Source organism: Embiotoca jacksoni, unplaced genomic scaffold, assembly GCF_022577435.1.
Source record: "Embiotoca jacksoni isolate LCO1_2020_lvr unplaced genomic scaffold, fEmbJac1.0.p SCAF_10, whole genome shotgun sequence".
NCBI lineage: Eukaryota > Metazoa > Chordata > Actinopteri > Embiotocidae > Embiotoca > Embiotoca jacksoni.
The window spans coordinates 13,795,641-13,865,423 of NW_027185230.1; the positions used below are offsets into that span (position 1 = coordinate 13,795,641).

At 43.2% G+C, this 69,783-nt stretch overlaps 5 protein-coding genes and 1 long non-coding RNA gene across 8 annotated transcripts; 3 read left to right on the top strand and 3 right to left on the bottom strand.

Annotated features, from left to right (window-relative positions):
- Positions 1-9,835: 9,835 nt before the first annotated feature.
- enc1 (ectodermal-neural cortex 1) lies at positions 9,836-23,994 on the bottom strand. Its single transcript, XM_069168456.1, has 3 exons — positions 23,915-23,994; positions 16,789-18,604; positions 9,836-12,584 (listed from the first exon to the last, which is right to left on the bottom strand). The coding sequence occupies exon 2, from the start codon at positions 18,596-18,598 to the stop codon at positions 16,823-16,825; it is 1,776 nt and encodes a 591-aa protein (XP_069024557.1). The 5' UTR covers positions 18,599-18,604; positions 23,915-23,994; the 3' UTR covers positions 9,836-12,584; positions 16,789-16,822.
- Positions 23,995-27,573: 3,579 nt separating this feature from the next.
- hexb (hexosaminidase B (beta polypeptide)) lies at positions 27,574-34,428 on the top strand. 2 transcript variants are annotated; one of them, XM_069168479.1, is made up of 14 exons: positions 27,574-27,876; positions 28,041-28,186; positions 29,457-29,522; positions 30,148-30,194; positions 30,309-30,419; positions 30,509-30,610; positions 30,700-30,832; positions 30,943-31,123; positions 31,206-31,292; positions 31,392-31,464; positions 33,158-33,338; positions 33,680-33,770; positions 33,891-33,995; positions 34,094-34,428. In XM_069168479.1, the coding sequence occupies exons 1-14, from the start codon at positions 27,611-27,613 to the stop codon at positions 34,155-34,157; spliced, it is 1,653 nt and encodes a 550-aa protein (XP_069024580.1). In that variant the 5' UTR covers positions 27,574-27,610; the 3' UTR covers positions 34,158-34,428. The 2 variants fall into 2 exon arrangements, with proteins under 2 accessions (XP_069024580.1, XP_069024591.1); XM_069168490.1 differs by lacking the exon at positions 33,158-33,338 and adding an exon at positions 32,396-32,570 and having other exon boundaries at positions 27,578-27,876.
- On the bottom strand, positions 34,227-42,271 carry gfm2 (GTP dependent ribosome recycling factor mitochondrial 2). The gene is made up of 20 exons (XM_069168466.1): positions 42,008-42,271; positions 41,849-41,933; positions 41,319-41,364; positions 41,140-41,237; positions 40,896-41,021; positions 40,708-40,796; positions 40,528-40,616; positions 40,348-40,408; positions 39,209-39,394; positions 39,045-39,125; positions 38,813-38,961; positions 37,915-38,055; positions 37,730-37,829; positions 37,458-37,644; positions 37,288-37,364; positions 37,062-37,200; positions 35,828-36,013; positions 35,243-35,358; positions 34,968-35,150; positions 34,227-34,831 (listed from the first exon to the last, which is right to left on the bottom strand). The coding sequence occupies exons 1-20, from the start codon at positions 42,047-42,049 to the stop codon at positions 34,703-34,705; spliced, it is 2,310 nt and encodes a 769-aa protein (XP_069024567.1). The 5' UTR covers positions 42,050-42,271; the 3' UTR covers positions 34,227-34,702.
- A 215-nt stretch (positions 42,272-42,486) lies between these two features.
- Positions 42,487-44,920, top strand: nsa2 (NSA2 ribosome biogenesis homolog (S. cerevisiae)). The gene is made up of 6 exons (XM_069168505.1): positions 42,487-42,634; positions 43,325-43,512; positions 43,620-43,770; positions 43,881-44,060; positions 44,173-44,365; positions 44,653-44,920. The coding sequence occupies exons 1-6, from the start codon at positions 42,632-42,634 to the stop codon at positions 44,718-44,720; spliced, it is 783 nt and encodes a 260-aa protein (XP_069024606.1). The 5' UTR covers positions 42,487-42,631; the 3' UTR covers positions 44,721-44,920.
- Positions 44,921-46,048: 1,128 nt separating this feature from the next.
- Positions 46,049-50,123, bottom strand: tor1 (torsin family 1). Of its 2 annotated transcripts, none has more exons than XM_069168503.1 (5): positions 49,910-50,123; positions 47,977-48,242; positions 47,696-47,871; positions 47,240-47,367; positions 46,049-47,113 (listed from the first exon to the last, which is right to left on the bottom strand). In XM_069168503.1, the coding sequence occupies exons 1-5, from the start codon at positions 50,121-50,123 to the stop codon at positions 46,869-46,871; spliced, it is 1,029 nt and encodes a 342-aa protein (XP_069024604.1). In that variant the 3' UTR covers positions 46,049-46,868. The 2 variants fall into 2 exon arrangements, with proteins under 2 accessions (XP_069024604.1, XP_069024605.1); XM_069168504.1 differs by lacking the exon at positions 49,910-50,123 and adding an exon at positions 49,277-49,650.
- A 110-nt stretch (positions 50,124-50,233) lies between these two features.
- Positions 50,234-52,894, top strand: LOC138209745 (uncharacterized). The gene is made up of 3 exons (XR_011179195.1): positions 50,234-50,292; positions 51,157-51,300; positions 52,835-52,894. It is a non-coding gene; the product is annotated as an uncharacterized lncRNA (long non-coding RNA).
- The last annotated feature ends 16,889 nt before the right edge of the window (positions 52,895-69,783 follow it).

Consider the following 69,783-nt stretch of genomic DNA (forward strand, 5'->3'; position numbering starts at 1 on the left):
TTTTTTTTTTTTTGAGAGTCTACATTAAACATAAACAGATTTGCAGGCTTATGTGGCGTAAACAAAGTCATGCCCACAGAGAGGGCTGCCAGCGCCCGTCGCTGTCTGCCTCCCTGCAGACTCGGCAGCTAAATCCTCCCACTAATCTCCAATTAAAATGGCGATAATAGGTGTTTGCCCAACTCAGTGCCCACCACTGCGCCGTCCTCCCTTCGCCTTGCAACCTCCCCATCAAATCTGTCACAGGGGCACACACTCGCACACACATCCACAAGCCCCCCCCACCCCCACCCCACCCCAATCCCCCTCCTGTCAGACTCTTTCCAAAGTGCCCAAAGGATTGACCTAGATTGAGCCCACTTCACAAACTAATTTCTGCAAACACAAAGGAGGATTAGCAGAGATTAAGATGACAAGGTCTGAGGATTGAGAAGTAGCTGGCATAGGCCAATTATAATTACTGCTCTAACAAAAAGTGGACTGTGGTTAATCCTCAGGAGGGCTTGTGTTTGGATCTGCTCTGCCCTCGAACTGTTATTTAGCTAATACTTTTTGCCCACCGCCTGTACCTTCGAGGCTACACATGACACATGTCCCGGTGCATGCGAGCGCCGCCGCTGACCACCCAAAATCTTCCAATTTTTTTGGACTCAAACCAGACAGCAAAGGCGGCATTATTCACACAAGTAGCAGCAATTAAAATCCGGCGACACTCAAGGATCTTGAGTGGACTGAGATTTCACTTTGCTTCTCAGCTTTTTTTTTTTTTTTTGTTCACTGATGAAGCTCTACCTTTTCATCTCGCGGCTTCTGTCTGACGTCTTGTTGCGTTATTGTGGTCGTCCTTCGAGACAGTACACAGGTTGCCAGCGAGGAGAGGCTAAGCCGGTAATTTCTCCTAACGTATTCCATATGTGGGTCGACTTTGTTGAACTACACATCTGGTCTTCCAGAGAGGTTCATTTAAATCACTCGCAAATGTATTCCACTTTTAAAAGATGATGAAATACTAATGAAAACGTGAAATTTAGTGCTCTCATGATCACTTGCATGGTTTAAATTTCTGTCATAAATCACGGGAGGGACTCAGCAGCTTCACGTCTACTTTACTCTAAAAAGACGACGTTTCTCCTTTTTATTTTTGCTTCAAATGAAGCAAAAATGTTGGAGAGGCAGACATCTTTAAGGGAGCCCACCCGAAACCAAAGCTCGACGTGGCCACTAAATCCATCAGTAAATACCCCCCCCCCCTCCCCGCCCCCCTCCCCCGATAAAGCTCCTCTGAAATGCCAGCCACTTATCATCGTTTCTGACGCACGGCTTTTTGGGTGTTTTTGAAAAGTTTTCACAGCACATTGGGGGACTTCGAGTGTCTGAGTGACTGCGGCTAACTGAGCGTGTCTGTGGGTGTTTGGAAGTGTGCTCGGTGGTTTTGCAGTGTTTACGTTCATTGTGTGTGTGTGTGTGTGTGTGTGTGTGTGTGTGTGTGGTCCGACGTGGAACAAAAGCGCGGGCGCTCATCAGCAGAGCTGGCGTGTGCAAAGCGCATTCGGAACAGGAAAGGAGAGGCGGGCTTTTCATCTCCGCCCCATGCTCGCTTGCTGAGACCCCAATGGGGACCACATGCCCGAGTCAGGCGAGGAATCCTTTTGTGTGATTATAACTAAAAGTTTAGGGGAGCCCCCCCGCTGTCGGGCCCTGAGATAAAGCTTCAGAGGGCCCCATCGGTGAGGGATGAGGGGGCCGGGGGAGGGAAGGGGGGTCAGTGGAAGCCAATGAAATCTCTCCGAGGCACAGATAAACTACCTGCTACGGGGTTGTGTGTGTGTGTGTGTGTGTGGTGAGGAGGAAGGCAGGCAACGGATAAAACAGTCACAATCCTAACCAGCTGTCAGACGTCCTGCATTACTCTGCTAATTACAAACTCAGTGGGCTTCCAGATCCCCCCCCCACACCCTCCCTCCCACCCACCACCTCCCCACACACATTGCTGTCCCAGCCTCACCTCTGCTCCATCTGTACGCCTGCCGTTTTAATTAGGGAGACTCTCCTTAATTGATGAAAGAGAGTGACAAAAAATGCAAACTTCAAAACCGCAGTCTGACTTCAAGTGCTTATAAAAATGCCTGAGAAATTGGAGTTCTCGTACACCCGCGCTCATTCATTAGCTGTGGCTGGGCTACCTTACGTCAGCACACGTTGGTTCATCGGCCCCGTTGCGAGCGTGACTCAGTTTTATTGTTTTCTTGGATTTGTTTTCTTTTTTTCTTCTCTTAGTAAGGCTGTTTTTACTTTGCAGATAAAGGTCTTCGCCTGGAATTGTTTGTACAGACATGGCCGTCATCCTTGTGTGAGGCCTCGCCTCAGAGAGAAAAGTAGACACGTTGTGACATACGTCATGTGACTAACATCATGTGACAAAGGTCATTTGACAAAGCAGGTGGCAGGTTGGGGATTGCTTTTTGTAACCAGATCCAAATTCACTGCTTGAGTGTATAATTCCACCGCGACAAGTACATTTACAAAAAAGTGCTGGAAGTCGACGTCATCGCACTCATCCACCGTCACTGGTCTCTGATTGGTCCACGCTTCAGAGTGGCTGAGCGAACGATAATGCAAGCCCGATTTCTACACTGGAGTTATAATGTAATACTGAAGCTGTTAGTAATAGTGGACACAGCCAGGCTAGTTCAAAGACGACTGGGTATATAAAATATTGAGTCAACGAGAAAATAACATGGATTTGTTGAAAGAAATCTTTTCCTAACCCAAACCACATGGTTGTGTTTTCCAAACATAATCACATGTTTTTTTTTCCCCCCAAACCTAACCACGTGGTTTTTCACATTAAGGCGAGGCAAAACCGTGACAATGACACGTTTTCCCCTAGTGGGCTGGTGGGTGTATTACACACCGCACTGGGTTTAACGGAGTGTCATGAGATTGTTATATCTTGACTATTACATAAATAAATGTGTACTTTTTTTTTCTATATTTGTAACATATGTGCCCTTATTGATAGTAGAGATACAGACAGGAAATGTGGGGAGAGAAATGGAGGTATGACATGCAGCGAAGGGCCGCAGAGTCTAACCGCAGTTATGTTCCTTTACCATTCGGCCACCGAACGCCCCCACTGCTGATTATTTTTGAAGGATTTCTTAAAGTACACATCTTGTCAGAGTAATATAGGTCAACGCTGACGTACCATCAACTCGTTCCCTCCGTTGTCTGTTTGAAAAGGGCAGCTGACGCAGAATGGAAGAAGATCTCGGCGCGCACTCCTGCCCGCCACCTGTGAATTCCCCGCTCCTTAATTAGAAGGCAGAAGTTAATTGATTGTTTTGGCTTCTCCGTTCACGTCAAAGAGGGAATAATGTTTACAGACTTCACCCGAGCTACGCTACATTAAAGTCAAGCGGGTTTACCCCATCGACCCACCTAAACCGCCGAGCCCTCCTCCGTCTGCCCACCACCCTCCCACCTCCTTTAACCCCAACCTCAAACCACACCCGAGTGAAAATCCGTATAACAGCAGAAATTGCAGGGCAAATGCCTTTGAGCCACGCTGATTAAAAGACCCACCAACTCCGTTTGAAAGAAAACGTAAACAATGTTATGAGCACACCGCCTGCAGTGACTCACCCCCGAAAACTGTTATTACATCTCATAAAGCCGCGTAGCGTTTCATCTTCCTGTGGTTTTCAGCGGTGAGATAAGCCCCGAGATAGCTGAGGTAAGCTAAGTGGCCTTAAAAGCATCCCTAAGCGGTTAATAAGTATGTACTAATGACTCCCAGGCACGTCTTATCAACACGAAAAAAGCCTGATGAAGCTCTGGCGTATCCAAAGGGTGAAGTGGTGATTTTTTTTTTTTTTTTTTGATTCACAGACTTGTAAATCTGCAGTTGTCTCAAAAAACAAAACAAAAAAGAGTTTATGTTTTCAGGACAGATGTGACGTGCAGTTATCGAGACGTCCGTTTAATAAAACACGTCGGTCTTCTAATCTCGAGCACGACTTCATCTCTCGATCGCACCCATGAAACACTATTTTAAAGACGCCTCTGATTTCTCCGTCCAAGTCGTCTAAATTGGTTTTGTCTTCAGCTTTGAAGCAGCATGACGTGTCTCGGATCCTGCAAAAGGAGGATTAGGAAGGATCCCTGATGCTTCTGTCGAGAGATAATGTGTTTCAGCTCTGGCTCAGATAAGATTTAAAGGGATTGGTGGCACCAGCTCTGTCCTGTTTACTCCTTCCTGATGTACTCCAAGTCTGTTGAATGCTGTAGTGAGTTTGTGTGGCATTTCTGCAACTCACGCTCATCACGATGCTGTAAAGTGGGGAATAAATATTTCTAGGCATGACAAACCTTTAAAAGTGGTTATTTTTAGTATCAGATTTGAAACCACTTAGTTCAATTATGTTTGGAAATTATAGAAGAGTTATTTTTTGATATTATCCTGGGCTGCTTAAAAGATGCGGGATATATTTTTTTGCCAGTGAGTAATACTCACCTGCTCTTTGGTTTATGTCGCCTTTTTAGCTTTATCCTACTAACGGTACGACTCTACGGATGGAGACTGTTGGTCAGACAGTTGGTGTGTCCACCACTTTAGAAAAATCACAACAGCAGCTCAATACAATTTTGTACAAACATTTATGGTCCTGTTGGTGATGCCCTGACCTTTCGTTTAGCATCGAGGATGTCTCCTTCATGATGAACTATCATTAGTATCTGTCCAGTAGCTTGTGGCCAAATGCCGGCAAAACAAATGACATGCCCAGTAGCCTGAGCTGCACTTTGTGTTCAGTGCTAACTGACAGGCATACGTATTATAAGAACCTAAACTGTGGACATGGCAATTTTGGAGCCAATAGGTCCGAGCGCAGCAAATTTCTGGAGTGAAGTATCCTGGAGTTAAACAAAGAGTTTGATTTTCTGGAGTTTATTTTCTAAGTTAGACTACAGCTTGTGTTCAGGGATACTCTTTGGTAGGGGAATATTCTGGTGTTCATTCGCTGAGTGTTGAGGAGCATGATTCAACACTGCTCTCGGTTTCTGATTTCCCAGGATGCCTTAGTTATTTCTTTGTAACTTTTGACAATAAAGCAACCAAATTAAATCCGAGTGATGGGCAGAAATTATATTTTGTTATGTTAAAACATGCTGTTTATTAATATTTCAACGAAGACATAATGCTAAATAAAATGGGGCGATCATTCAAAACCTTAAGTTTATGTACCAATCGCAGTTGCATTATAACAGTGGTTAGTTTGCAACTTATTTTCAAAGTTTTCATGCAGCATTAATATTTTCACACTGCATATAATCACACTGTATATAATTGTTAAATTTAAATTTGTGACGAATATGTTATCTCGTTGTCAGTGTTACGTGAGACCTTTATAGTGTGATGCAATTTTAACCCCATGAATGTCAAATAATTCCCTCTTTTAAGTGTTGACTGTTAACACTGTGAAAGAGTTTCACATTCAAACAACTCAAGGTTAAAGTAAAATTTACTCTTCATGGGAGACGGGTTTTAACTCCCAAAGAGTTCAAGGTTCAACTCCTTAAAAGTGTTAAAAATCAACTCCAAGAGGAGAGTTACTTTCACTCTGCTTGAGAGTGAATTCGATAGTCTCACATGTACAAGCAAAAACAGTTGATTTGAACTCGGGAGAGAGTTTATTCCAGAGATGTGAATTTGCTGCGAGGACACTTTAGCCTGTGGGGGCAGCGGCCCCTATTTCTGTGGATCTGATATCAGGTTGATGTTGACAGTCCGATTGGACACTTGTTGATGTGAAAACAGAGTTCAGCGACAACATCCACGACCGGGTTATTATCATACGATGACCGATGGGTCCTGAGATTACGTTTCGGCCAACGGGCTCTGCCTCTTTTGCTCTCCGCATGGACTGTTTACCAGTATCACACAACCAAAGCCCACTGAAACCCGATTGGTCAAACGGAAACCAGAACGTTCCTGGTGCCAAAATCTCGTCCTGTTGCCTACTGATTCTGTATTTAAAAGCAGATATGTTAATAAAGATTATGAGTAAGTAAATATGACCTCAAACCTATTAAATAATGTGACACTAAATAAAAACAAAATTTGTCATCAGAAAACATACGTTAAGTTTCATCTTTATGTTTATAAGAAATACAAATTCTGAGTGGCAGCTGTATATAGATGTAATTTGTAGGAGACGGAGTTGATCTCACGTTTGTTTGGTAAATATGAAGCAGCAGCTGGCTTAGCTTGGCTTAGCACAAAGACTGGAAAAAGGAAGGAAACAGCTACCCTGTCTTTGTCCATTAAAAAATAAAAACCACCTAGAATCTCTCTGAAGATGATTAATGAACACGTATTTACCACAGACACGAGAGCAAATATCAGTCTTTTCATAAAATTCTCGGCAAGAAATCAAAATAAACATATTTTTCCCAGAGCATCAAACTATTCCCTTAAACGGAAGTTTGTTGCCGGTGAAAGTCTGTGCGAGTTCCTCTCGAAGCAGTCGAGAGGCAAACGCTCAAGGTCAGTCACGTATTTGTTGCTCCCCCCGCGCTCCATTAATTACAGCACTTTTCTAAATGTCCTCGTCTGATTGAAAAATCACTTCAGGTGATGTTCAAGCAGTAAAATAGCTCACGGCTGCGGAGAGCCACCCACAAATCAGCAGGGTATCTCTGGCGGGATAGACGCAGAGTTTAAGGAGCGGGGGTCAGCGTGATTAGGGAGAAGGCTACAGTGATGACGAAAAGGCATCGGGTGGGGGGGGGGGGGGGGGTTGAAAGAAGAGCGGGGCCATTGTGCTTCCGAGCAGGCCCTCCTCTGGCTTAATTACCTCTCATCCATTTTCATTCTCTGACGATAACGCAGCGGGAAGGCGCTGGGGAGGATCAACAGAAGACTTAACGAAGATGCGTTTGTCAAACGAAGAGAAAAACAGCTTCTTTAAAAACATTAGGAGATCCTACAGAAATCTGAGCTCAAATACGGCGTAAACCGGTCTGCAGTCATCTCGTCCTGCAGCTTGAAGGAAGCTCTGATTAACGATAAGGGAAGCTTTTTGAAAATCTTCGTGTGATCTGAGTTTTCCTTCCTTTAGCCCGTCCAGCAGATGCTTTTTTTTTTCTTACCTCAGTTTGTTATCTCCCGAGTCTGCCTTGTGGTCCAGATAAGCCGAGTCAGCTGAAGGGCTTTTGAAAGTACACAAAACTTCCTTTTAAGTGCGCACAACCACAACATAGTTTGTAATAAAGGTAGCGCACGCGCACATATCCCAGCTTTTCTGAGAAATTGCAATATAACATCTATAAAGAAAATCTGGTGTTCGGGTGCAATGAAATGTAATAATGGGAGGTATTTTGGAAACTTGGTAAACGGCTTTGAAGATTTTAAGTAAAAAAAAATTAACTTTGCCTTAAGGGAGTCTCTGCTGTTCCTTCCATTCGAGGATGTCTGACAGCAGCGCACTGGCCCCTGACAAGAGTCCCGCTGCCCCGAGGCGGATCGGTCTTCAGCTGCCTGCCTGCCTGCATGCTGATGTAACTCAGAGGTCAGTGTGAGCACAGCCCAGTGGATGGCTCTCTCTCATTTTGAAAACATCCCTGACATGATCACAGTGTCTGTCTATGTGTGTGTCTGGAATGGTTTAAAGCAGCCCCACCCTTCTCGGTATGAATTTTTTTTTTTCAGAGCTCGCCGGGCTTTGTGTCCAACCTACCTGCAGCTCCACTCAGCTGATGAAATGCTCAGAAATCTTCAGGGACATGGATCGGGTTTATGACCTGCGAGATATTTCGGACCCGAGCGCCGAGTGGCGCGAAGTTTTTATTTTTATTTTTTTTCGAAAAATGGTACTGGCAAATTAGTTGCCTTTTTGCCTTTGGCTTTAACAGACTCCAAAAAAAAAAAAAAAATCATAAAACTTGGCACACACAGTTGTGGTGAAAAATTAAGTATTCTATGGGTTTTGCGTGTGGGCGTGGCCAAATGGTTTGCTGGCACCCCTTAAACGGTCCCGATGCGGCTACTTTCACCTACATGCACCAAATTGGGTACACGTGTATCATACCTAGATCTACAAAAAAGGTCTCTCGGCACCATGACCTCAACTCAACTCAACGGCGAGTCGGCCATTTTGAATTTAGTCGCCATTTTTGGCAATTTGCACGTGTCGTACTTTAAACGAACTCCTCCTGCAGACTTCATCGAACCGACTTGCAGGTTTGGTCTGCGCAATCTCGAGACCTTCGCGATGAAAACGTATTCAAAATTTGTTTTTGTCGAATGGTGTGTCGGTGGTGGGGAAACCGTTTGGAGCGTTTTGTCATGAAACTAGTAGTTGCCGTAGTCAGGAAATGATGATGGATGAACTTCTGCGTTTTTGTGTGATTTTGACTTATATGCAGCTTTACATTTTATTGGAAAATGTCTGGAAAGCTGTCTCTATGTGTGTGTGTGTGTGTGTGTGTGTGTGTGTGTGTGTGTGTGCGCGCGTGCGCGCGCGTGTGTGTGTGTGTGCGCGCGCATGCATGCACGCATGCATGACTGAGTTGGAGCTTAATGCCTGCGTTGCCAGGCGACGGTGACATGTAGGTGCATTGTTTTTATCACACTCGGCCACACACACATGCACACACGGGCTGCCCACACAAAAACACTAGACTTTAGTCTGCTCGGCCAAGCTCTGCATAAGCTAACAGCACCCGAAGGATTCACAGTGTTGAAGGGTTGAGCCATCCGCGGCGTGGGGAGGAGGGGGTTGGAAAGGGGGGGGGGGGGGGTAAGACCTTCTTCCTGGCGGACAGGAAGTCCAACTTCCTGTCTTGATTAATGGGGGGTGGGGGGGGGTGGGACTGTTGGCTTGCACAGAGGAGCAGAGGGGCCTCCCACACACACAGAGCTCCCACATTTCACCTTGGATGTCAACTGTTTTTTTTTTCCATTCCTGGTTCTCAGGGTCGCATGAGAAAAAAAAAAAAAATAATAGTCCTGTGACTAAAATGATGCAGATATAAGAAATTTGAACCTCACATTTCAACATCTCGGCACTTATTGTGTGTGAAGAATGCTTGTTTATTTCTCAAGTCCCCCCCACCACCCCACCCCCTTTCCTCCTCCCCCCTCCTCCTCCTCCAGTGTATGGGTGTATTTTGAATGGTGTTTCTCAAACCGGCATGTCACCGGTCAGGAGTCGTGTCAGGGGCGAGGAATGTAAACAGAGAGCAGAGAGCTGGACTGCTCTCCCGGGTTGGAGGAATGCAGCGGAGCGGCGGCGGTGGCGCTCCCGCTGATGGGATGTCAAAACGCGGTGCAAACCGGGGGGTGTGGAGGCAGGGAGAGGGAGAGGAAGAGGAAGAGGGAGAGGGAGAGAGAGAGAGAGGTGCTTTTTAAGACTTCATGTCCTCCAGCCCCCACAGTTTGCAGATAAAGGTTGCCGTTGCCAAGGTGACTTGACAGAGAAAGGGAAAGTATCTGGCTGTGTTTTAGCCTGTGCAGGAAGCTTAGAAAAAAAAAAAAAAAAAAAAAAAAAAAGCCAGGGGCATAGATAAGATGATTTCAGTCCCTCCTCCACAGAACAAAAGCCGTACGCATGATATACTGCCTTTAAATACCTCGGGACACTTTTGGCTGCTGCGTTCGCTCCAAAGCTGCCTAAATATGCAAAACATGCAGTAATGAGAAAGCAACCGAGGCTGTGCTGAAGCCGCCTTTTTCCCCCCACTTCTTACCTTCTACATTAATACATGTAGACAGTCAAATCATCTCCACGCTGAAGAAGAAGAAGAAGAAGAAGAAAAAAAGAAGAGGCAATGCTTTACAGTCAAGAGGAAAAAACTCTTATGTTTATTAGCCATGAATTTCACATTGTGAAAAAAATCACATGTACAAAATAATGCCATAAAAATAGAAATTAAACTCTTACATGACGAGAAAAAACAAAACAAAACAAAACAAAAAAACTGATGCACGCCGACAGTGTTTTTCTGTCTTAATTTACATCATTGTGTGAAGCTGCGCTCGAATGTGAGCCAGCTGGATTTCCACATAAAACAGGAGAAGAGGAGGGCAAGAGTAGAAACGGGGAAATGCCACTCAGCAATTAGGTGCAAATTGAAGGGGGCATTCATTATTCGCTGTTGCCAGGGAAACTTGTGTTCTACGGGGGGGATCTGATTGGTTGGGGGCCAGAGGCTCTGTGCTCAGTGGTTGGATGAGGTCAACATAATGGTCTCTGTAGAAGTTAAAAAAAACAATAAAAGAAAAAGAGGGGGAAGTTTTAGGTGGCTTAAGGAGCTGAACTGGAATTTCAGGGGCCGTGTCCCATTTGATCCAGTTTGAAAAAAATATATACATATTCCACCAAAACATTAGCTTTTACTTTGAAATTCAACGAAGCCATTAATATTCAATCGTAAAATGTCAATGTTCGGGTCACCGAGACAGATACACAGACAAAGAAAACACTGATTTGAGTTACCAAGTATGACATATGCAAGTATTTTAAGACATTCACTGTTGTTGATTTTTTTTGGTCTTCAGGAACTCGCGATGTTTTTTTTTTTTTTAACTTTTATACTTATTGTGCATCAATGACACTATGGTGAAAAGCACTGCGGTGTCTGCCCTTAACAATGCACAGCTTGCTGGACTGAACTCTGTCTCAATATGTAATGATGAAGAAGACTGAGGGTTAAACACCCCCCCCCCCTCCCCCCCGAGGAGCCACGTTAGCACATGTGACAGTCCTCCAGCTGTCCTTGAGACAGCTGCAAAGACTGTCGCAATTCTTAACCATGTCAGGGTTGCTGTGTGACGTCGCCGGTGGTTTAGAGGGTCACACACACTGAGCCGTGTCTGTTTCGTGGTCGGTTTTCGTCTGGTTTTATTGGTGCAGTTTTGGGCGCCGATTTAAGGCAATTTTGGAGCTCAAATCTATCAGGAAGTAAAAGGGACATTTCTTTCATCGCCGTCCAAGTCTTCTTATTTGTCTTGACCTCACTAATGACTGCTCTTCAGTCCGTACTCTCAAATAACTGCGGAACCCTGCGAGGAGAGGATGCACCTCCGCGTCTTTTAAAAGAACAGAGTTCCTCTTGGGGGAGGCGGGGTGGGGGGGGGGGGGGGGGTAAAGACTAAACTGTGCAAAATGCAGCCCCACTGAGATCAAATAAAACACAACACCTGGCCATGCATGACACACCCCGAAAATTCATTCGCATATGAATGCAGGCAGAGAGGAAATAAATAGGATGAAACATATCAACAGAGTATTCATCGCCATATAAATTAAGACTACGTTGCAGCAAGTTTTAAGAAGGAACTGATGAAGTTCTCAAGTTTCTGTTAAGCTGACACGATTTCTGTGACCGCAGAGAAGAGTTCATGCCATTTTTACTGAATCACTATGAGTGGACATGCTCCGAAAAGGGTTCAGCTATGACTCAGCAAAGCGAGCCGACATATTTTTTTTTTTTTTTTTTTTTATTGGAATAACAGAAGCACAGCCGGTCTTTTACAGCATTAAGTGTACAGCTCGATGTGACCGTGTCCCATCTGAAGCGCCGAATCCGCTCGCCGCGCCCGCGTACAGCGGGTCGGACGACGGCGCTCGGCGGCCGTTAACGCGCAGCCGCGGAACAGCAAACTCGTAGGGTCGAGACCTCGAGGCACCTCGACCCACCCTCCACCGTCCTCCTCAGCATCAGCTGGCGTTGGTCTTCAACACCCCATGACTCGCAGTGACAGAAAAAAAAAAACTGCCACGGCCTTCATAAGAGGAACACTCTAAGGTCAGTTTTTTTTGTGTTTGATGTTCGCAAGAAGTAAAAGAAGACAGAAACAGAAAAGATTATTTGGAGGAGAAGAAGGGGGAGGTTTGCTCCTTCATTGTGTCTTTTTAAAAATCACCTATATTCAGTCAAACGCTTGTTCTTTTGCATTCCTCCTCCCTCGATCTAAACAGAACATCCATCATGCTATACAGTAATTTTTTTTTTTTTTTTTTTTTTTTTTTTAACATAGAGGAAAAACATCGATACAGATTCCTCACAAGCCTGTCGTGACTAAATTGGGAAAGATGCAGGTCGTGTGATATGTTCGCGGTACTCCTATGGTCGGCATGAAAGCACAAGTCTGGCACAACGTTTTTGCGCCTCGCGTCACAAGCAGCAGTTTTGTTTGGTTGTTTTTTTGTTGTTTTTTTGTTGTTTTTTTGTTGTTTTTTGCGTTAGCTGTTGAACCGCAGGTCTCAGAAAAACAAAGAGATGACATCATTCCAGTGAAGTGTCCGGCTGAACGCGTCTCCGGCTCCGCGTGCGGCTTTCTGCGACATCGAGATGAATGCGTGTGTCTGTACATCACTGATCAGTGTCTCTTTTGTGTGTGTGTGTGTGTGTGTGTGTGTGTGTGTGCGTGTGCGCGCGTGTGTGTGTGTGTGTGTGTGTGTGTGTGTGTGTGTGTGCGTGTGCGCGCGTGTGCGTGCGTGCGCGTGTGCGAGGAAGAGGAGGATGTGTGCTTCTTCACAGTCGGTAGACCAGCAGATGAGGCAAGAAGGGGGGGAAATCTGCGGAAGAGAAGAAGAACGAGTCGTTAAACGGGCTGATTAGATTTACGAGGAGGCCTGTGAGCAAACAAACAGTTTAGAAGGTGACGTTTTAATGATTTAAAAGAAGAAACAACAAAAGGAGCCTGAACGCAGAAAATAAAACGCGTAGAGGGAAACGAGGATCAGGCGTACAGCTCCCGCATCAAAACCTCAAAACCTGTAAACCAGTGCAACAGCACTACGAGGGTGGCACCGATCAGGGAGGAAGGTATAACCCTAATGAGTACGTGTTGAACACAATTTTGTGAATGCTGGTCTGTGGGGACGGAAATTCCCCCCCCCCGTGGACATGACCGGAGGGCGAAACTTAAATTTTGTGTCAAACTCTGGAAATTTGCAACGGAGGCCCTTAAAATGCTTAAAATGCAAAGAGCTCGGAAAGGTGTTACGAGTGACATTCGCGTTTCCATCACCATAGGTCGTGTTTTGTTGCAGAGGACTTCATATACATTTACACTGCTCAGGTCTTGCCACTGCGACCACCCGGTATCCTCCTGCTCGACGAATAGATTTGGTAAATCCGCCTACTCCGTTTCTTCAGTACAGTCTGGCCTTCATCCAGCTCCTTATCTCCCCCTCAGCCTATACTACATTTTTCACATCTGAGCGCTTTCTACTCTTTGCGGTTTCACTTTGACGTTTTTTTTCTTCTTTTTAAAGCTGTTGCTTAATATGCACCTATCTGTACAGCGCAGAGGCTCGAAGGCTTGGCAGCACTTCTGCGTGTCTAATGTGAGTGTAATACCGTCTCTGTTCTGAGGTGGGCCTCTCCCCTGGCTGAGTGAATAAATTAAACCTGAAGAGAACTTTCTAGCCCGAAGCCTCGATCCGCAAACTTTAGTCGATGATTGATTGTCGTACAAATGACTGCCGTTGACGCTGTAATTGTATTTCTTCCGTGCGTTTTGTGCCACTTTTGTAGTTGAAGCCTCATAGATTGAGAATTGGCGTCATTCCATCCAGTGTTGCAACTAATTCTATGATATTGATGTCAATAGATGTTAATTAAAATGTGTTTGGTTGAAAATGAGAAGCTAGGCGCCTCTGATTAAACAGTTTGTCGCGCTAATTCTCCACTTATGTGCTATTAAACATCACAGAAGGAGGTTTCTTAAAGAGATGAACATCATTAAAAGAGAGATGACGTAGAAATACTGATGGAAATGTGACATTTTGGAAATTTAATCCATCTGTTTTTTTTATACAGGTTAATAGAAATGATTAGAGCAAATTTTCTTCATATTCGCGGGAAATAAGTCAAATTTACTGCCACCTGCTGATTGAAGGAATTTGGACAATTGCCATTAAAACCAGCACTGTGCTGTGTAAAATTCAAAGGAGATTAGCTTAGTTTAGCATTTCTCACCAAAAAAAAAGGGGGGGGGGGGTAAAGGGCAGGTCTGGATTCATCAAATCCACCAACCAGCATCCCTAAACCTCACTAATTAACATGTTATATTATGTTTGTTTAACCCATTCAAAAACCAAGGTGTAAAAATGATCGGCGATACTAAACTTCCTGGAGTTGAAGCTGATTGGCCTCTGACAGCAGCTTTCATATTCATGCCAGTAGAATAGATCAAGAAGCAAATTTCCCTCAAACTATTCCCTCAACACAGTGAACACATGCCTGACATCATGGAAACCATCCAAACATCGTCATGGGAACTGGAAACCAAACGAAGACGATCAGGTTACTGCGGACCGAAAGTCTGTGTGTGGAGGCATTTATGCATAGTCATAGAAAGATATGGCAGTTTTAATGTTGTTGTTTTAGCTTCAGGTCACCTTTTCTTGGTCTGAAAGTTGCATTTCAGTCAAATTCATTTGTTTGTTTATGAAAAAAATCAGCAACACTCTGAAAATACGGCCGCATTATCAACATCAAGAAAGTCGATCCACTTTGTTAGTACTATGTTATTTGATTTTGAGAGTGCCATTTGCCCCGACTGAAAGCTTTCCCAGAAAAAAAGGAAGACTCTCAGACAAGTCAGAATTGTTCCCCTGGGAAAAAACTCAAGAGAGAACCTCTTTTTTTTTTTTTTCTCTCCCAGCTACAATCTCCTTCTGTGAGGTCTAACATACTTCCTTCCTCTTTCATTCCTGAACAGTCAGCCCTGTTTTCCATTCCTCCACATTTCGCCTTTTCACGGCGTTCAGCGAGGAGACTTGTCAGTTGCCATGACAGGCAGGCGCACAAAAAAACATTCTGTATTAAATTAGTGGCAGGATTATTCACTTCGCTGAGCGCTATGTGTTGAACTGGCTTTTCGAGATAGTTCGAACCTTGAGATGAGTCGCTGAAAAGAAAAAAGGGAATAATGAGTCTTTAAAAAAAATACTTTTTTTTTTTGAAAGAGGAACATCACAGTGATGTGGTGGCGAAGACGCTCCGAGCTGTTTTCCTGGCATTATCGAACGGGAGCCTGTCCAGAACCGGACAGCTGGAGAGTCACTCTACTTGGCTCCCTTCGGCGTTCTCAGGAGCTGCCAGCCATCCCCCCCCCCCCCCCCCCCCAAAAAAAAAAAAAAAAACACATAAAAACCCACCGCGAAATGAAAAGGACTGCCTGCTGCATGGCTATGTGTGGGGGCATCGGTGCAGGGATCGTGTGATGTGATTGTGACCCCGCATGCCTGCAGAGAGATCAGGTTTGCCAGCTGACTAGCCGCACTCCACATGCGTCTGGGCTGTTTATCATCAGATCCGGGGAGCGGAGTTAGAAAAAAGGCAGAGAAGATGTGGACGTGAGCAGTCAGGTGCAAAGTTTTCAGAGCGAGACCACCGCCATCGAGGATGATGTGTGTTCGACCGGCCTCAGAGGGGAAGGCCGGACGAACACACATCATCCTCGAGTGTCTAGCTCCACAACTCTTCCTCCTCATTTCCCCTGCTGCCACATCTCTCAGCCGCCTCTTGCTCGTAAGTGATGATGAATGGCTTCCGACGCCACGTGAGTCGCCGGCCGCCTCCCTCTCTCCCGGCGTAAAAAGACCATAACCTCATCAAAGGAAGGCGACTGAGAGTGGATTAGCCTCGCCGGGGTGTTGTAGCCTGCTGGTGTGTGGGGCTTGTCTAATTGGCAGACCCCCTTTTTTTCCCCCCATCCCTCTTAGAGAGATTTCCCCCACAGGAGCAATAAAAGTATCCTATTCTCTTTCAATTACCCTCTCTGTCCTTCGGCCCATCCCCACAGCCACATAACTCACTTAACTAACGCACACAAGCCCCCTATCAATTCCACCCTGCTGGTTCTGGTTCACCCTCCCCTTCTCCAGATCTTCCTACATTCCTTTGCTGAGAATACTCCACGTATCTCACCATTATCTCTCTTTTTCTGAAAGCCCAGGAAGCCTGAACAATGATGGGTATAACACTGTCAGTAGTATCTACGCTGGCAGATTTGCAAATATACATTGCAGCACATTCATCTTTCCAAGGTTGAATTTTTCTATGTTCAGTTCAGAATTTGTAGGTAATAATTGTAATGCCTGAACTCAGTGTGAAGTATACTTATTTTATTACTTAACTTAAACTGTTAATAGTAAAGTTTGTTCATTTTCAAATATGTAGCATCAACACGCATCATTACCGCAAAATTATTTTGTTTGAAAATTGCAAATTAGCCAGTATATTGCTATCTATTTCTTTAACCTCCAAGATGCTTATATCTGGCTTGATAATCCCAACATAATTCATATGGAAACAAATGAATACATGAGAAAAACATACATAATTCAATTGAATATGAAGAAAAAGTGTCAAACCCTTCAAAAATGTCTCAATTTAGCATTGCTCTCATGAAAACGTTGTCAGACTTGTGAGGGAGAGTTTTAAAAGTAAAATGATAAATATCGATGCAGCAGAACCAGAGATATCGATTTCCCCTGTTAAAACTTGGTATTTACACTATATCCGCAATGCAACATGACTGCTGACAGTTCGAACAGAGGTTCGAGTGCGTTCTGGTAGTAGTGGATAATACAGCCTTAAGTTGCTGGTCTAAAGCAGAGATGAGGAGTGCCTTAGAGAGGTTTTGTAATTTCCCGTTTTTCATACAGCACGCCTGCAGATTTTTGGATTCTCACATTTGTAGTCACTGAATCAGCTTTTTTTGGAACCAACTCTCATATGCCACAGTAATCGAACGGTCGAACGTACCTCATGGAGAAGGTGCAGGTTGAGGGTTCGGGGCTCAAGCAGGTAGGTGTTTCCAGGTGCTGACGAAAGCCGTGGGAATGAGCGAGTACGGCACCGTCGTGATGCTGTTCCACGCATCCAGCGTCGGGTCGTAGCAGTCCAGAGTTTTACACCGCTGCGTGCCAAAGTACCCGCCCACCACGTACAGTTTGTTCCCCGATGCCACGGCCTGGCAGCTCATCCGCTTGGCCGTCACATCGCCCACTTTAGTCCACTGGTAGCTCTCACTGCTGAACTTGTAAGCCGAGCACGCCGAGAACTCTGTATCGCCGCCCATGACGAAGATCTGGTTTCCCAGCACGGCGGCGGCCGTGTAGCGCCACGGTTGCGGGCAGGATGCGGGCACAGTCCATCGGTTCTCCTGCGGATCGTAGCACTGGACCTTGGGCAGCTTGTCGTGGGTGACGCTGGTTCCTCCGAAGGCAAACAGCTTGAGCTTGACGCTGACTACTGCTGCATTGCTCACGCCCTCTCTCAGAGGAGCCACCATGGTCCACTTGTTCGCCACCGGGTCAAACTGCTCCACCTGTTTGAGTGACACGGATGGAGAAGCCGGGAGGCAGCCGGTTGCTGCGGTGTGACCTCCGACAACGTAGAGGCAGTGTTTCAGCTCTGCGGACCCGTGGCCAAACCTGGCGATGAGCATGGGCGCCGCCTTTGACCATTCCTCGTGGACGGTGTCGTAGACCCATACATCTTTGGACACACCATTTTCGGAGCCTCTGCCACCGGTGATGTACACCTTACAGCCAATGGCACAGGCGCTGAATTCCTTCCTGGGACTGGGAATGTCCGCCTTTGGGATGATCTCTTTGGCCTTTTGGTCCACCAGATACAACTTGTCGCACATGAAAGTCTGCCCGCCCAGAAGAAAGAGGGCATGGCTGGTTTTTCTTGGTCGAGCGCAAGGGCTGTTTACAACACCGTCATTCTGCAGGATCTTCAGCTTGCAGCGGATAGCTTCGTCCACCAGCTCCTTGCTCTTGGCCTGGGCGTTGATCAGTTCTTCTGTCGAAACGTTCTCCATTAGAAAGATGGCAGGCAGCAAAGCGAGGCGGACCGTTCTCAGGAGCTCCGGAAGATGGCAGTGCCTCCTCTCCAGGTCGTAGTTGATCCAGTTGAGGGCGGCATCATAAACCAGTCTCTCGTCTTCCGTCTCTAGCTCCTCGTGTGACAAAAGCTGTACCACCATATCTTTGGGCAGTTGGAGGAAGTCCTCTGTCTTGCAAATGGCGGGGAAGTTGCTGAGGCACATGCCCCAGGAGAGCTCGGACAGCTTGGTACACTGATGGGCGTCAGACAGCAACAGCATGCCAAGGCAGTTGGACGGATGAAGGTTTCTCTCTAGGAATTCGGCGCAGGCATCCCGAATGTCCTGAAACTCCAGCATGTCCCCAGCCTCAAGTAGCGACTCTGCGTTCTCCTCATTGATGACCACGCGTGACGAGTACGCGTAATCCAGCAGGAGCTCCAAAACCTCAGGGTGGATGGAGTCCCGGAAGTTGACCTCGCTGGCCTGGCTCTCCCGCAGCCCGCCACTGAACATGGCCTCGAAGTAGCGGCTGCAGGCGGCCAGCACGGCTCGGTGGCAGGGAAAGGAGCGGGTGCCAGCGTGAAGCAGGACGTCGGTGAAAAGCCTTTGCTGTCGCAGTGAGTTCAGGTGCATGAGGACACTGTCGGCATAGGAGGACTTGTGAAAAAGATAGATGTTCATCGAGCCAGTGCTGGCTCGAGATTTGCGGTTCTCATGGACGCACACGGACATTTTCATTGAATCCTGAAACAGAAGAGAAAAGACAAAAACACCATTTAATACATTTCCTATTTAAACTCAATGATAAAGGTCTTCTCCAATTATTAGCCATTTTCCACAACGTATCATTTGTCTTCTAATACGTTCAGACAGCATACGATTTTTTTCAAATTTTCTTCAACTACATCCAGTAATTTAGAAATGCTGCAACTTACTAGTTTGCACAAGCAGGCTGATTTATGTTATCTATTGCAGAGACTAGATTGTTTTCATAACGATTAGTCACAAAAAAAAGCAGATTTAGTTTCCTATGGAGTAGTAAAATAGGCCTAATTTGACTCACAAATGTAATCCTCGGCAGTGACGACTGCACATGCACACACTGTGATGTCGATGCTGACAAATTACAATGTGCATCCCCTAATATCCCTAATAGGGATGAATAATGTGCATTTTTCTGGGAGAAAAAAATTACAATCCTCCCCAGGAGAAAGAGATTTAGCAGGAGATCAAGTGATTACAAATTACAAAATAGCCTACATCTGGGAGCTATGAAGGTCAAGTAGATAACAATTGTCTTCTCGCAGAGACTTGGGTTTTTCTTTTTTCTTTTACACTTTTAGCTCTGAGCAATGCTAATCCCCTTCTTTCAGAGATCCCATGATTTAGCAGTAAGTGTCCTTGAGAAATGAGGAATAAAAGAGACAGCGGGGCTCTTTTAAGCCTCTGAGAAATTCACAGAATTTAGCCCACTCCCCTGCCAGAAAATCACATTTCCCATCTTCGGTGTCCTCGCTCGGAGCTCACTCTCATTCCACCCAATTTCATGACATGTCAAGTGCCTCCTGCGCTCTATTCACAGAGGTACCGAGTCCCTGTCTGACCTCACAGCTGACAGATTCTTTGAACATACGTTTCAAGGTCTCAGCCAGCTCCACAGTCTGTAGGTCGCTGCAAATATTCTGATAGAAGATTGCATAATCTTAATGGCAAACCTACCCCACCTAAAATTCTCACTTCTTTTTTTTTTTTTTTTTTTTTATAAAACAGACTTTTAGGTGTTTGTTGCATAGTTTCCTTATTGACTGCAAACAGCTGCGAGCATAGTCAGCGTGCAACCTGCCAGTTACCATAAATTCCAATGATTCCAAGGCTGCGAAGGCGAGAGAAGTTCAAAAACATCCATCAAACCTTTCGAAAACACTCCCGCAGCCCGATCTATTCCTCCGCCGCCCATTTATTTGCTCAGTATGTCACAGGCACAGTTAATAACTGACTCTCTGTGGCGGTGCGGAGCTTTGAGGAGGGTTAGCACAACATAGACATGGCGCGTTAATCTATATTTTCATTTTGGAGAAACTATGATCATTTTGATACGTTTCTGCCTTTGAAAGCTTCTCACAAATCCATTATAAAGTCAAAGAGGTCAAGCTCCGTTGGTGAGCAAATGGTTTACAAACCTTGAGGTGGTGTTTGATAATCAAAAAGATAGATTTTCACTAACAGACGAAGAGGGTTCAAAAATTCCAAGGTGTCAGGATTTATTCCTCTACAGCCCGAGCTGCAGAGACGAGAGGGCAGTTTCCATTTTCTAGAAGTTGCATCATCTGGCCCCAAAATCCTCCGAACGCAGTCTCATGAATAGATAATGAGGCCTGAACCCTGCTGGTACAAGTCCAGGTTCAACTGGGATTTCTGGTGAGCAGTGTCACTCGTACGTTTCGGGTCACATCTCAACAAATAAGAAATGTATTGCTGTGAAATTTTGCACAGACATTAATGAAGCCCCGATTAGACACCTGACTTTACCTCTAGCGTCGTCATTAGGCTGATATTTGTGATCTAGAGTGAAATAACTCATCAAATCTTGGATGCAATTTTGATTTTTATCCAGTACTTTTTGATGTCCACTTTCTTACGAAAGTAATATTAGCATCGTTACATCAAACATGTTTGCCTTTTGGTGTTAGCATTTAGCTCAGAGCACTGCATGGCTGCAGAGTTTTATCTCGTCATTCTCTTCTCTGTGACTTGTACCAAAGAAGATTTTGGTTTAATGATGAATTTTAAATGACTCGTATAAATGTGACACGATCCAACGACCTACATGTGAAATATATTTTCAAAAAAAGGGGATTAAAAACTCGGGTAAACGTCGCGCTGATGTAGGAATGTATTCAGTGCGAATGTCTCTTTAAAAAAAAAAAAAATTATGTATATAGTCATTCCAAGTCAATTTACAATAATAATAATAAGATAAAGAATATTATTTATTACGAGTTAATGAAACATAAAACCAATTGCAACCCTGGCTCAACAGGATTTATTGCCTTCCAGCCGTGACAAGACTGGCAACCCGTCATCTCTGTTGCCTCTGGCTCGGCTATAATGAGAATATCCTTGTCTCTCACCTGCACATGTCACCTCCTACACACACACACACACACACTCTGAAGCTCAAGGGTTTTTAATTTGAAGTTTTGAGTAGCTTGATTTGAGTAAGTGGTCCGAATAAGTCAGGCACTAAATTGCAGTTGTTTTGCATTTTCTTATAATTAGCACGGTAATAAGTATAACCTTTAGTAGTCGAGGTCTGAGGCTCAGGAACTGATTGGCAGACAAACACTTCAAGTCAAACAGGAAGTCAGCTGAACACCACACGGTAAAATAATTCAAAAGAAGATTAGTAGTGATTTTCTCAGCATGCTAACTTTATGCCTGCAGGGGGGGAGGGAAGAGTGATAATAAAGTCATTTGAAAAAAAGAATAAACACAACTCTGTAATGCTGATGCCAAACAATGCTACCAAACATTCTGCAGTTTCGGTGGCAGGCTTCTATAACTATAGTTGTTTCCTCTCTGAAGTGACCGCGTCATGCCTGAACATGATCTCATCTTGATAATGGCAGCGAATGACTTGGCCTTGTTCTGAGAAACATTTTGGTCTGTTGTCCAAATAGCAGCTTGAGTCAAGGATTTCAAAATGTCGAACAAAATATCTACTCAGCCATTTAAATGCCGTTATAAGTCACTTTATTTTTTTCCCTAAGTGATTATCAGAATCGTACATACTGCAGTTTGTACATTCCTTATTCTTATTCTTATTCTCCAACCACTGTCCCTTTAAATGACATACCGGCCCACACAATCATCAGAGCTGACCTGCTGGGCTCGTCTAACTTTTGCATTGCAAATGAATGTGCTCACTCAATCACGCGGAGACAGTGGAAGCAGGGAAGCTGAATAAAGACAACCTTAAACCAGTTACTTTAATCATTTGCATATTAAAGGGTAAAGCCTGGATTACCAACCAGAGCTGCAGGTCCTGAAAAAAAACAAAAAAAAACAAACCTTTGTTCATAACCTGTATCATTCTAATGTGTCCTGATCAGGAGCACAAACTCGGACTAACCTGCTGAACATCTGAGCACGGATTTACTTGAGGAAACTAGTCACCTATATCGCTACTTAAACCCAGAGTATTACTTTAGTCTGATCGTTCACTGTGAGGAGAGGTACAGCGCAAGTTTTTAAACATCCCGAGTGTGACACGTCTCTGTGAGATTCCCGACGACCGTCTGGCAGACGTTAGCGCCACATGTTTCTAAACTTTCTGTCCTTGAGAGAATACTGAAGATTAGAGGGAAGGGAAAACGACGTAGAAGTCAGAATTAGCTCGACAACTTTCCAAACTAATCGCTAACTTTATTTCCGCTTTAAACGAGAATAAACGGATGGATTTTTCAGCCACATCTTCACTCAAAGTGTAACTTTTTGGCCATTTAATATGAACTACAGAAGAGAAATGTAATTATCTCAAAGAAAGAAAAAGAGAAGAAGATAGTATTTACATGATACATATGAGGAAACGCAATTAGCAGGAAATACAAAGCCCTCTTACATGACTCAGTCTTGAATATTTTTCATACCAGATTTCACATAATTACCTGTTGCCCTCGTTATGTGACTGTGTGTAACTTTAATACCTTGTGCAGTTGTCATCGTGAAGACATACCTGGGTATTCTTGCGGAGAGCTTAGCACCATATTATATGTGTCTTAATTTCTTTATGGACGGAGAAATCAAATGTTTTGACAATCAATTTTGATCATTTTGGTTCTTTTCAAGCCTTAACGATGACAAAATGCTCCAATTTCTCCTATCAAATGTTGAGGACTTGCTGCTTTCCTTTGTCGCATATCTTTAGTCACCTTTAAACTCCTGAAGGTTTCGTTCTGCAGGTCAGACAAAACGAGCTGCTCACAGACATCACTGCGAGCACCGGGAAGTTATGACCAGCATTTTTGTTCATTGGTTTGCAAACACTCTAAACAGACAGACTAAACATGATAAATTAATTATTTAATACAAATATCTTGCATCCCTAAAATCGACCATTTAATGCCAACGAGCAGTACTCCTGGGTTATCCGAGTTGCTATTTTCTGGTCAAAAGAACCGGAGTCGGTACGATCGCACTAAAGTGCCCCGAGAGGAAGAGGAAGATGCCGGCAGTGTTAAGAGCGTGTGATTGGCTGGATGGCTGTGAGAGTTGTCATCCTCATCCACTCTCACACCGAAACCAGACCCACAGGCACACAGAAAGCATGCATTGTAAAAAAAAAAAAAAAAAAAAAAAAGCAGTCATGCACATGCAGCCTCTGGACTGTATCTGAGGCCTGGCTGGCTGCAGCCTGTGTAAAATCATTGCCAGGTGTTCACAGTCAACCATGGACTCAGGAAGAGGGAAGAGGGATGAGGGAGGGGAGACACTTCAAAAGTAAACACCCGGTTCAGATGGAGCTCTGTACATCTGCCACTTGGAAGAGGAAAACAAACAAAACAAAAACAAGATGCAAAACAAAAGAGGGCTAGAGCGGCAGTTTATTGATCTGCATTAATCTCAATCTTCTGAACAGAATCTAATTTAGTCCCAAACCAGCTGTCCGCGCACACGCTGTGTTTTAAAACCACGAAATCTCACATTAGGACTCCAAAGGAGAGCCGCTCGCACCTGATGTCGCTTTTTAAAACACGCAAAACATTTCGAGTATGCAGGAGCAGAAACGCGGATGGCATGAAAGAAACACAAAAGGCATCGATGCAATCAACAGTCTATGTAAATGATAGTAATAACATAACCGAGAGATAATCAGTCATAATTTCTGGTCTGTTGCGCTTTTGCTGCTACATCCTGGAGTGTTTTTTTTTTTTTTTTCATCACCAGGAGATCAGAATGGGGAATATGGGATGCAGCCCTTGTTATAATCTATTGAGAAGCTATAACAGCCGAGAAGGAGGTGATTTGTTAGTCTTTTTATTTTTTTTGTCTTACCTCTTTGGGTGAAAGCAGGAGTTCAATTGTGCCCGCGGTATCCCTCGAACATGCCACTTCTGAAAGAGCCACGATGCAAGCCTTGCGCTCGGGGAGTGCAGCTCCTTGGGTTATCTCCGAAAGACTGGCGGATGTACTGGGTGAGGACGAGGCCGGTTTTTTGTTTTTTTTTGTTTTTTTTTCCTCCTCTAAACACTTGCCGGTTAAAAAAAAAAAAATTAAAAAAAAAAAAAAAAAAAAAAAAAAAATTCCCGGAGGTTTTATATGTATGAATATGCGATTGACGGGGCTTGAAACGTGAAGGATGTGAGCTCGTGGTTGTTCCCTCTTGCGCCGCTGCTCCGCTCCTGAGTGACGGTCCTCCTGCAGCGCTCCCACTTCTCTCTCCGCCTCAGATCAATGGGTGTGTTTACAGCGAGGAAAGGGGGAGGATCGTCACCTCGTGCAGGAAGCGGAGGGAGAGACAAGGGGGGGGGGTAATGCACGGAGATGTTGGAGGAGAGTTGGTTTCCCCAAAGGCAGAAGCCCCCCCTCCCACCTCCCCCCCAAAAAAGACAGTCAATATTTAGTGTTAATTTTTTTTTTTGTGGTGCAAAAATAAGCTTTTCTAAGTTATTTATTTAAGTATATCAACATATTTTTGGGCAATATTACGTTAGTATTCTTCCTTACAAACACGCTCCTTTCAAAGTATTATTTTGACTGTTGCAACAATGTGAGAAATGCTTGTAGTTGTTTAGTTTTAACTATCGTCTGTTTCAGTCTTGTGGTTTCCAACCCAAGGAAGGTGGGGCCCCTCCAATGGATCACAAGATAATCACCTTTTTAACATCAAATGCTGGAACATTTTACTGTCAGAAATTATTTTTTATGGTCAATTCATCGTTTGAGTCATTTCCTGGTTCCTTTTGTCGATGATGATAAACTGAACATCTTTTGGTCGTGGGCTTTTAGTTAGGATAAAAACAAGACATTTTAAGCTGCACTTTGGGCTTTGGGAAACACTGGTTGACAGTTTTTACCATTATCAGAAACTTTCAAAACAAACAAAAAAACCCGAATGGATTAATCGAGTCAATAATCAACAGACTGATCAATAATGAAAATATTCTTGAGTCGCAGCTTTAATGACTCTGAAACCTGTCAAGGGACCACAAACTAAAACAGGTGGGAACCTCTGGTTTAACTTTAACAACATTAATTTATGTAGAGTCACTTTGCAAAAAAAAAAAAAAAAGACAAAGTCCAAGTATGTGAGGAATGACTGAGTGTGCCTGCAGGAGCTGATGGTTGGTTCCTCTGTTAAAGTCCCAGTCATGCTTCACTTATTTCCTATTGTGTATTAAAGACAAAACATGCTCCGCCCACCATTGTGACTTGTACCCAGAGAAAATTAAAGCCATTGTTTGTATTATGCTTTGCTGACTCCAAGACTTTAAAAAGAAACTATACAGTGACACATTTCAAAACAATAACATATAGGAAATACCATAAAAGTTGGCCTGAGTCACGGTGACCCCAGCGTCAAGTCCTATAGGATTATAAAGACGTTGTGGTTTTTGGTCTGAGTCGAAGTCCAATTTTAAACCCCGACCGTCTCGTGTGAGTCACATCTGTGGTCGGTACATTTGGCTGTGACTAAACCCTTCAGTGGACCCTCGAGGCTGGAGTGTTATTATCTAGTTTGTTGTTTTTATGTGTACTGTACTTGTGCTGTTGTGATTACACAGACAGAGACAGAATAACACTTATGACTGCAGCTTAATGTTAAAGATAATACAGCACATTGTTCATTAGAGGTTTACATGTGAAGTGTTGTGAAGAAAAAAAAGTCATTATGCTTCATTGATATGTGACAGGAGGGACATCTAGTGGACAAAATACTGGAACTGAGGGAGTCATACAGACTACACAAAGTAATGTAGTTCATTAATAACCTTTGTTTACTTTCTTATTCCTGCTCTGTGTGTAAAAATCTTCAATCATATATCTTATTATTTCAAAATTACCAATTCTTTTATTTGTCTTTGTGTATATTGACACAATGGGATTTTTTTTTGTGGCTTACAAATAGTCGTTGAGAAAAACACACACCATAAAGAACGTTCCTAATAGAATAAGACTGAAGATAAAATATACAAATGAGAATCCAAAAAATATATAGATTATAAGGTTGTGGAAGACTGATGCACATAACTGGTGGGGAGTTTTGGAGGTCCTCCTCTCAAGAAAAGTTTATGTTTTTCAATTAAATACATGCAATTTTACAGTATTTATGACCATTATTATTACCTCATCTGTGTAAAATTGACCAAAATCTGGAAAAGCTTCAGTCAAAAAAAATATACAGCACCCATAAAGCTTTAAGACAGAACTCCAACTCAAACATTGCATCTGGGAAAAGTCCTTTAGTTTTGATGCTCTCCATAAAGATTTAACATTCAGTGGTCAAAATGGCTTGTGTGCTGCACCTGAGCTGTGATATGGTTTAAATACATAATGTATTTATGTATACATATATTTGTTGAGGACAATATGTCATTGGTAGTTCACATAACTTCCCTTTTAAAACAGAGACAGCGTGTTGAGAAGCAACTGTTCTTGTGCCGGTTGTTTTGGCTTTAGTAGTGCTAGTTTGTTATAGCACTATGAAAAAAATCTGTCTTAGAAAAACTGAGGTGGTATTTAGTTGTAAAGCAAAAGTTCTTTATGGCAGAAAATTATTTATATACTACAGTACATGACATGAGAGACACCTAGTGGACAAAATACTCCTGTGAATATTGGACTCTGTTGATTGACACAGTAAGCAGATGTGGAAAAGTATCATAAATTATGTTCAATTTAGTTAGATTAAGAGTGTTTGGAATAAAATAATTAGATATGGGCAAGATACAATGAAATTAGACAGTAGCTCTTGAGACGTTTGAAACTGAGGTGAATCTGTTTTACATTTAATTTGAATCAATGTAAAGTTCAATATTCTTTTCTTACATCATACTTTTTGGGGTGTTTTTTTGTTGTTGTTGTTTATTCTGTCTCACTGAAAAAGTCAAAAATGACCCATTTTTTAAATATATATTTCAAGAACTCAAAGAGGCTTCTTTCAAAGTCCAGAATGACAGTTTAAAGAAGTGAGTTTCGCAAATACCTCTCACGTCAAACTGTTTGTAGCTTCACAGTATTCATATTTAGCTGCATAGCTTCATTCTTACATATTAATACTATGAATATTAAAAATATATATATATTTTATGTGTTGGCCAGATTTTGTTAGGTTTTGTGCTCAGCTCTGTTGTACCCAATTCAACATTTGAAAAAAAAAAAAAAAATCCAGCCAAGACAACAACATGCATGTGTAATAACAACATAGTAGTATCGCAATATCAGCCATTTGTCTGCTTTGAATATAGTTACATTTATAGTTACAAGTACATTTTCCTGATTCTATTTTTGTTTAAGTAACATTTTAAATGCATGAATGAACTAAATACTTCCTCTGTCGTTGAAATAATTTAAAGATTTGCTCATTTGTTGTTTCATTAAAAAGTGACCTTAGGACTGTGATTCCCCTTTAAATCTTTAAAAAAAAAAAAAAATCATAACTTCCGCACGGGAAGCCCCGCCCTCCTCTCGCGACATAAAGCCACTGTCCGCCCGCGCGGGTCTTGTGACTTCGCTGCTCTTCAGTCAAAAATGACAGCCAGCGTGAAGTTTGCTGTGGTGCTGCTGGCTCTCGGCTGTTGCCGGGGCCTGCGGGACGACTACTTGGACGAGGAGACCGAGGAGGCCGCCAAGCCCGCGGCTCGGTCGTCAAAGTACGGCTCCCTGTGGCCGCTTCCGCAGAAAATGAACATCTCGGAGGTTTCATTCAAATTACCCAGTTTCGGCTTCAGAATAATTGACGTCGAATTATCGACGGCCGGTCCGAGTTGCAGCCTCCTGGAGAACGCGTACAGGAGGTGAGAAATGGTTTTTATTATTATTATTATTATTATTATTATTATTATTATTATTATTACATCTATTTGTATGTTTCCAGTGTCTCCGCCTCCCGTTTTGTTGACAGCCTTCGCGCAGCTGCGTTCAGGGACCGGTTTCACCTCTCACCGTCTCTCTCCTGCAGGTATTACGACTACATGTTCGGCATCGCTAAAAAACCGGTCAAAAGCGGGCGAACGGGCCCCACCGAGCTGCCCGAGCTGTTGGTATTGATCACATCACCCGACTCTGAATGCGACGGGTACCCCAGTGTAACATCTGACGAGTCATGTGAGTCTCTTCTCTTCCTCATTCACGTCATATTTAAAAGAAACGCACCTGAACTGCTCATTTTTTTTTTGTATTTCTACACCTGTATTTCAACTGCTTCACATTTCAGTGGGAAAATATATACATCTTCATTTTTACTCCACTACATTTATTCAAGTTATTTTACAGCATCGTTAAAAAAAAAAAGTATTCAAGTACACTTCTGAGGTACTTTACTTGAGTATTTATTCTTCCAGAAGGGAATATTTTCCATTTTACTCCTCTACATTTATTTAACAGCTTTAGTTACCAGTTAATTAAGTACGGCATTTTAGTACACTTTGAAGTACTTGTGCTTTACTTTAGTATTTCCATTCAATGCTGCTTTACAACTAAACTACATTTAGTTTTAGTTACTTTCTAGATGAAGATTTGATCAAACAGTGGAAAATAAAACAAGCTTTAAGAACGGTGATTTCCAACCTGTTTAACTTCTAACGTAGTACAAAAGTCGGTGTGTATTTGGGGTGTTATATTTCAGATGTCTGAGTTGAGAACAGCTCCACCAAATGGCGATATTTCCTTTCCTAAACTTTGTTTTATTTCAATAAATCTTCAAATGATCCAATATCTCACCAAAAATTAGAGATTAGATTAAAAAAAAAAAAAAAAAAAAAAGTCCTAAAACTGAAACTTTGTTTTTCTCTCAGTATTTATCTGATGTCCCCTCAGATGTATCTGCTTGTCCTTGTGTATAAAACTGGATATAAAGTTGTTAAAAGTAGCTCCACCTACAACAGTAACATGCTGCCGACACATTGATCCATCAAGTCTAAAAATGTAATATGCTGTATAATAACAATCACCGCTCCATTTTTTTCTCTACTTTAAAGTCATTTTGTTTTTATTTAGATAGGACCTCGAATGCAGGAGGATTTGAATATAATGGAGTATTTTTCACATTGTTTTATTGGTACTTTTACTCCAATGAAGATCCCTCATACTAACCTGCCAGTGAAAGCGTCCGTGCTCGCGACTTTTCCGGTGGAATTAGAGATTACCTGGAGAGCAAATACGAGGATTACCGCAGTTAATCTACACCAAACATTTAAAGCCCTCCTTAAAGCTCGGTCTTAAATCCGATCTGTGAACGTACCGGAAAGCACGTGCACGGGCCGATGCGGGTTGCCCACTTGGCTGGCGCTTTGACGTCGCTACGGTGACAAAGCGCCATATAAGTGCTGCCCATTTACCAATTTACTATTAAATACACGACTGTTTGTGTCCACAGACGAACTGTCGGTGGATCAGCCGTTTGCCCTCCTGAAAGCACCGACGGTCTGGGGAGCCCTGCGTGGTAGGATTTATGTTGTTTTTTTTTTGCTTATTATTGCAAAAAATATATTTCAAAGTACACTGTGTATTTGGGGTACAAGATACATTTGTTGTCATTATCGAACAACCTGGAATAATCTTTTGGTAAAAATGGCATAAAATATAAAAATGTCTATCACCATTTCTCAGATATGATCTTTTAAAATGCTCGTTTTGTGATCCAGACCTAAAAAAAAATGATTGTCTGGGATTTAGAAAAAAAAAAAAAAGGAGCCTGAAATAATGACAATTAAGAAGCTGCAACACATTTAAAATTTGTGCTCGATAAATAGCTGCCGGGAATAGTTATTTATTTGCTTTCCAGCTGAAAACGAGATTAAATGATTGACGCCTCTTTCATGTCTTTATGGTAAAGTGTTGCCACGGCCAGAAGATGTTTAGCTTAGCTTGGCGTGAAGTCTAGACACGGGATAAAGAATGTCTACTGGCAGCTCTGACGCTCATCAATGAACACGTCGCACCACATTTGTTTCAATCATCTTAAAAACCAATGCAATTTTATTGTATGACAAAATGTTCCAAGAACCGTGTACAACGTGTCTATTCTGAATCTTATTTTTTTTTTTTTTTTTTTTTTTTTTTTTTAGGTCTGGAAACTTTTAGCCAGTTGGTGTATGAAGATGAATATGGAGCTGTAAGTAAACGACAGACAGTCCACCACATGAATCCCGACGAGGCCATTTTGTTATGTTTACGTGAGCCTCGTTTTAACTCGTCGCAACTTTAAAAAAAAAAAAAATCTTTTCAGAAAACCATCAACTCCACCAGAATCAGCGACTTCCCCCGATTTCCACATCGAGGCGTCTTGCTGGACAGCTCTCGTCATTTCCTTCCCGTTAAAGTCATCTTGGCTAATCTGGTAACTGATGGTAAAAGTCCTCGTTTTGTAATCTCATTTGCAATTTCATCTGCTTTCTAAGCACCTGTTCACCTCGCTCGTTCGTACAGGAAACGATGGCGATGAACAAATTCAATGTCTTCCACTGGCACATCGTCGACGACCCGTCCTTCCCTTACCTGAGCCGAACGTTCCCTCAGCTGAGCCAGCAGGTCAGTAGGAAAACCGATGGTTGGGTTTTTTTTAAATCACATTAGGATGTTGTATTGGTCAACGACTTGTTTGTTAAAACTGCTCACAGGGAGCTTACCACCCGTACACACACGTGTACACGCCCGCCGACGTGAAGATGGTGATCGAGTTCGGTCGTCTGAGAGGCATTCGCGTCGTCCCGGAGTTCGACACACCAGGACACACACAGTCGTGGGGCAAAGGTGAGCTTCTCAAGTGTTTGCCGGAGACACGTTATCTGCCACCATTTATTTTTGTTGTTGTTGTTGTTGTTGTTTTTTTTTAAATCTATTCGATGCCTTTTCCATCTCAGGCCAGACAGATCTGCTCACGCCTTGTTACGCCGGCTCTAAGCCCTCTGGCACCTTCGGACCGGTGAACCCCATCCTGAACACCACGTACGACTTCATGAATAAGTTCTTCCAGGAGATCAGCGACGTGTTCCCCGACGCCTACGTCCACCTGGGAGGGGACGAGGTGGACTTCACATGCTGGTGAGTACTCCGCGTCAGAGGCTTCCTCTGGGCACCAGAGGTTTAAACGGCAGACGTTAGCTGCTGGTTTTCCGCTCCGCAGGAAGTCCAACCCGGACATTCGGATGTTCATGGTCGAGCAAGGCTTCGGACAAGACTACGGCAAACTGGAGTCCTTCTACATCCAAAGGTGCGTTTCTCATTTTAGTTCTGTAACTTTTATCAAAAGTGAAACAGTAAGACACATTTTTCTTTTTCTTTTTTTTTTTTTACCATTTTAATGTGATAGACTCTTGGATATTGTCACCGCTACGAAAAAGGGCTACGTGATCTGGCAGGAGGTTTTTGACAACGGTGTTAAGGTAAGATTTTTACATGCTGTTTGAATTTTAAGTATTTGACCAACACGTGTGGGTGATTTTTTTTTCTTTTTATTAATAAAGAGAAATTGAGAAATAAACTTATTTGCTTTCTTGCTGAAAAAGATGAATACCACTCTCTTGTCTAAATGCTAAATGGAAAACTATCGCCAGCAGCAACCTATCGGCATCTCAGAATGGCCATAATCCGTCCAAGACACACCTCTCCCCAGCAACTTTCTCAAGCTTCTCTTGAGCAATCCCAAGGCATTCCCAGGCCGGACTACTTATGTAATCCCTCCAGGGTGTTCTGAGTCTAACCCGAGGTCTCCTCCCGGTTGGACACACCTGACCCCGTCTCACCCACCGCGCAAACGAAAATAATTCCGCAATCGTATTCTTTCGGTCCCGACCCAACACACCCTGACCACGGACGAGGGTCAGAAAATATAGATTGACGACAAGCAAATCCGGCTCAGCTCCCTCTTTGACCAGAACGGTCCGGTACCGCGACTGCTGAAGTCCTGTTTAACACAGCGAGCAAACTTAGGAAGGACAGGCGAACCAATTCATGTCTGTTTCACCTATTAAACCTCCCACTTTCCCAGTGGGAGGTTTCCAGTTCCACAGGGGGAGGTCCCCGCTTTCCCAGTTGCTCCTGAACACACCCATTTCTTGTACGTTTTACACAAACTACAAACAAGACAATGCTTCAGAGGTGCTGGGAGCCGACAGTTGACTCTTTTTCAACACTTTGTGCCGATCTCAGCTAACTGGCCGTTTACGGTAGCTTCATGTTTAGCACGCAGGCACGGTGGCGGTATTGATCGTCTCCTCTAACTCTTGCCAAATGTCAAACTATTCCTTCAGCCGCAACCAACGACTCGTGTAGTACCTCATCTAAGTAAAGCAGCTTGGCTTGTAACAATTGCAGCTAAAGCCAGACACGGTAGTTCACGTGTGGATCGGCGGCGGGAGTAATGACGAGATGGGCAAGGTGACGGCAGCAGGATACACCACCATCCTCTCCGCCCCATGGTACCTAGATTACATTAGCTACGCACAGGACTGGCAGAAGTACTACAAGGTTGAGCCACTCAACTTCAACGGTCAGTTTTCATGAAAATTTCTGTCTTGTGTTGAATAAATAATTTGGAGGAAGAAAACTCTGATTGATTTGGACCTGGTTTTTTTTGGGGTTTTTTTTTAGGCAAAAGTTTTGTTCAACAGGCTTACGCTTGAAATTGGCACAGTTGTGACACAGTGAGAGTCAGACAGACATAAAGTGAACATGGGGCAGTGTGGTTGGTGGATTCAGATGTGGTTTCTTTCACGAAATGATGTATTACAACACTATGGAGGACCAATCCTGAACCAATAAATGCGGCGTGGAAAGAAGGTTTGATCCTCCATAAATCTGGACCAAGACGAAAGTTGCACTGAACCTTTGTTGATTTGCAGACACTTGTTTAAAATACCATGCAGATTATGCAACATAATTTTCTGCAGATGATAAAAAAAAATTTCTTAAAAAAAAAAGAGTATTGGCAGAAGGAAAAACACAAAATGTATCAGATGGAAGGCGTGGATGTTTTTCGTCTTTGTCCCTTTCCCCCGCCCCCCGGATTTTTTTTCTCTTCTGTCTTGCTGATACTTGTGTGTGTGTGTGTGTGTGTGTGTGCTGTGTGCTGTGTAGCTGAAACAAGACACAATTATCCACGTTTGGAAAGGAAACCAGCAGCAATACCAGAGTGAGATGGCAAATGTTACATCGTCAGGGTACCAGACCCTGCTGTCCACGCCCTGGTACCTGAACCGTATCTCCTACGGCCAGGACTGGTACGGCTTTTACAAGGTCGACCCACAGGACTTTAAGGGTTCGTTGTCTGCATGATTGAATGTGGTTTTTTTTCTTTCACCTGCCCATTGCAGTATAGTGTTTTGGACTTTCTCACTCGTATGATTGTCTTTTATTGTTATGTTGCCATCCGAGTCCGATTTTTATTAGACTCTTAACCAAATTTGAAATGTCAGGGAGTTGTCACTCTTGTGCGAATACGTGTAAGCCTGTTGAATGAAGAGAGGGAAAATATCTTTAAAAAATAAAAAAAATCACTTGAATATTTGTAATTCAGTTAAATTAAACCTTCTTGTACAGTTGAGTTTTAGATTCTCTGGATGTTGAATTGACCCGACCTCATCAATCGCATTAAAACAGGAACTGATGCGCAGAAGAAGCTCGTGATTGGCGGAGAAGCCTGTTTGTGGGGGGAGTATGTGGACGGCACCAACCTCACACCCAGACTCTGGTGAGGCTCGTGCGATTCCTCAGTGAACGCTTTATCAGGAAACGCGCGTATTTTGAACCCCCGACGCGTCGCATGACAGATTGTATTCTTTCGTTTTCCTTTCCTTTCGCCACTCGCCAGGCCTCGTGCCAGTGCCGTGGCAGAGCGGCTGTGGAGCGCCAAAGACGTGACCGACATCAGCGACGCCTTCAACAGACTGTCTGTGCACCGCTGTCGTATGGTAGAGTAAGTATCGCTCGTCTCGTTATCGCGTGACTTTGCGTAGTCGTCATCGTAGTAACTATAAAACACGTTATGTCTAAGCGACCTTTTTCTTCTGTAAGGCGCGGGATCCCAGCTGAGCCGTTGTTTACCAGCTACTGTCCGCGGGAGTACAGAGGTCTCTGAAAAGCCCGGGAGGGCTCGCCTTTTACCGGGAACAGGAAACGGACAGGGAAAACAAATCCTCACGCTGTATCAACTCCATGCTTCGCTTTATTTCAACTGAAAAATCAAAACCTAAACTGCCTTTGTCGAAGTACTGTTGTACAAATGACACTCGGTTTAAATGTCCAAAGTGCTCATCAGAACTTTAAATCACCTCTAATGTCATCCACATCTTGCACTATTTGTTTTTTACGAATCTTTGTATGATTGTCAATAAAATGTTGACATTTAATCTGTTGCTCTGGTGTTTCCTGGAAGAAGAAAAAAAATATCAAAGGTATGAAGTAATAATATTGGCTGCAGATTTATTTTGCATCCAAATAAGAACATGATTTGTATTATCTTTATCCAGCAATGGATATTCACACAATAAATAGCATCCTACCAGGGCTGCTTATCAGCAGTCAGGTCTGATCGTTACTTTAAGTCCCAGAAAAAGTCTCTGTTTCGTAAGGCCTTTGGTCCCATCGGTAACCGCCCTGTGGGCGGGGGGGGGGGGGTGTCAGTCACAGCAGACCAGCCATCTTTTTAAGGAGCCTGTATTGCTCCTGAGGGTTCATGGTCTCGTAGGCGTCCAGCTCCAAGGAGAAGGTGGCGTTGCCTGACGTCACTGTTCGCAGGACGGTGGAATAGCCCTTTACAAAGAAACGGATTATAAGAGTGTAGAATTGTCAGGGTGGCAAATTAAACCCTGGTTCCCCCCCCACCCCCCACTCCCCACTCCCCCACCCCAAAAAAAACACCTGATAATGACACGTTTGGACTTCTCACCATCATCTCAGCCAGGGGCACGGTGGCCAGCAGCACCTTGTTGTCATGGCGACTCTGGATGTCTCTGACCGTTCCCCGTCTTTGCGCCAAGTCCCCGAGCACGGAGCCGAGGTGCTCCTCCCCGACGGTCACGTCCAGAGACATGACCGGCTCCAGGACTTGGCCGCCCGCCAGCCTCAGCGCCTGCATCCAAAAAAACAAAAAAAACCAGACTGTGCCGTGAGCTTCTCCGTCGTCGTGGTTTACACTTGCAACATGAACCGATGCCGGTTTACCTTCAGCATGCAGCGAGACACGCAGGCCGACACCATGGCGGGAGACGTCCCTGCTTCCGTGGTAACGCTTTGGACGAGTGTAGACACGCCTCGTAAAGGGTAACCCAGCAGCGGACCTGGAGGTGGAGGCAGGCATCGAAAACAAACTTGCGTATCAGAGAAATGTTTTCAGTCCGTAAATACAAAACGGTGCAGAACAGGTTTACCCGCATTTTATTATAATTCTTTAAAAGTCACTAAAAATGTATCGTTGGGTGATTTAGCTACGAGTCTCTCTTCAAATTATTGTGCGTGTGTGTCTGACTCCCCTTGGTGTGGTGTATATACAGTGTGTACTTCATTCTCAGGCCTCTCTAGTTAAATAGATCTTAATCTCAGTCAGACTTCCTGATTAAATACATTTTAACAGCCACACGTTACTGATTGTGAAGATTCAGCTCGGTTTTGGACGGTTAAACAATAACCAGGGTTGTTGTTTTTTTAACCCCCTGAACTCTTCCGTTTGTCATGAATACTCAGTGTTACAGAGAAAGATCTTAAGTTTAAAGTTTAATTAGGAGAATAAATGCGTCGAGTCGGTATTACCTAGGAGATACGAGCTGCGTAATCCATTCTCCACCGCCTCTTTGATTTCTGCTGACAGCTGTCCCTCTAACTCCTCTGCGAATGCTGATTCACATGAACCGCCCGCAGAGTCGATGTCCAGCGGTCTCACGGTCAGCTCCACTGTGACGACATGTCGTCTCTCTCCTATCGTCCGGTCCAGTGTGTCTACGTTACAACAAAATTCATATAGGAGCAAAGTTTTGGACATCTCTGGCGTGTCGCCGACAATAAATATTCCTCTTAACGCAGTAGTTTTAAATTAGTCCAGTTTCAGGAACCAAAGTTTTTGGGCATTCGTATTTATTTCATAGGAAAGTAGTTCAGTAACACACAATGACTTCAAGAACTGTTAATACATGGAGATGGGGAAAAAAAGGAACTAGGGTTAAATTAATTAAAAGGCACGTGGGCTTTTCAAACAAGTTTAAACTGGTGATGCTCATCAGGTTTCAAAAACCTACAATGAAGTCGAACTTTTTTGGAATTAGTTAAAAAGTCAGATTTATCTAATCCTAAACTTGTTTGCAAATGCTGGAATGACAGTTAACTACTGATATAACAATTAGTTACTGTCATGACAACACTGGGACTAAACGGCTACTGCACCCGCATGGCATCATGGGAATCGCATGTCCTTCAAAGTAAAATCGCAGCGTCACAAATCCTGAAGACTACAAAATATTTAAAAAAATTGTAAATTATGTTCGCCCACTCTAAAGGCTCCAAAAAAAAAAGAAAAGAGTGTTGCGACGGACTGGCTACCAGCTGAACTTTTGCTGGTACCCCACTGGTTTGTGAACGGCCGTTATGAAGCCTCAAGTTCAGATTTTGTCCGTCACCATCTTGCTCGTTCGAAGCGGTTTTGAGCTACTGGTGACCATATTTGGACGAGCGGAGGATCTGACACAATCTGATTGAGGACACTATGCCCCGCCCACTATTGGGAAAACCTGACTGCAACACAGGCCTGTCAATCAAACAGACACGCCCCCAAAAAACAAAGAGCGACTTTGGCGAACAACACCAACATAACTTGTGGGGAAAAATTGATAGAAGAGAGAGAAGTTGAATGGGAGTTTATGGAGCCAGATGTCTTTTGGAGCCGACCTCTAGTGGCCCTAGTTGGTATTGCAATTTAAGGAACTTCCGCATCGGCCTAATTTTTCAGACCCGGAGGCTACGTCCACTTTCACCTCCAGTCTACGGTTAGTACCTGCAGTTGAGACCTCGCGGAGAATCGTCTCTCTGTAAGCCACCTGCAGCGGTCCGAGGTGAGTCTCGATGCCGTACTCTCTCCTGATCCGATCGTGGATGATCTCGATGTGAAGCTCTCCCATCCCGCACAAAATGGTCTGAGAGAGGCAGAGAGAGAAGGACATGTAGCGGACACCCGATTCCATAACGGAAGAAAGTCCTCGCTAATCCAATGACGGCATTACCTGACCAGAGTCTGGGTCGACTCTGACTTTAAGACTGGGGTCTTCTCTCTGGAGGCAGTTGAGTGCATTCTCAAGATCTTTGAAGAAGGAGAAAGTAAACGCGTGAGTGACCTCGAGAGGTTGCACAGCTTAACACTGATGCAAGTGTAAGTATCGTCGCCGTTACTGACCAGCCTGTTTGGCCATGGTTGGTGGTTCTATGGTGCAGAAGAAGACGGGATCAGGGACCTCCACCCCCGAGAGGACGATGCTGGCGTGCTCTCCGTGCTTCCTCCCCGCCCCGCCGTCCTTTTGGGCTCGGCGAGCTGCAGCTGCCGCCGAAGCCTTGGACGAAACGATGGTGTCTCCAGTCACTGTCTGAAGAGGGAGCGGCGAACATGAAGAATCGAGGAGGGAAAATCGTCAACTAAGCAAATCCACAGTATTATGGATTGCGCTCTACCTGCTTCAGTCCTACAGTCAGCGCGATGTTTCCCGCGGTCATCGAGGGGATTTCTACGTGCTGATCAGCGAACGGCACCAGCAGCCTGCTCATCCTCTCGCTACGGACAGACGAGTTTGGACATATGTGATCGTGTTGTGGCGGTCAGGAGGTTAACAATCGCAGCTGGAATGGAAAGCACATACGTGTTGTTCCTGTTGATGTTGTGGACGGCCGTCTGTGCTTTCAGAGTACCGGAGTAGATCCTCAGAAACACCAGAGGCCCGCGCTGCTTGTCATGGAGAACCTTGAAGGCCAGCGCACACAGGTCGTCTTTGTACCAGCGCCTGCGGGAGGATTAAAAAAAAAAAAAAAAAAAAAATCAACAAGCTCAACATCTGACAACAATGACATCGCAACATATTTTTTATAATTGCACTGTGCCAGAGTGCTCCACAGTGGAGTAGAAGCTGCCGGAACCGTGGGCTGGATTAAGAAAGTAGCTGTGTCCCAGAGAATTACTGGATTGTGATACGGAGTCTTCGTATTTCTAGGATGGCCTATGTTTTGTCGCTTTTGAACTTGACTGACCATCTACTGGATATAAAGATGTATAGAATTTAGCAGCGCTAATATCCTTTCTCGCAATGTTAATGAGAGTGAAAAAAGATTTGCCCCGTGATGCGGATCCTCTACGAAAAGAAATGGCTTCTTCCTTGGGCCAAGGTACACCCTTTCACAGAGTTTCAGGAAAATCAGGACGGTAGTTTTCCCGTGAACCGGCCTTCAAACAAACAAACTGCGCCGAAAAGCATAAACGTCCCTTGTGGAGGTGGTCATGACAAAATCCTTTATCTGCAAAAGTAAAATTAAATTGAAGCAGAAAATAAAGACTAAACCCCTTTTTTTTATTTTAGAGGACACGCCTCAGCTCTGGTTTCACCACTTATTTAGTAAAAATAAAAAAAACCTAATATCTAAATTAATCCAATATTGTCTAATAGGACACTTTTTAAGAGCCGTGACAAACACAAACTCATATCAGGCTGGATTTGTTCTCTCACTTGATGTGACAGTTCTGGTCCGGGTCGAAGAGTTACTCACGCCGCGTCGTGGTGTCGTTCGTGGGGAGCGGGCAGGTAGGCGGTGATGGCGTCTAGAAGCGGCTGAACTCCTTTGTTTCTCAGAGAGCTCCCGCAGAGAACTGGGACGCCTTTACGGGCCAGAGTCACCCGCCGCACGGCCTCCTGTAGCTGAGGATTCATTCGTTCATTCAGTAACAGTGCTGCGATGTATAATCGGCCTACACTTTTGTACTATGCAATACAGGGCTTACTTTCATGGAGGGGACGGCATCGAAATTGTCGCCAAACTCGGTCAGCAGCAGTTCAGCAAACTCGTCGTCCAGATCAGCAACCTGTGATTTGAGAACAGAAACGTAAACGTCAAAAAAATCTGGAGCACCTTGACACGTTATTATTTTACAGTTGCGACATGTACCTGCTCGATTAAAGCCGTCCTGGCTTCGCTGACCGCCTGCAGCAGCTCCGCGTCATCAGACTGGTCCAGGTGTTTGACTTCGAACGCTCGCCCGTCGTCTCCCGTAGATTTCGGCTTCCACGTCAGCTTCTGGTTGGTCAACAAGTCAACCACACCTGTGAAGCTCCTACCGCTGCCCACAGGAAGCTGTGAAACGGGATTTATGAGGCAATTAAATCACACGGAGACTCTCATCAGGTGCTTTCACAGTTTGTTACAAATTAATTAGTCCAAAAAAAAAAATGCATTCAGACACTTTTGGCTTATTATGAAAGGGAAACTCCGCTCATCTTTAATTCCAAAGTCTGTTCACAGGTCTTTGGGTAATATTACTGCATTATGTAAAAGTTGTAGAAAGCTGCTTTTAGATCCAGAGGGATGATGAAACTGTCTCAGGCGATGAGTCGGTGTCAGTTAGGGCTGGAGGCTAAAATAATCTGGAGGTTCGGCGATAGAAAATAGATAGAAAGAAGTAAGTTTACCAGACCTGTATAACCCGCTTAGCATCTCCTCTCCAGGCTAAAGGAGGAACTCTTATTGTATTTCATGTAAGTGAGGTTCCACTACGGAACAAGCTGCTGCTTCATGTAGATGGATATGTTGTTGTTATCTTTTGTCGAAGCGGCATTACCAAAAAAAAAAATATTAAAAAAAAAATGCTTGTATGTTAATAGCTACTTGAGCCTCTACTGGCAAAACACACCTGAATCTGACCAAACTGTTTGTGAGATGCATTGTGGGTAATGTAGGCTGCAGGTTGTGATAGAGAAAGAATGTCTCCGGTTTTGCTGCACCAATTTTTTTATTGTATTTTTTTTTTTTTTTTTAAACTTGTAATCATAAATCTGACAGTATTATAGAAGTACAAAAGTATATCAGGGGAAGACTTTTTTTTTTTTTTTTTTTTAAATAAGCCTGCTTCTTTAAACTATACTATATAGTAGTCACTGCTTTATTTAGCTGTATTCTGTCCAGAAATCTCTATTTTCGTGCTAATTAAATACAGTTATTATAAAGTTAGGTGTTTAAAGTTTTTTAGTTACTTTTCATCAAGAGAAACACTATTTCTCTTATTTTTGCTGTGATTTTTGAAGGCCTACCTGCAGGAGGACTGGATTGGCTTTCAATTTCTGTCTTATGCTCTCAAGGGAGAAACTCAGGCTGTGAGAAAAAAGAAAAAGGAAGAAAAAAAAAAAGAAAAGACGGTTTGCACTTACATTTTTCACAAGAAAAGTAAAACAATACTTGTTTTATTGCAACCGGGTGTTTGAGTCACTCACTTCGCCGCAGGCTTATCCATCTTATTCAGGAAACAAACACAGGGCACGTGATGCTTCTCTGCTTGTCTCCACACGGTCAGAGTTTGAGCCTGTCGGCGTTTGAAAAGGAAACCGATTATATGATGAAACCAATTTGAAAAAAAAAAAAAAAAAAAAAAAAAAGAAAGACGGCGAGCTCACCTCAACACCGGCGGACGCGTCAAACACTGCGACAGCCCCATCGAGGACACGAAGTGCCCGCTCCACCTCCAGCGTGAAGTCAACGTGTCCTGAAATCACAAACATTTCAGCAGCTGCTTCTTCTTATTTTAGTCTCAGCTGGAAAATGTGACAGAATATATATAAATATATATTTATTTATTTTTTACCTGGGGTGTCTATGAGGTTTATTCTATGACTTTTCCAGTCAAAGGTGACTGCTGCTGACTGTATGGTGATGCCACGCTCCCTCTCTTGAGCCATAAAATCTGTGACGGTATCCCCGTCATCTACGTCTTAAAAACAAAAAGCAATACAGACAGAAATAAACACGTGGAACGAACAGATCAAGTTTAAGAATTAACAACGCAGATGTGCCCCCCCCCCCCCCCCCCCCCGCCCCCCCCCACAAACCTCCGAGTACCCTCGTGTAGCCAGAGTAATAAAGCATCCTCTCTGTGGTCGTCGTTTTCCCCGCGTCGATGTGGGCCATGATGCCGATGTTTCGGATCCTGTCGGAAGAGGCCACGAGTTAACACGAATCCCAGAACACGCAGAGGGTCATAATCCGTCAGCAGAATGTCATTCCTTACTTTGATATATCGGGGTTGACCACAGCCCGCAGCGACTTGACGTCATCTGTGACAGTGAACGTGAAGTAGGATTATAATGGCATAATGCCACTGTAGGTACAAGTCTCTATTGTTAACTATGCTATCAGGCATCTTATTGGTCAAAGAATTATTCATTTAGTCAAGAAAATGTCACAAATAATCACTAATGTACATCCCAAGTTACAGTCTGAACTTCTTTTCTTTTTTTTTTACTGCTAATGTTCAGTCTCGGCCTTGGAAACAGCCGTTTCAAGTCAAATCATTTATACCTGATTTAATGATTAATTTGTGGAAGTATGAAGTCAATGTGACATACAAAATGATGGATCACTAACAGTCCGTGTTTTGTCAAAGCTGATTCTTACCCAAGCCATCCTGCTAAAAGTCTGCAAGGCTCTGACAGGCAGTTGCAACTAACATTAGTATTATTAAGCAACTTATTAATTAACGACAAAAATTAATTAATCTAACCGTGTGCTTCTGTAGATTTAGTTATGAAACCGACGTACCTGGCAGAAAGCTGTAGTGTCTCTTTACAGGACAGCTCAGTCTGCACCTGCAGCCCTGCAGCCCAGCAGTTAGTAAATACCTCCCCTGTGGAAGTATGAAGTCAATATGACATACAAAATGATGTATCACTAACATGTTTTGTCAAAGCTGATTCTTACCCAACTCATCCTGCTAAAAGTCTGCAAGGCTCTGACAGGCATCTCTAATGTCTAATGTTTGTCCCTTCATCAGGATCAGACGAAGGAAACATCAGACCGGAAGGAGCAACGTCAGCTCATTCGTTATAGATAACAATAAAAAAATAAAAAATAAATAAAGTTAACCTTTTAGTGAAGGAATAGAAATGCCCTGCAAAACACAATCATCTCTACAACTCTCAAAAGTCACACGCTTTAAGGCACGGCTCCAAAATACATCCCTGGGACACCTTTGAGTGTGCGACCTATAGTTCCGGGTGTGACAGCAAATGCGGTCCGCTGAATTTTAGCTATTCTAAATTGTTTAATATATTTATATAACATATTTACCAAATTTATATGCGCATTTTTTTATTTTAAGAATTGTGAGTTATGCTTAATATGCGCCGGTGTCACGGTGAGCACATTTAACCAACGGACAAGTCGTTACGAAATTATGACGTACTTCCTCTAAGCGTCGGCTTCGGGGCTAACAACATCACAAGGACCCCAGCCTGAAGCTAACAGCGCCAAATATTCTGTATTTCGACCGACCGGTGCCACCTGAAACCGATTCACCGCAACAACTAACTCCTCGAACGCAAAATGGTAAGAAAACCCGTCTTTTACTTGGTATTATTCAACTTATATCTCCCAGTTTAACGCGTCGAGCTAGCGTTAGCTTCGGTTCACATGTGGCGGAGTGACGTCAGCTCTGCTCCGTTTTGTTTAATGTTTTTATGAAAACCATTTGGTAAGTGAAGTAGTCGCTGTATGAGCTTTTTGCCGAAGTTAACTTGATGTTTTCCATCTTTACGAGGTTCTCCTTAAAAAAATAAAAATAAAAAAACATGCGACAAAATGTCCCCACTCATTAATAAAGTCTTCTAATCTTATTTTTATTTTATTTTTTTTTACCAGTTTAGGACTCAAATAAGTAATTGTTTACACTATTGAATAATCTACCGCCTGTTAGATGTTTTTTTTTTAAATTATTTTATTAATCATTTAATTGTTTACTTTTTTTTTTTTTTTTAAATATCCACATCACGTGGCAGGAGATTCAAATAATCAACATTGTCATTTAAGAGTTGTGATCTGAAGTTTGTTCAATTTCCACACGATGTGATTTACTTGTGCTCAGAAAAATCAACCTCCTTCTAATAATAAATAAAATTAAAAAAAAAAAAAAAGAGTTGGAATTCACCACGTAATATTGGTGCTGCGTGAAAGTACTCAAAACGAACAGTCCTCCTCCCCCCCATTAATTCAATTTCCTGTTTTTTTTTTCTTCTGCAGCCTCAGAACGAGCACATCGAGTTGCACCGCAAGCGGCACGGCTACCGCCTCGACCACCATGAAAGGAAAAGGAAGAAGGAGAGCCGCGAGGTCCACGAGCGGTCGCACAAAGCCAGGAAGATGATCGGTCTGAAGGCCAAACTGTACCACAAGCAGAGGCACGCGGAGAAGATCCAGATGAAGAAGACGTGAGTATCGTTGGAGAAACGGCTGCCCTTGTATGCGTCTGCTGTTTGAATGGCCAAAAAAAACGTGAAAACCGTGACGAGTAAGCATCCAAATTGTGTCTTTACAGCATCAAAATGCACGAACAGAGGAAGACCAAGCAGAAGGATGACGACAAGACGCCTCAAGGAGCCGTGCCCGCCTACCTGTTGGACAGAGAGGGACAGTCCCGAGCCAAGATCCTCTCCAACATGATCAAACAGAAGAGGAAAGAGAAGGCTGTGAGTATCAGTAAAGATTTCCTCTCCCTCAGCGGTTTTTTTAATTTTTTTTTTTATGGTAAGTGTTGCAGATGTGTGGAAATAACACGGACGTTGAATGACCTCCGCAGGGCAAATGGGAGGTGCCCCTGCCGAAGGTGCGCGCTCAAGGAGAGACGGAAGTCCTCAAAGTCATCAGAACCGGGAAGCGGCAAAAGAAAGCCTGGAAGAGGATGGTCACCAAAGTTTGCTTCGTCGGCGACGGCTTCACGCGTAAACCTCCGAAATATGAACGCTTCATCCGACCCATGGTGAGATCGCAGGATTGGTTTTTGAATTCTGCTGTTTGTTTTTTTTTGTTTCAAACTTAAGTCCTTAAATGACCTCCTCCTCCTCGTTCTGCCTTTTTTTTTTTAAATTTAGGGTTTGCGTTTCAAGAAGGCTCACGTCACGCATCCCGAGCTGAAAGCCACGTTCTGCCTGCCCATCCTGGGAGTGAAGAAGAACCCGTCGTCACCGCTCTACACCGCCCTGGGAGTCATCACGAAAGGAACGGTCGTGGAGGTCAACGTCAGCGAGCTCGGCCTGGTCACACAAGGAGGGAAAGTTATCTGGGGTGAGAGCACAAACGCTCACGTTCTTTACGGGCGCTGAGAATAATTCAGAAAATAATAAGGTGATTAAGACGGCCGCGTGTTTCTGGATGGACCTGTCGGTGTGTTTATTGTTGACTAACGGTCTTATGAGGTCTTAAAACTGCTCATGTTTGTAACAGACATCCGCTTGGCAGATTTTTTTTTTTTTTTTTTTTTTTTTTTTAAATAACATATCGAATTTTCTAAATGGGACGCCGATAGACGTCCGCGTGGTTTCAGTAACTAACGCATCTCTTTTCCTTCCCAGGTAAATACGCCCAGGTGACAAACAACCCAGAGAATGACGGCTGCATTAACGCAGTTCTGCTGGTATAAGACTCTCGGCCTGCCCGGTAACGCTTCATTTACGTTAAGATTTACATCAAAGAGGGTTTCAGTTCGCCGGACCGGCAGAAACATCACTGATTTCCTGCTTGGGCACGTGCTCTTGGAACAAAAAGGACACTGGAAGGTAAAGAAATAAGGGGACTTACCGTGTTAAGTTTGATATAAATAAACTTGATATGACACAAGAATCATTTTTTGGGGTTATGGCTGACTCACTCCATATAACGAGATTAGTAAAGCAAAGTGAAGCTGCTCGCCACTGAAAACTAACTTTGTCCCTTGCTCGAGAACCCTGACGGTTCGGATATGTCGCGATCACTCAACTCGCGCTTTTTCCGTTTCCTCCTTCAGCAAAAAAAAAAGTGAACCAGCACCAAGCTGCACCATAAAACCAGCCAATAATTTATGTAATCGGATTAATTAATGCCTGCTTGAGCGTTCACACGGTCAAAAAAGAAAGCTGCTTCTACGGCAACTGAGCAGCACGAAATTAAAATCGACAAAATCAAACCTTCATTAATGTTGTAAATCCGACAGCATCTTTTTTTTTTTCAGACTTTCCCTCCTTAAATACAAACACGGCGAGTTTCCTCATCTTCCTTCCTGTGGGGTGTTGATACGAAAACGGGGCACGTACTCTTTGAAATGTGTTTTTTTTTTTTTTTTATGATCTGGAACTTGTTGTTTTCAACGTGACGGTTTTATAGTTGCACTAGAAAGAATATCACACAAAAATCCATTAAAAAAAATAAAGTACCAACAAAACAGAATTGCTTACTTTTACCCTCTATGCAAGTTATATTATAGAGGTACAGCGTCCGCTTACAAACCTGAACTTTGCATATTTCGGAGCTTTAATCTTGTCACTGTATTGTAGGAGGACCTACTTTCACAACGGTCATCTACTCTGCGAGTTCCCTTTATCTTCAAAGCTTCGCCGCAGCCGCGTTCGTCACGTTTTTTTTTTTTTTTTTTTTTGAATTTTTTTAACCTTGAACTCAAAGTCGCACTTTGCACAGTAGTGTTTTGCAAGCCGTTTGGCGGTTACGTAACTCCTGACTCGGTCCGAGCTGTGCCAACAGCCGGCCGCTCGTAACGACACTTCCTCAACCTGCCTTAACAAAACCGAACGAGTCGATTTAAAAGCCTTTATGAAGTCGATTCAAGTAGAAGTCCGCAAACTCTAGCGTACAAAAACGTGTCGTATTAACTTCTTTTTACTTAAAATACAGGAAATTTAGGAGCCCAAACTTTTTGAATCCAACTGTATCGCGACACCCGTATGTGGAGTATGCTTCAGTAACCGCAACACTGAGAAAACTTGATATTTTATTTGTTTTTCTGGTGGTGTTTACATCCAAGAAGCCTGTGAAAGTCAGCTTTCCATCCACACCAGCAGCAGTCTTTCAATCAGACAGAGATACAAGCAGTTGTACATAAAATATTACTTTTTTTTTTTTTTCTTTTCTTTTGTTGTCTTTATAGAACAAACTTGGATTTTGAGAAACCAGATAATTTCCTTCACACTTCCTCCAGTTTAAAGACCAATCAGAGTAAAGATGCTGTTGTGCTTCAATAGAAACGGGGAACAATGTTTTACTTAAAAAAACAAACAAAACAAAAAAAGTACCCATCATGTACAACAGCATTAGACATTTAGAATTTTAGAAAAAAAGTTTTGATAAATTTAACTTTGTGTTGTGAGGGTTTTTCACACACCCACCGAGTTCATGCACGGTGTCCAAATGTAGCTCCGTTCGCGGTGTAAAAAAAACAACCAAAAACCCTTTGATACTCTGGTGACATAAAAGCAGACATCAGGCCTCTTAATCGGCGACAAAAGGATTGCGCTCCAGTCTTATCATTTTTTCATCGGGCTGGCGCCGCGCTCTTCGTCAGCCCCTCGTTTCAGTGTAAGTGAGATGCGACATTGGAGAAGGGTTCCCGATATCATCTCGATGGCCACAAGGTCAGGCAGATAAACGTCTGCGGTCGGTTTGACTTCCTCTCTTTAAGTCATTTTGGCTGCTGAGAGTTTCTCTTTAAAAAAAAAAAAAAAGAAAAGGAAAAGGGGAAAAAAAAAAAAAAAAAAAGTGCACATAGTGACTGAACCCAGCGTCCCGTCGGATGCTGACATTATGTGTAGTAGTCCAACTTGCTCTCTATCGCCTTGCAGCCTTTGACGGAGAACACTCGCTCCAACTTTGGGAAGTAGATCAAATCTCTGGCCACCTTGTCGGCCACGTTCTTGTCCGGCCGCAGGTTTTTGGCTCTCATCCCGGCCATGGCGCACTGGATGACGTGCTGGTACTCCAGAGGCAGGAACGGGACGAAGAAGTCCACCAGGTTCTTGTCGATCAGACTCGTGTGAAAAAAGCCACCTACGGGGGCGGAGGTGGAAACAAATTAAATTTAAAAAACAAAAAAACAAAAACAGTTTTCCATCAACGCGATTTCTTTTGCGGAAAGACAACGAACACAAAGCACCCGTGGAATTACAAACTCACTCTGGTTGTTGTTGAACACCGATAGAGAGAGCGACGTCTCCAGGTCTTTCAGCTCGATGTCTTCTCGTTCTCGTCCCGTTTTCCAGAAATCTAACGCCGTCTGGACGATGCTCTCCCCGCCGGCGTTGCTGCGAGGAAGATCAGAAAACGGGCGGCACGTTTAGAATCGACCTCCGGTCGTCTCTGGTTGCCGCGCGGCAACGCAGATTCGTACACGTCGGGCTTGTTTTTCTTTTTCTTTGTTAACGCCTGCGGTGTCTGACGTCAGACCGGCAGGCAAAAAGTGACCAAAAAACGAGAAGGTGAGTAAAAGTTTGATCGCGGCTTTTGCTGAGCCCCGGATGTTCACAAATCCAGATCCAAAATGACACGAAGCGGGACCCCGAAGGGAAATCCCACCGTTTGGAAATACTTTCAGCTTTTTAAAAAAAAAAAAAAAAAAAAAAAAAATTTTACCTGAGAAAGATGAAGATAGATTTCCGGTAAGAAACTCCATCCAGCTTGTCGTAGTAGTCCAGGTACGGCTTGATGCTGTCGATCAAGCCGGGGTGCATCTTGTCCATCTCGTCGAAGATGAACATGGAGCGTTCGCAGTTGCTGACGTTGCCTTTGATCCACTGCTGTAATTGAGACTGAGGGAGAAGAGCGGCGAATTAAAACATTTGTTTTTGTTTTGTTTTGTTTTTTTGTTTTTTTTTAAACGGAAACGGCTGAACAGAACGACCGCCGCTCGTCACCTTGTAGGTCGCGTTTTGACTCTGATGCGGGAAGTGCAGCGTGGACGTGAACAAGTGGACGAAGTTGCTGTCCATTCCCTCCTTGTAAATGTTCTCGGCGATCAGCTGGCTGACGAAGTTCTTGCCCGTGCCGGTCCATCCGTGCAGCGACAGCACCAGCGGCTTCTTGGGGTTCTCGTTGCTCATGAAGCCGTTCACGGCCTTCAGGATGATGCGCGACGCGATGTGCTGCCCGAACAGTTTGCTCTGCAGGTCGACCCTGAGACCTGCGGGGGGAGAGGGGGGGGGCGGAAAGTCGACCGGGGATTTAAAAAAAAAAAAAAAAGGCGGGACTGAAAACAAACTTTCTCAAACTGGCGACGAAGCCGCAGATCTCCCCCTTAATCACCGGGACGGAAATGTGAAGCGACGGCATTTTTGACATTCGTTTTCATTTTCACTCGTATCGGCGCATTTTGATTTCCGTCTCCCAGCGCAAACAGGCGATCCTGCTCCTGCAGTGATGAGGTTATTTTATGTATTTTTGATTTATTACCTTATATGTTACACATATTAACAGGTTATTAAGAGCTAAATAAGGTTAGGTAGTTACTTTATTAATCCCGGAGGGGAATTTTTTTTCGCTACAGCAGCATACAGAAGCAATAAGATAATAATAGAATAATAGAAAAGCAATAAAATAGCAGTAAAAAATATATAAAATATAAAATGCACAGTATATCTATATATATTATATACAAAAAAAGCAATAAATAATTGGAATTGTTGCCGGCTTTCTCTCACTCAACAAGAACGTATTCTGTAAACATAGAAAATGCTTTTTATTTGGTGTAAATTGGTGATCATTTTTAATCCGGGTTCATTAAAATCAGCAACTTTTTTATGCAAAAAAATTAGGCTTTTTTTGTTTTTGTTTTTCAATTCTATAAGTGCCCCTAGAATTTTTTTATTTTTTTTTACAAATAATCTCGTGAAAATCACGAGCTGTCTCTTAATTATTTAATAGATATTAAAAAAAAAAAAAAGGGGGGGGGGGGGAGTCTTTGTTTCCGACCAGATGCCATGCCGTCGTCCTCATCTCCCTCATCTCCCTCCCCATTTACCAATAAACTGATTAAAACATAATTCACTCCGTTTCAGAAGCTTCTTTAGTTTCGGTTTCAACAGGAAACATTAGAAACACTCGCGTCTCCGCTGTAACGTTAACGTGAATAATTAACGTTACAGCCCCCCCCACCACCACCACCACCACCAACCCCACCACCACCACCACCAGGCTGTCTTTATACTTCACGCTGACCTGTCGAATTGAAGGCGATCCACTTGCGATCGCAGCTTTCGTGTAAATAATTGTAGATCGTCCGGCCCAGAGTCGCACCGATACCGAGGACCACCGTTGTTGTGATCGGATCAAACGCGTCGACCAGCACGCCGGCCGTCCAAAAGACGTGCAGCAGCGAGAATAAACGTGCCGATTTCATCGTCGGAGCCGATTAATTTCTCATATCAGTCGTGTTTTTTTTGGTAAAACAACCATAATACGACGGTTAAAAAAAATAATAAAACAAGAAAGCTTCGCCCTCTCCGAGCTCCTTGCACACTAAAACTAGCTTCGTGTCTTTACGACCTGGAACTTCCGTATACGTCACGGACACGTGACAAAACACAAAACCGTTCAACACCAGAAATGTCGCGAAAACGATGCAAAAAACAAAAAGTTGAATTTAAATTAAAAGCGTTTTAAAGTGGGCTTTTTTTCCCCTCACGCTTGAGGTATTCGTATAAATGACGTTACGGAAAGCTGACGTTGTCGCAACCCTGATATTTAAGCGAGATTTCTGCTCTTTAATGAAGAGTTGTACACACACACACACACACACACACACAAATAAATAAAAATAAATAACCAAAAACCCGCCCGGGGCTGTGCTACCTGTTCTGTTGAAGGCGATCCAGTCGGGACGGCAGCATTCGTGGAAATAGTAGAGGATGTTCTGATAGCTGGCTAGATACCCGGTCAGAGCCGCAGCCATGCCGACCGCGATGGTGGTGCTGATGGGCTCGATGGCCGAAGTCGTGCCGCAGCAGAGCAGCAGCATCCGCGCCAGCAGCAGCAGCGGCGGGACGTGGCGCCTCCGGGGCTTCATTTCACACGAACTTTCATCCGAAGCAGAGCCGAAAAGTTAAAACAAACAAAAAAAAAAAGAAAAGAAAAGAAAAAGGGCCTAAATGTTTGTCTGAAGCGGGATAAGTCAACAACAGAGCTGGCAAGGGGAAGCGCTGCGGTTGTCAGGGACATGACGTCACAGTCCAAAGGTAACGCTTCCTCTTTATTTTTCTTCTTCTAACCAATTTCAACAGAAGAAAAAAACGTTTCTTTTATTTGTTTTTTTTTATTATTTTATTCAATGGTGGTATATTTAATTCACTAATTAGCCTAAATTTTAATTTAAAAAAAAAAAAAAAAAAAAACAGCACTGGAAAGTAACTAAATACGTTTACTTAAGTACAATTTTGAGGTACTTTACTCGAGTATTTCCATTTGATGGCACTTTACATTTTTAGACATCTTTAGTTACTTTTCACAATAAGATTTGATATATTACAATACACGTGTGACCTGAAAAAGAAACAACTGCATTAAAACGGCTAAAGTCAAACACCAGATAGAGTCGAGTTAAAATATCGACCACATCGCTGTAGTGCAGAGTGTGGGCAGGTGCGAGAGATATTCAGGTGTAACTCGTTAAAGGCCAGTCACACATCCAGAATTACACATTATGTGTGTTAACATACTTGACCAATGAATCTGAAAAACAAACACGTGATGAGCGTGGAAAACACCGCGCATTGAAGACACGTAAAGACACTGAAGCCAATGTGATTTTAATCAGACTCAATACTGTCAATATGTCTGAGATTTCATGTAATGAGTGTGTTGGAACACGGCGATAGTGTGAAAGGGAGAGAAATGTGACAACTATTTATTTTACCCCTGATAATTGTTGGTATAATTAAGAGGAAATCTTGCATTATTGTGTGTCAGCACTCAGGTTATTTCAGAATAGGACAAGATCATCTGTTGTTCCCGGTTAATCTTAAATTGAAATGAGTTTTAAGGATCGTGTTACTCACTTATGTTTCATGTGGCCTAAATGTTATTTTCGATATTTCAAACAGGTGAAACTTCAAGAAACTTTGACAAGGACTACACAAAAAGCAGATCTGTCTTCCTGGACTGAGAGGTGCTGATAGTGGGAGGACAGAAAAAAAATAAAAATCCTCAAACAACTCAGGATAATTCCAAAGGACTTCCTCAAACTGGTAAGACAAATAGGAATTTATTGATGTGCTCGGCTGTTGAGATGGCAGTGTCTCTGGCGGAGATGTGGGCTTGATCGGTGATGCCCTCCTCATGGTGGCGCTGCAAGAGAAGGAGTAAACTCCCAAGTAGCTTGGCTTCTGTGGAGACTTTGTATGCGAGACAACGTGTGGGCCACAGCGCCCTCTATAGGCGAAGAAATGCGTCGTTACCTGCAGGCTCTCGTCACCATCAGCCTTGTGAGTAGAAGGGGAGTTTCCTCATATATTTCTGCCGATGTGAGACTCATGCAGACCACTGGAGATGGAGTCGTGAAGCCGTGTAGTACTGATACTGAACAGTCCTTTCTGGCAAAAGTACAGGTTATTTTTTTTTTTTTTTTTTAGGATTTTCTGCTTTTTGGAGCACCTTCAGACCTCCATGAGGATCTGGATAAGTAACTCTTCACCTGTGTGACACTCCAGCAAGCCATTAGTTGTGAGGGAAATTATATATATTACTACATAGTAATGTATAGTAATGACTGTCATATTATTACCATATAATGAAGACAATTTCCAACACTTAGTACTTGAGATTGTCTTACGTGCCCTTCTAAATGAGGAATAAATGATTTCATGAATAGCAATGATTATTGCTTATAAAGTCAGATTTATTTGTGATTAAAATTGCATTTATCTAGAAGACAAAAGTAAAAATTGGATATCAGTCAGGTGTTCTCAGAAACATTCCTATAACTCAATCAGCTTAATTAGAGTAGTATCGTTTGATGCTACTCAATATTACTAATTACTAAATCACAGGACATTGTTAAACATTAAACCTTTGTTCTTTGTCTTGTATAATTTTTTTTTTTTAAAAGCCATGTCGAGTTGGAAATTAGAAGATCAATCAAAATAGATCCACATCAACCACCTATAAATACTGCTTATGTCTTCATTCATTTGTATAATTGTCACAATGTGATAATATGCAGTATCATTCACAAAGGTCAAATTTCAGCAACACCCCAAACTTGTTTTTATACTTGAAGTTCATTTTGGTGATAATATTTAAATTTACCTGCGTTTATTGGACGTGTAATGTGAGATGGGTTAACGTATGACAAACCCACAGAGAATAATCTCTGAACGTAGGTTTCAAAGGGGGTTTTGTAATCTTTCAGCTCTTTGTTTCGGTTTTACAGCCCACAACGTCACAATCTTTCATTTACTTTCCCTCCTAATGAGCATTGTTTTCATCCACGGACCGGCTTGTCCAGCACCAAACTGGTAAAACAGTGCAAAAGTTAGCAACTAAAGAGCCCAAAACCTCCTCTTGGATTTACGTCGCTTGTTCTCAAAATGTGTTATCATGCGTTCCTTTTTTGTGATGGATGATGGTCACTGAGAGGTCTTGTTTTGCTTCCCAGGGAACAGAGGTAAAGTCCGTTAACCCTTATAACATATGGCACAAGTCACCCAAAACAGTATAATTCAAACCAACTGTGTTTCTGGTGTGTCCTCTGATTTTTTTTTTTTTTTTTTTCATGCATAGACAAACTGGCTTACAGAGAGACTTGAGGGGGCCAAGAGAGCAGAGTCCATTTGACACAGATAACCTGGAACACCTGCTCTCAGGTCCGTACTACTCCACCGTTGATATGCGAGGGTCCAGACGGTCCCTTTAGGAGTGAGGTTTTTTATTTTTTTTTTGTATTGGCTTCCAGATTAATGTCAAGTTGCACAAATGTGACAAAAGGCACCAAGTTGGTTTCCTTCAGAAAGCTGAACGTTCCCCGGCAAAAATATGGAGCCCACATATCCCAGCATGCAACAGGACAACACGGAGCAACAAAGGGCCAACTGGTACAATGCTTGCCGTCATCCAACAAACATGCACTGAGCCGTCCCTATTGTGTCAGGCCAGCAGTGCACTATGTAAACATCCCCTCTGTACCGAATCCTGACTATATTCAGACTCCGAGCAGGAAGTGATTTCATAGCCGGCATCCGCCTCAGTCTTCCTCTCTCAGGTGGTCGACATACCAGAGCGAGGAAGGGGGTGACCGACAGCGGGGAGAGCTACGTGTGAAGTGAGGGCGAGCGAGACTTTGGTCATTTAATAGTACAACTTATTAACAAATGTCTTCAGCATATTAATACTTACAGTTCTTTCCCCCTGATTAGTTCATTATATCTTGAAATGTAGATATGTCTGGCCTCTAAACAACTACAGAGTCTCACCTTTGCTTCTTTTACTTTAGTGTTGTTTTGTTTTGTTTTTTATCTTAAAGTGTAGTTAAGTGCAATCAGTCATTTTTGACTATGATTTACACGTTAAAAAACTCAAACACTTTTGTGTTTTGCAGCTGATCCTAAATGAAAATATGGACCCACATTTCCTGACTTTCAAACATTATTGGTTTAAAGAAAACGTTATAGCTCCATGAAGCATTAACATCTGAGATTTAATTGTGAACCACTATGAATTTTGGTGCTGATGTTTTAGATTTCCTCATCTTTTTTTTTTTTTTACTACAGTGTACATTTATATGAGTAATACTCCCACAGATATAGGAATCAAACAAACATAGCTAAAAAAAACAACGTTAAAATGAATCAATTCAAATCTTCAAATCTAACCTGATATCATGTGTAATGATGCAAATATCAATAAAAGTCTAAAAACGACTGTTAAATTATGACCGAATTTGTCTAGTCACGAAGAGACAAAGATTCACCTCATTTGCCATTGGAGCTTCATATATTATGTACACTGAGCTAAATGAAAGGGTATTTTTCAAAAGGCTTATGCACCTGTAATGGAGACCAGAGCTTCTTTTAATTTATATGGTGCAGCGGTAGCATGATTGACAGAGAACGTTGTATGTTAAAGGAACATTTTCACACATATTTGCTGTGCAGTATGTGTAATGGAATTATTAATAGGAATCTGTATTTACAGAAATACTTTGTCCATTTAAGTATTGGTGTTATATAGCTATTTTGCCATCTTGGTCTCCTTAAATAGTCTTTTTCAGCTAATTACTTGTGGCAGGGAAGTAAAAGGCAGTGAGCGACTGTTTGTGTGGTGTGATGTTGGTGTGCGTCACATAGTGCGTACTTATACATTTCATGGAACAAGTGTCCTCTTTAATTTAAAACATTAATCATGGGTCTGGGATGTTTTTATGAAAAGTTAAACAGAGGTACATAAAATCAGCCTAAAACTGCTACTGCAGAAAGAGATGAATGGTTTCTCTTGGAAAAACCTATAAAACATTTCGACAAAATATTTTCATATATATATATTTTCTAACTTGTCAAAATACAAAGTATAATTTATTGTTTTTTCAGGTTATGTAAAAGTCCAATTGGTCATAGCTTGAAAGCCATTTTTGGAAATTAATCTTGCAGTGTTGGAAGCAACTGAATATTCACCTTGGCCCGGTTCTGTTGGAAAACTTATTCACAGCTCCACTGATTACAATGGACGAACTCTAAAGCCAAGGAACCTGCAGGGAGCTACGAAGTTGACAAAAAGGCAGACATGCTTGGCTCCCTTAAGAGGGAGCTATAAGGTTTATAGTACTGTTTTAAAACGAACCCACATATCTGTAGTGTGTGTGTGGCAATGAGCAAAAAGAAAATCAATAGATCTCTTACAGAAGTTTTAACTTTTATTTCGAAAAAAACAAAAAAAAACCACCCATTTTTCTCAAAAAAACACTTTTAGACTGTGATGTTGTGTTTGTGTTGAAGAAAGTGAATCACACTTCTATTCCCGTGTTTGGCGGAGCTCCAAAACAAGCTTGAGATTGGTGCGAGTTCACGTTTGCAAAAGCACTGAGGCTGAACGGTGGAATTATTTATTATTCTTTTTAAATGCCTCACATCTGACTTAAAAACCATTAAACCCCAGTGAGGAACAACTCCATCATGCGCATATAAAACAGGATTAATGGCTACTTTTCGGGCTACATGGCAAAGAAATATAACACAGATTATTAGTGTTAAGAGTTGGAGTTCTTTAAATGACTCTCGTCTGCCGGGAGCTTTACGGTGACCGAGCTTTACAAACCAAACAAAGACTGCTGAGTGTTTCAAGGTGACAGCTGAGACACACAGAAACAGTGAAAGGACAGGGACAGACAAACACACCTGTGGACACCTTTAAGGTAACTGACCTTTTCAGTCCTGTTTGCTTGAGTCTGTGCGAGTGTCCTTCTGGTCTAAAAAGCTAAATAAACACACCCTGATTTGGGGTCACAGATTCTTCAAACAGGTGTCTTGGAGCAACCAGAGCTGAATGTCGACTCTACTGTTAAAAAAAAAAATGGAAGTGGCAGGGAATACACTCTTACAATTCAATCAACCCAGGTGATCAGGATGTTTGATTTTAATGTGTAACAACTTTAAATTTGTTCACACTACTTAGTTGATCCACCTCTGGATTCGAAACAGCCGTGAAACCCGTGAACTGTCTATCGGTACCATCTGTGAACCCCTGCTGTGAGAGGGGCTCGGGAACAACCTGCCACAGACAGAGCAGCGAGGGATGAAATGAGAAAAAACACCAAATAAATGAACGGAGGAAGCGACTGCGGGTGGGTTGGGGGGGGGGAGAGAAACAAACAAAGGGCTAGTTTTACACCCACCTGCTCCACCAGCTGTTCCGTATCAGCTACTGACAGCACGGATCTGAGTTGGACAACTGGCAAGTGGGCCAAAGAATAATTAATTCACCAGGTAGAGGAGGCATTTCTGCTTGTTTCGGCATTTCCAGCAGTGGGAGGAAGCATTCGTGTCGTTCAGTTGAAGCTGCTCAAATTTATATATTTAGCTACAGATGGCAGTGTTTGGTTGGTAGGTCAGTCAGTCCGGCATTTTGATGCAGACTGAAATATCTGTGCTGCTATTGGATGGATTCATTGAAACTTTATAAAAGTAAAACGTAGCTTCTACATCTGAAAAATTGGGCCAATGCGGAAGCACCCTGAAGTGCAATACCACCCGAGGGCCACTAGAGGGTCGGCTCCAAAAAGCCTCCGACTTCATAGACTCCCATTTAACGTCTATCATGAAATACTAAGTCAAGAAATTTTTTTCCACAAGTTATCACGGTGATTTTAACTAACGTCACGCCTTCTTATTAGTTTTCCATTTGAAAATAATCCCGTCATTAATTGGAAATTAATGCTCAAAAAGATGTGTTTTTGGGGGTGGTCTGTTTAATTAACAGGCCTGTGTTGCAGTCAGGCGTAGTGTCCTTGGGTTTCCGATCAAATCGAGTCAGATCTACCAGTCACTCTTACCCAAATGGCCCAAATGTGGTCAGTTTTGGCTCTAAAATAAGCAAGACGGCGACAGCAAAAATCCGAACTCGAGTTCTCGTGATAGCAGATCACAAACCAATGGGCCAGGTGCCTGTTGGTTTGCCACTTGGATGGATTGCCGTGACATTTTGCGCAGATATCCTCGGTGCCCCGAGGATGAATCCTTTTGACTTTTTCTTTATAGCACCCCCGACAGGCTGACATTTGCGGCAAACTTAGCTACTAGGTGGTGAACATAACGGAGCATTTAGCAGCTAAAGAGACAAATATTTTTCCTAAAAAGCGGGTAGTGACCAAATCAGAGCTTTAAAGTTATGTCAAAAGGAAACTTTCTTAACATTTGGTACAACTTAGTTATATTATATCAGTGTTGTGTTTACACCTTCCTAAATTAGTTTGAATGACAGTTTCAATCCAACAGCGTCGATAAAGAGTTTTGTCATAAAATATTTAGTTAGGTTTTATCCGCAAAATAAACATAAAGTATTGAAAATAAAATTACTATGGAGAATCAACGCTTTCAGAGTATATTATTTTTTGTTTGATAAAAGTACATACAAATGTGAATACTCAGAAGAAGGAATCAGGAACAACCAGGTCATTACTCATTATCAATTATCTTCAATAATTAACTTTTGAATAACTCCAAATTAAGGTCTGTATCATTAATAATGTTACAACAATTAACAAAAAGACTAAAAGTAGTTTATTTATTACATGTAGAACAGTTTTAGTTTATCTATAACAACTACTTTTTGTTTGCCAGGTTGGGAAAAACCCACCTTGCTGCTTTACGCTCCTCCTGAATAACTTTAAAAAAGTAGGTTCAAATGGAAAAAAGAGAGTAACAATTACCAAAATCCAAGTAGAAACAGATGCACACGCACAGTGAACACTCCCACTAAAACCTGTGACGGGACAGTCTCAGGGTTTCAATAGCCAGAACCTCGGCATTGAGATAAAGAGTTCATTGCATTAAGTTTCCCGACGACGGTGGAGAGCGAGAGGTTGCTGAAGCCATCTGTAGCCTTTACTCCTCCTTTGCTCTTTGACCTCTCCTTCACTCAGTCACGCACACCGAGTGGGCGCACACACACACACACACACACACACACACACACACACACACACACACACACACACACACACACACACACACACACACCGAGATAAACGCCGAGAGCTGATTGTACTGTGAAAGTGACTGAGTGCAGACAGCCAGTGGACCAAGACACTGATAAGAGCTGCTAGTGAGGCCTGGTGATCAATGGTCAAACACCATCTGTACAAGTGTGTGCGTGTGTGTGTGTGTGTGTGTGTGTGTGTGTGTGTGTGTGTGTGTGTGTGTGTGTGTGTGTGTGTGTGATGTTTGCGCTCCTGTTTGACCCCTCAACCCCCCCCTCCTCACGGCTATGATTAACTGCATCCCGCAATATGTCCACCAAAATACAGACAAAATTCGAATTCCTGCATGGACATCAAAGCTTTTTTTTTTTGTTTCACTGCGAGTCAAGTTGGATAAATGTCGTCGTGTTGCTCGTTGTTCACTTTTTTTTTTTTCACCCCCTTGCATGTCTTTCTGTGTCATCACATCTTTGTTTTTCATTACAGCGTACCACTCGGTGCAGACATTCCCGTTACCACATCTTAATATTTATAGATTATTATCATATCACATCAAGTCCAGAAATGATTACGTTTCTTACAAAATGTGTTTTGTTAGAAATAATCCTGCCCAAATGATTAATTTTCTGTTGACACAATGAGGCAACGTTATGCAAACAAAACCCACCAAGTTGCAAAATGTTGACTGAACGGATCAGTAAAAGTGTACGCTGACAAATTAAAGTACTTTTTAATACTTATATTCAGGCACTCAACACCTTCGAGTTACAGTTAGCAAAAGGTTGAGTTTATCCTTTTAAAAAGACTAGAGTGTTGACCCACTGTACACAAGCTTGCCAAAATAAAAGTGAATGAAAACCGTTGTCTTTCCCCAACCTTACCCAAAGGATTTCCATTTCTGTCACCTAAACTTCACCAAACTAGGATCTTTATTGTCCACATCCTGCTTTTTGTATGTCTGACTTCCACCCCAACCACCTACCTTTCCCTCGTGTGTGATATAAAAATGTCGTGCTTCCTTCCCCACAAAAAAAAAAAGAACAATGGCAGCGAAGATTTTACCGTCTCTTTCCAAGTCATTCGTTAGTTCAAATTACAAGTGGATAAATGAAGTTTTTCTGAGAAAAAGTTGTCAGACACCAACCCCCAAACTTTTTTTTTTTTTTTTTTTTTTTTAATTCAGTGAAGCAAGACATGACACGTGACACTATAAATTAGACGGGACGTACAATGCAACATGTAACAGAGTACAATACAAAAGACCAAGCAGTAATAATTAAAAGAAAGGGGAAGATGGAGAAACAAAACAAATTGACCAAAAAAAAAAAAAAAAAAAAAAAAAGAAATAGGCAATAACTAAATTGTAATGACTAATAGGTCGGTAAATTCAAATAAATCTAATTGATAATAGCATACATAAAAGAACATTGGCTTTCCTAGTCATAACAGAGGAAACAGGGGAGAGGGCAGAGACGAGTGATAGTAACACTCATAATAGTAATTAACAGCGGTGTAGATAGTAATAAAGCAAAATATTATTGCAAAAACTAAATAAATAAAATTAGAGTATGGACATAAATAGTTGGAGTGTGTGTAGGGAGAATTCAGATGAGATGAACCGCCAAACTCTATAATTGAGATTTGATCCGTTAACACGCTAACATGCACGTTACAGCCGACCACTGGTTTGGATGGAGCGTGACAGGAATTGATTTTTTTTTTTTTTTTTTTTTAATGCAGTCGTGCAGACAAAGTTTACTTCAATGGAAACGGAGTTAGCTGTGAGCAGCAGCTCTGTGATGGCGACATCCAGAGTCGTGTTCGGCCCCCCCCCCCCCCCCACACCCCCTCGCCCCCCCCTTTGTGCCCAGCAGCCTCGGATGGCGCCGGTTCATTTTTCAGCCTGATAAATCCCCTAAGCACTGACTGACAGGCTCTCGGGGAAGACGGATGGGCCTGCAGTGGCTTGTTAAAAAGTGGGAACCTCAGCGGGCTCCTGTGGCCGGGAGGAGGAGGAGGAGGAAGGGGAGTCGCTCTGGGAGGTGTAGGGTGGAGGGGGGGGGGTGTCACCGTCCCCCCACCCCAGCCTTTAAATCCTCCCACCGTTCACGAAGCGCTACATGCATTTATACGAAGAGGGAAACATGAACGCACGTGTGTAAACATGATGGAACCGAAGGTGGGGGGGGGGGGGGGGGGGGGCGGGGGAGAGGGGGGGTCCCCTGTATGGGATGTCAGCACCTCATCGCATTTTCCATTGATGGTTTTGCTGCTTGGGCGATGTCTTTTTCAGTGTATACGTTACACGCCGGGGGAAAAAAATGCTGCAGATGGTGCCAATGACAGCGAGTCTGGACGGTGATTGAAGAGGTTGGAGAGACAGAAACATGAATATGTGCATCAGCAGGCGCAGGAAACCCAGTCATCCGGGCTCGTTTTGTGTCCTTGAATTCAACCCAATCTTCCCCCCCCCCCCCCCGAACCCAGTGTGGTCGAAGAGGAGCTGATTTTTACTTTTCTTGGAGTTATTTTCAAAGATAAACTTGCAATTGGGTTGACCAGTATGTCCACGTAACCCCCTGCGGTGAAATATAGCCGGAGTGCTGTGCCTATCATTTCTCTGTTTTCGCCCTGCGCGAGGCCTTAGCGCTACACGTTGCACGCATGTTGTGCAAAAGTTTCACGCTGGGGAAATCACAACAGAAGGTATCGATTTTACCCCCCCCCCCTCCCCCCTCGCTACGTTCATGCCCAAACAGACCACCTTCTTGGCCTACCTGCTCTCGTAGATTTCTAACTCTGCTACCGCCGCGCAACCTTGGTTTTGTTAGACTTTTGTACCCCCCCACCCCCTCCCGCCCCCCCCCTCCCGTCTCCGTACCCCCTTTCCCTCCTGTTCATCTCCTCGTCTATCAGCCCGCAATGTGACTCATGTATTATTGTAGCGTTAACGCAGGGAAGCACCCGCTGACCGGAAGATCTGCTTCTGCAGATTGAGCCGGTAAATAAATGACGCTTCCTGTCTCCCCACCCCTCACTCCCCCTTCTAACGTTGCCTACAGAACCATTACGTCAACATTTTTTTTAAAAAGCCTCGTGCTACTGCATAGCCCCTGCAAAACGATTTCTATCCATTGGAACTGGAGATTAGAGTTTATATAACCCAACACCGAAAAACCTTCATTCTGCAGCAGATGTATTAGACAGTCGACCAACTGTACCTGCACAGTGGGGCAGAAAGGAGGAAATACTGTCATTTTCCATCAAGGGAACAGCCAAAGTTTGCATATTTTATTTAAAAAGAAGAAAAAAAAAAGAAGTCGTTTTCACGATGACCATTTGTCACATCCAAATGAATCGTGACAAAACAAACAGTCAAATGGAAAGTACAGAGTTTGTGAGCAGCAAAAGTGAGACAGCCTCCTTTGGCACTCCCTCGCGTTTCTTCAAAAGTCCCTGCAGCAGAGCGCCATACGAATCAGTGGTCACAGGTCACAGCAGGTTTGCATCGAACCGAGCGCAAAATACACCCTGACACATGTTACAGATGTATCGTGCACTCTCCACCGCCAATACGTTTACATCGACGTCGAGGGATCGGCGAGAAATTCGTGTTTGGCCCGAGCGAGGCGGATAATCCCAACCAGACTGATGTTGACTGAAAGAGTGAGCGAAGGCTGAGGATGAAAGACGGAGGAGGGTTGGTGGGGGGGGGGGGGGGGGGGGGGTGGTAGGGGGGACAATTGGAAGATGTTGCTTTTGTTTGATGTTAAACGGCGCGGGGTTAACTGGGCTGATGTGCTCGGATTAAAGGTCGGAGCGGCGAATGTGCCCGTTTTCTAGGGGGGGATATTTTTCCCGAGCTTTATCCAGGGTGGGACCGAAGCAGGGGGCGCGGGTGAGCGAACCGGCCTGCAGGATTGAGATAAATTCAGAAGGGAGTCGATGGGAAGTGCTCTCACATCACTTCCTGTCTTTGTTTTAGCCGCTATTTTCAAGGCTTGGAATGTAGTTCCTGTCGAGGGGTGAAGGAATTCAAAACAAGTTCGTTAACCTCTGCGTGGGGGAGCCCTGAGGTGGGAAAGAACTTTGTGTGTGTTTGTGTGTGTTTGTGAATGAATGAGCATCTTTAACGTACATTTTCTGAGGCAACCCGGTCAAGTGCAAAATGGTTCCCTCGCAGCCGTGTGTGTTGTGTGGTCCCGTACGGGTCCCGGGGTCTGTGGGAGACTGAGAAAAACTTGAGCACCACACCCACTTCACATCCTGTGGCAGGTCTGTCCTTGTGTGTGTGTGTGTGTGTGTGTGTGTGTGTGTCTCAGGCCGGGGTCCAGAGACATACTAAGCCCTGCAGTCCCAGCACACTGACATAAACACTGACCCTTTAAAAGGAAGTCTCTGGGTGTGTGTGTGTGTGTGTGTGTGTGTGTGTGTGTGTGTGTGTGTGTGTGTGTAATTGTGTGGGTACGGCTTGCATACTGCAAGCCGGCAAGTGTCGTGCCATATCAACTTCATATCAGTCACATATTTGTTCAGGTTGTTGCCAGTAACTTAGCCCTCATTTGACTTGGTCAGTATGTTTCCACGGCTTCAAACACCCGGCACATGCATTGTGTCGGCGAAGACAGGATGTCAGTCATGCCGTGCTCGCCAGCGGCGTGTCTGCAGGCTTTTATTAGTAAGTGGGTATATCTCTCTCCTGGGACGTCTCCGTGATGCCTAGTTCGTTGCACACAGACATGCGGAAATCCACCACTTTTCTCCAGAAAGAGACCTCAGACTCTCGAGGAAACTGCAGTCAGCAGCAGAGGGATTTGAAGTGAAATGCAGCAAATGTTTTCCAAATGCAGTTTGACTGCCCTTCAGAAATGTGTGCAAGAATTCTGAAGTTTGTTGGGCCGTTACTCCATAAATACAAACCGATGTGTTAGGTGGAGCCTCCCATCGCAGCTTGTACCAGTCTGAGTTTAAAGCAGTTGAATTAAAAAGCAATTTTTGTCTTAATAATTCTTACTGTCCTTGAGATTTTTCATATTGTAATACACAAGTCTGAAAAATGGAGACAATTTTGTTTTGCTAAATTTGATTTGATGTTCTTCTTGTACGAGGTGTGATTAAAAAAAAAAAGAAAGAGAAGACACCCTGTTGTGCAGGATTGGAGCGCAGCCCAGTAATGTGCATGGAGCATAACTTTTGTAAATACGTATTCCAAGTTAGGTCACTTGATGTGACTTGTGTTGCACATGTTTTTGTGACCACTAGTATGTGGGCATTTGTGATTTTTACCGCAGACCTGAAACTTGAGCAGAGAGCACATCAAATTTTGTGTCAAGTTCTTGGAGAACGGAAAAAAGTCGCAGGGTGCCAAATGCAGCGAGAAGGAGTGGTTGGGGAGCGAGAAGCTTTATGTTTATTCTTCATATATTGAATCCTCTAATTTAAGTCTCAACAAGAAAGCAAAGAAGTGTGTTTCCCAAAATATCAAACTATCCCTTTAATGGACAAACTGACACAGTGAATGAGCAACACAGATACTTTGTGCACCTTTAAATGAAGCTGCTTTCAGCCTGTCTGGGAAATGGGTTTGAACTAATCTCGTCTAATGACAGAGAAACCCACTGGGGGAAAAAAAAAAAAAAAACATTCAACCAAACAGTTGTTTAGCTGTAGCTGATTTATCTTGCATGCAAGCTCAGTTTGCCTTCCTTTGTTTTATCGCCCTCCTTTGACTCCATTTATTTCTTAATGCCGTGGCCATCTCCTTGGTGCCAGCAGTACTGTTGATTTGGAGACATTTAGTTGATGGGGCAATGCCACACCCACTTTGTGGGCACATTAGGGCCCCACTGCTAATGTCTTTGACATAGTTGGGAGAGCGTTTTGGCTCATAAAGCCTGCGTGCAGTAGCTGTAAGCCTCAACAGAAAGAGGCCCATTTGCCTTGTTTACTGAGGCATTTTGCTGCAGTGCATGCTTGGGCTCATCTCGGGTCAAGGAGTCATTCTGTTTTCATATGCTTTCATTGGAATGATTGACACCGTGAGGGGAGAACCAAAGATCACGAGTATATCTCTGTGTTTCCAGCCTGTGGCGATACAGTATCTGATGCCCCTCGTGTGTTCAACAAGCCACATTTACAGAAATAAAGAGGAAACTGTCAGTTTACATTTTCCTTGATTTAAACTCCCCAGCTACAGTGAATAATCACATTTATAATAAAATGATTGTCAAGGACAGTGAAGCTTTGGATCTCATGTAAAACCGGAGACAGACAGGAGATCAAATAGCTGTAATGTTGAGGACTGTTTGTGCAGAGTTCCTTGGGTTCAGCTGTGGTTTGACATAAATCTCCTCCACAGTCTCCGTCTGATATGCCATAACTGCTTCTTGGCCATCTGTGCTTAGTTAGAGACCAAGATACCTTTTTAATGAACCCATCGTTAAGGCTTTGGGAGAAAGTACCGGCACCGGGCTGGTATTCCCACACTGTGGTCCACCGATGGCTCCTGTAAATACAATTCAAAACGGCACCGTACTTCACAGCTGCACTGCAGGAGTGTGTTCTCCACACAAGCCGTGTTAGTCCACGCTAATGAAAAAAAAAAAAAAAAAATCAATTCGCATCAATGAGAATCAAGTTAAAACCCGACAGAAAGAGCAGGGTGGGGTTTAATGCACACACAGGTGGATTCTGATAAACTGCTCATTAGCACAAGGAATCGCTCTGCTCCTCTGACAACAGGTCACTCTTGACTCAAAGTGTTCTCTCAAAAAATATCTGCAGCCTGCTGAGGGGAAAGTGTTAAAACCGAGTAAGGAGAGATGTCCCTAAAAAAAAGATTCTGCTGAAAATGTACCATGGACGTCAGTATTTTGGCTGTGAAAATTGCAGACGAGGTTTAGCTGGTAGGTGACGGGAAGCCGTTTTGCCTTGATATATGATCATAAACCTTGAATAAAATGTTTAGCCGATGCATTTAGTACATTTTGAGATATTTTACTGAATAAGTGAAAACCTGAATTTGCTGGTGGGGGTAGCGAAAACGTCAGGGATCACCAGAGTCAGTCCTCTTAATATCAAACCATCCCATAGATGTTGAGCCAGTCAGGGCCGAAGAAGTGGACTGACGAGACTCTCCACACAAAAATCGGCCACACGTGTTTTGTGGAAGCAGCTTATTACGACCCACAGTTACTTTAGTTTCAAGTGAAGTGACCTTTAACGGTTGCATGAATAATGACAATCTGTTGCCGCATTACGTGGTGGCGGCATGTAATGTGTTAAATCTGCTGGTAGCTGTTGAAACAATGTCAATAGAAAGTCAATTAGGATCCTTTGTAGTCACAAAGCCGCCGAGGTGACGCAGTTCAGATGACGTCTCGGAAGAGGAAGACTCGGGTGCAGGAAACCGCTATTCACTTGCGATCTCTGACCACACGTCTGGACACGTTTATAAAACCCCATTTACTGTTGCCATGATGACGAAAGCTGCGTATCTTTAAGGAAGTTGAAACTTTAATCCCCAACACAATTAAATTGATTCTTTCAACCCAAGCTGTTGCCGCATTACGTGCATGGTCGCTAATTTCGGAAAAACTGCGAGGGCTCATATTTGTGGTCAGAAAGAACTGACATTCTTGTTCTTGTGGGTCGAAGGACTTTTTGGGATGTGTTGATTTTTTTTTTTGGTTATATTTCGTTGAGCAAAATTCGAGCCATCCGACTGAGCTCTGAATAATTTTCCTATCACACCGATAATTTAATAATGTCAATTTTATTGCAAGTTTGCAAGAGTTTGCGTTGTACTTCTCGGGAAGAAGTTGCCAATGTGTTGGTGCTCTTGGTCTTAATGAAGCGTCCCCTCTTTCTTTCCCGGAGGACGGCTCGGGAACAGATGGCTGCCTGGCTGAACAGAAACCTTCCTTGCGCTCTGCTCCACCCTGATGTCACTCAGTCCCCTTTGATGTAGTATCCCTCCATTCAGCAGTGCGGACAACGTACTTACGGCTGTCATCAGAGCGGCTACAGACCGGCATGCAGCAACGATCCATAAAAAATCGACTGGTTAGGCTTCTTCAGTTACTGCAGGAAGAGAATCACTCATTTTGGGTCTTTTATTTCAAGCACACTTTCACCGACAAGTTTACAAGTCAGTTTACCGTGAACACACGGTTGAGGCTGGGAGGATAAAGTCAGGATAAAATGCGTTTTTGCCCTAAATTCCACAAGAAAAACTACCGACCCTAAGCAGGCCGACCAACAAGCACGACTGTTCTCAATAATTCAAGTAGACCTTTGTTAGTCTTTTTAATTGACTGTATTTTTGTAGCCTTACTCAGACCGACTGTTGCTCACAGCTTCAATCTTTGCTGCGATTACAGTGTGGAACCCCCATTCGTACGTCGGTTTGTTCAGCAACTCTGACAGCTCGACCAATCAGTAGGGGTGGTTAAAAGTGTGATGACGTTTAAGTTGTTTCAACAACGCCGGTGGTGGTAGAGTTCAACATATGTCATTTTGTGTACAATGCCGATTGGTCCAGAGAGGGCTGATGCTGCGTTGGGTCATGGGCAGGGATGCTTTGCCTGTGATGCGCTCTTAGTTTGCTGGAGGATTAAAGTGAGGGCTAATATTAAAGTTAGGGAGCCATCAAGTGGCAGTGAAATAAAAAAAAAATCACAGCATAGATTTTAAAGCTTGCTTCCATGTGTTTGATCTAACCAAGCATCGACCTTCAGAGAGATCCTTGCATGGTTGTATTGTAGTAATTGTAGTCTTGCTGGCTAGGGATGGCAATGTCAATTTGTTGGTTATTCGGTCCACCTCTATGGTCTCAACTCAAACATCGAAGGGCCAGTTTAGACCGAAGACACTGCAACATCTCTACAGCAATGACTACGTACTTCTGCTTTAACAGACAGCTTTGAAGGCTTTTCTGTAGCTGAATATAAATTCTACTGTCTTAAAGAATTGATGAGGATCGTGATAGTGAGTTACTCGTCCTTTTAGTGTCACTTTTAGTGGTGGTGGGGAAAAAAACAAACAAGAGGGTTGAAAAATTTGGAGCCGCCCAAATTCGACACGATCCCCAGGGGGGCTTATGCTAATTCATGCCATGAACTTCAGACAGGAGATCTTCCCTGTTTTCTCAGTTTGTAACATCTTTTTCTGGAGCCGTCCCGTCACTTAAAGGAGTTGGTGTCTCCTCTAAAAAGCAGAACAAAACTACTTATGGTTCCAACACCGTCCACTGGTAACTTGACAAGCTGAGTCGTAGCAGACACCTTCAGCCGAGACGGACCGGTTCACGCTGCTGCAACTTTTCCCTACAACGTCTAAAACAGTTCCATCTCATCGCCAACCTTTGGTTTGGTTTGAAGACGAATATTAAATGAACTGACGAGGCGCCACGGTTGTTCAAGGCTTAAGTTTTATCCAACAAAATATCTCTGCCACATGAATCCACATGAATTGGGACAAAGTGTGGTCTCCAAGATGATGTGTCCTAAAGACTTAAGCGAACCCGTCTTTTCCCCTAGCCAGTAGGGTATACCCTTTAAAAATGTTTATCAGCACTGCTCTTTTATATCAAGTATATTTATTTGATTAGATGTTTACTATTCTACTTTTTGTTTAATGTTCTTATGACAGTATCACTTCCCTGTTTAGTCTATTTCTGTGAAAGTTGGACAATAATCCAAAGGAGGAGTGGAAGGATAGCCCTCAAGGAAACTACACAAAAACCAGTTGAATACTAAATACAACTGCTGACAAGCCATCATTGAGTTGGCAACTATATGGCAAATTTCAAAGCCAAGAAATATTATATTTCCCTTGATGTAACAGCGCTCCTCGTTATGACACCTCAGCGTCTCGGCAACGAATAACTGAGTGGGAACAGAACATTAAATCATCCTGGATCGGGCTGCAGCAAATATTTCAGGATTAGTGTGGCGATGCGGTGAGAGCATCCACACTTACTACACTCGTAGACGCAAAGAACAAATCTTGGCAGACTTTGGACAATAATCGACATGGCCACTGTTCCCAACATCATCATCAGAGCGGGAGAATTTGATTACTATGGTAAATAAGCCAATCAGACTCACATGTGTTTCTGAGACGCAGAGTTTAGTGGAATGTGCATAAACTCTCTAATCTCTCCACACTCTTGATGACAGACTGACACAAGAGAGCGGAGGGGAAGAAATACTGCTGAGGCCCATTAAAAGGGGAGCGTTTAAGAGAGGCTTAAAAAGCAACTACATTATTTTATTTGACAATTTCTGATGAAGATGGAAAGCTGAAGAAATATTTCAGGACCATTATAGTACTCACTATTGTGATGTCAAGAGGGTAGTTATGATCTGGCTGGAGGTGATATGGAGCATCAGTGGGAGGACCCATGGACACGTGATTGTGCTGGAGTTTGGATTGCATCGATCTGGCACTAAACGGCGGCCGACGGCATCGGAAAATGGAAAAGTTTTCAAGTTTGACAACAGTGAAAAGATTGGCTGACTAAAGTTGTGGCAAAATCCAGTGTAGTGAACACCATCGGAGAGTATTTGGAAATTTAAGCCACTTAAAAATTTACAAAATTCTTTGCAATACAATACGTCAATGCAAATTACTTTTTTTTTTTTTTCACTTGTCAAGCAAGGTTTGTACTGATAAAACAATGGATAAAAGCAAGACCAAAAAAAAATAGTTCTACACCAAACTAAAACTCATAGTTACGATGTTTTACTGTTTAGTCTGCCATCATTTTGGTTGAAGAACTGGTTGACCAAAATATGTACTGTACCGATCAGTCCACCTGTCGTTGAGTATTTTTCTTCGCATCCAAAATTCTTGTTACCCGGGTAGTTTATGATTTGGAGAGAAGAACAGCCCCACACTTTGACGTTCCCAACTTCATATTTTACCGGTCTGGTTGGAGTTCTTTCCTTGACTTTCCCCACGCAAACTTTCTACCATCAGATCAATGTCAGTTAAATTTAGACTCATCTGAAAATAGCCCATCTCCAAAAGCTGCTGTCGTCTTCTTTCTGTGCATGTTCTTTTACAAATTGAATCCTGGCTGTCATATTCTTTGAGTTTATGAATGGTGTTCACCGTACTACTCTCCCTCTGTACTCAAATTCGTTGAACTTATTTCGAGCGGTCTGCTAGTTGAGTCTGGCAGTTCGTGTTGATCTCTGAAGCGATCCTTTAGGCTAGTTCTCACATGTTTTCTCGGTTTTACTCACGATTACGCAGTTCAATGTGCTGCCGGTCTAACAGTATATGTGCCTTCTGTTCGCACTCCATTTATAAATTTTTTGACAATATACCCAATTGTGGAGAATGCAAGGAGGAATTTGTAGCTGATCTGACGAACAGAGTGTCCTTCTTGTTGCCAACAAATGATGCTTGACCTTTTTCTCTGAACTTACGTCATTTATCTATGCCACTTATCAGATTTTAAACTAACCGGTTCCAAGGTATTTTACAGGGAATGTTTGAAGTTTGGCTATAGGAACTTCTTTGTTTTGCACTATATATTTGTGCTTTCTCAAGTGACAACCAGATTTATACGTTTTAGTAGAAAATGTCTGTAGAGTTGTGCTAAATGTGCGTTTATATGGTTCGAAGACCAATTTATCTGACATTTGGTTTAATAACCGTAAAACCTTGAGGAAGTCTGCTGATAGATTAGGTTTTGTTTTAAGGCCACTGTAAATAAATTACAACATGGACTCGCAAACTAAACACATAAAAACTATTTTCTGGTTCAGTTGGGTCTTAAAAAATTCTCCAGCATCAGTTTCAAACTATCGGTCCAACTCCGGCTGTTGAAGTGGAGCACAGGAAGCGATGAGACCACCAGCACAAAGTCGTCTCATTTCCAGGAGGTCTTTAGGCGCATGCCTCGAGTTTGAGTGTGACAGGGGAGTTATGGTGGCGGTGGCAGGCCTTGGACAACAGGATGTCCTGTTTGGCTGCTCAGCATGGAAATCAGAGGAGGCACAGAACAAAACAGCAGAGTTTTAAGACGTGG

Bases quoted from the DNA above. Each gene is read 5' to 3' on its own strand.
- gfm2 (XM_069168466.1), bottom strand. From the start codon at position 42,049: ATGCCTGTCAGAGCCTTGCAGACTTTTAGCAGGATGAGTTGG. The intron at 37,365-37,457 runs GTCAGTAACGGC...CCTTCTTCAAAG, and splicing joins AACCATGGCCAAACAGGCTG to ATCTTGAGAATGCACTCAAC. The intron at 36,014-37,061 runs GTACTAACCGTA...GTTGTAACGTAG, and splicing joins CCGCGAGGTCTCAACTGCAG to ACACACTGGACCGGACGATA.
- hexb (XM_069168479.1), top strand. From the start codon at position 27,611: ATGACAGCCAGCGTGAAGTTTGCTGTGGTGCTGCTGGCTCTCGGCTGT. The intron at 30,611-30,699 runs GTCAGTAGGAAA...AACTGCTCACAG, and splicing joins TCCCTCAGCTGAGCCAGCAG to GGAGCTTACCACCCGTACAC. The intron at 33,339-33,679 runs GTTCGTTGTCTG...GCATTAAAACAG, and splicing joins CGACCCACAGGACTTTAAGG to GAACTGATGCGCAGAAGAAG.
- nsa2 (XM_069168505.1), top strand. The intron at 43,771-43,880 runs GTGAGTATCAGT...TGACCTCCGCAG, and splicing joins AGAAGAGGAAAGAGAAGGCT to GGCAAATGGGAGGTGCCCCT. The intron at 44,061-44,172 runs GTGAGATCGCAG...TTTTAAATTTAG, and splicing joins AACGCTTCATCCGACCCATG to GGTTTGCGTTTCAAGAAGGC.
- enc1 (XM_069168456.1), bottom strand. From the start codon at position 18,598: ATGAAAATGTCCGTGTGCGTCCATGAGAACCGCAAATCTCGAGCCAGC.
- tor1 (XM_069168503.1), bottom strand. From the start codon at position 50,123: ATGAAGCCCCGGAGGCGCCACGTCCCGCCGCTGCTGCTGCTGGCGCGG. The intron at 48,243-49,909 runs GTAGCACAGCCC...CTCCCCCCGCAG, and splicing joins GATCGCCTTCAACAGAACAG to GTCTCAGGGTCGACCTGCAG. The intron at 47,872-47,976 runs GTGACGAGCGGC...CTTCTCCCTCAG, and splicing joins GTCAAAACGCGACCTACAAG to TCTCAATTACAGCAGTGGAT.